Source organism: Phalacrocorax carbo, chromosome 1 (genome assembly GCF_963921805.1).
Source record: "Phalacrocorax carbo chromosome 1, bPhaCar2.1, whole genome shotgun sequence".
Taxonomy (NCBI): domain Eukaryota; kingdom Metazoa; phylum Chordata; class Aves; order Suliformes; family Phalacrocoracidae; genus Phalacrocorax; species Phalacrocorax carbo.
Window position 1 is genome coordinate 131,157,425 of NC_087513.1, and position 66,122 is coordinate 131,223,546.

Here is a 66,122-nt window from a genome sequence, read left to right on the forward strand (position 1 = left end):
GCTTGCAGTTCATCACAGACTCAGACCTAAACCCAGCCAAGATGCAGATTTTGGCATGGAGAGGTGGTAAATTTTGCCAGTTTGAAGACAATACAGTCAGAACATGACTTGGTTGGATAAGTGTTTGAGCTTTGAGGAGAGTAAATGGGGTTTTCGATATGTTCAGAGTAGTATTCGTTAGTAGGTTGTTGGGCATTGAGATGAGCTAAACAGAGGAAAGGAAGGCTGGAACAAAATGTGGCATGATTCTGCAAACATTTATGTGCCGGTATAACTTTGAATGAAGGGGGCTTTAATAGGGTACGTGAACATTTGCAGTATGAGTATCCAAATCTAGCTGGGAATTTCAAGTACAGACAAGGATGCATGAAAGAAGAAATAGATGGGTAAAGATTAAATAAATGGTCCATTAAGCACTTACGCAGGTTAGGAGATTGCTTCTGGAGGGAATAAAAAGACCAGAGTAAAGAAGAAATCTGAGACACGGGAAGAGAGCTATAGAGACCAGCATACTACAGAGATGTATGTAGCATTGGTTGTAAACATTTGAAGGACAAATATACTTTCATTTACCTTACTAATATTATTATGTAAACATCTCAGTATATGGGAGAAATTCAGGTAATGAGGTCTCTATTGACATGTAATATATGTGGTCTTTTAAACTGAAACCCAAACAAAATAAGAAAAACACCTCTGGTCTTTGCTGTGCCTAGAAAAGAAAAGCGCAGAACGTTACACAGTTTTCTTGATAGTTTTTTATGTTCCAGCACAAAACTGCATTGCTTTATTTAAATAGAAATGAGGTCAAAGTATTCTGTTAAGGTTCAGGATTCGTTTGCAGTATGTAACCTGGTTACCAAACATACGTGCTGGAAAAGTGGGATTTTGACTCTTCTTCTAAAACAAATTAAATTTATTTTTACGTCACTGTTCATATGAATAGTGTAAGTAAAGAAAAAGCACAAGTATACATAGAAACATGACTTTACTAGGTTAATCTGCTACAAAGAACAGTTGTACATGTTTTTTTCACCATTTGTTGTTAATTACTAGTGCCTCTAACAAAACAAATTACAGGTCTTTCTTAACTGAGATCAATTTTCAACATTTACCTATCTGTCATAATTCTGTTAGGCACATCATGACTGAAATGACATCTAAAAGAAGGTCCTTCAAAGCTGTTGTGCTTCAAGGAGAAGTGGTTGTCAGACTCTAAAGAAAAACAAAGGAAAAGGAGGAACTCAAGTGATGAGGCTGCAATGCTATTCTAGAATGCAGTTCTGAAAGAATATTAGTTTGAGGCTTCAGCTACTCATTTTAGCTGATAATCTCACTTGCCCACCAGTTGTGCTTTGCATCCTCTGCAATAATTTGGAAGTTGTACATGAGAAAAAACATGGAATATCTACTTGCAGAGTAGCTACTCAGCATGAGATCCTGTGTTGGGATCCTTGCACAACTTTAAAAGTCTGTCCTTGAAAATGACTCTACTGAAACTGCAGGGAAAAAAGTGCTCACTCAGTGAAGGAGGAGAGATACCGCGGGAAGCTGATGCCAAGCAGCTGTTGTGGGGGTCTTTTTGCTTTAAATTACCTGTGAAGTCTCTAGGTACACAAACCCTTATCCTGCTGCAGAATGCAAAATAAATATAGAATAGTTTCAGTCTAATGGGTGTTGTTTCATGCTCACTGTAACCTAAAGTAAATGCACATGATAGCATTAGACCTATCAAGTTTGAACTCCAAAACCTGTAGGGCAGCCTTGAACCGTAGGGAGAGAAGTGCACTTAGCTGGAGTAAGTCAAGGCGAGATGATACTTTGAAGAACACAAAGGAGTTTGTAGTTCATTCTTTAGCAGTCGTAAAGCCTGTAGCCCTACTATTCACCTATGCATACATGGCACGTGGCTGTTCGGAGTAACAGGAATATCTTTCACAGGATGAACTGATGAGGGTATCAACACAACTGCCCGGCTGGACTGTACAGGTGGTTGAAGTAGCTGCTGAATTGGTTCATCGTACAGCATAGCACTCAGTTAAACCAGCACTGGTTTTGTTCTGCCTCAAGGACAGGGCTGTAAGGAGCTGCTTCATGATCACATAGCCTTCCACGCAGCGGATAAACTGTAATCTTGACTGGTGTTCCAGTACTTCAAATCCCGTCTGCCCCTTGTCAGCCAGAGTACCTCTGAACTACCCATGACAAAAAAGTGGTTTTGCCTTACATATGTCACTTTATGTTAGGAACCCGAGCTAAGAACTTTTCGTAATAGAAATTAATTATCAGTTTGAGAGTTGGCTGCAGTAAAGCTGTGAACATCTTCATGGATACTCTCATCAGAGTATAAAAATTATAGCCTAGCACCTCACTGATAGTTGGCGGGCACAGGAAACACAGAGCAGGCTGCAGTTCTCAAAAGTCATTTCCTGGACAGGTGATTTTCAAGCACCACTTTTAGCTCCAGATCTTGAGAACTGAACTGTACTTCAGAGGGCTACCTGCTCTGTGGCACAGCCTGATGTGATTGAACGAAGAAGTTTCATATTTATAGTTTCTTTTTTTCAGGTTCGGTGTTATCCTTGGGTAGAAGATATTGCCAGTCCACAACCCTACTTCGTATGGGTGCAAAGTAAGATGTGAAGATTTTTTAAAACACTTTGTGTGATTTCCTAAGAGAAACTGTTTATACTATTTTTAACACTTGAGGGTTGATATTGTATTGGGAAACATTTAGAAATTAGCGGCTGCAGGACTTTACTGGTCTTCTGTGCCAACACTGATTTCTGTTGGCAATTTCTCTCTGAAAAAGGTACAATATTTGTATGGCAGGAGACCACAGATGATTGAAAAATGTTCCTGTAGCAGATATGATTCAATAAAAGTAAGGCTTGATATAGATCATGTTTGACTGCTTGATAGATAGGTATGACTAGTAGATTTATTCATATCTTCACCATGGAAAGCATTCATTCTTAATTGTCTTATTTTTTCTGAACATTGAAGGTACGAGAAGCTAAGGATTTTTTTCCTTATGACTCATGGGAACTAAGATAAGTGTCCTGATATTGATTCAAACTTTAAAAATCTTCACACCCACAGTTTATCAATCTTCATCATTTATTTTCTGCTCAGCAGATACAAACCAAAGATAGCAACTGATCAATCACATATGATTCAGCAGGTTGGTGCATTTGTCCTTGAATGTGGTCATTTTTTATCTGAAGGCATTCATTTCTTTGTAATAGCCTTGATATTCTGCTTCCTCCAGCCCATTGCCTGTCTCCCTTGTACTGGGTCCATCTTCCTACTGGGCAGATTTTTCATGCCTCAACTTGGCTTTATTCCTGTGAATATGCCATTTAGATGAGGAATCATCAGAAATTAGCCTTTTTTCTCTTTGTTAGACTTCAGATGATTGTTCTACTCAAGTCTACTACATTTGTTCTCACAGTGGGATCACAGCTGTGTGTGAGCTGATTCCCTGCACAGCTGCAATTTTGTTTCATGCTTTATTACAAGAGATAAGTACATTGCTTTGAGTGGTGCCGAGTCCCCAAGTCCTCTGGTATATCTGTACCTACTTCTTCTGCATCCTTGGGTCAAATGGGTATGATGTCAAAATTCCATACTGAACATCGGGTGAGGTCTTAATCTGGCCATTGAAGACAAGAGATAATAATGTTCAGCAGGTGTAATCAACTGATTGGGATGACCTTCATCATAAGAAATCTATTACGGGATCGAAAAAGGTAACAGATGCCTATTCGAATTATTCTGATTTGTGAAAACGATGAGTAGTCTTTCTGTTCAAAACTTCGCCAATGATTCAGTCAGTTCCTATTTTGTAAAACTTGTTTGCTCAGAACAATACCTGATGCTCCAATGTCATGGTTTTTGTTTCTTTTCTAAATGATGCTGAATCATTATAGCAGACAGGATGTTTACAAAATCAGCGTGTTATTTAAAATTCATATTCCCTTCAAAACCCGCTAGTACCCTTGCTCTTTCTTATGGTATCAGCTTTGCCAGGTATAGTGGCTAAAATTTCCCAGGAGAAAAGTGGAAACAAATTTGTTGCTTGTGCATCATCATCACGTTTCAGTTACTCAAAACATTTTGGTAAGTAGGAGTTTTACAGAATACAAAGGTACAGAGAATATGGCTTTTGGGTAATTCAGCAGTCAAAGCTATGATTTTTAGAACTTAATACAAATTCTTAGATGATGCTAACGACGCTATTAAAAGATGCTGGCACTCTGAAATTTAGAACAAGGTCACTGGCAGCCTCTAATGAGACCATCTTCGTAATACAAGGCTAATTATTTCTTGATGGAACAGTCTGTGATAATAATCACCATGCTTTTATATGGAAAAGAAGGAGCATGCAGGAGTTGAACTAATATTTAGCAGCTCAGAAATGTCACAGAAACAAAATCAGCTAATTTAGATATGTTTGTTGATTTCCTGTCCACTAGATAATAGCAAACATTTTTGCATGCTATTTTATGTCACTCATTATTTAAATAGCCTGATGTTATTGTTGTTGGCATAGCTGTACAAGTAGAAACTTGAGGAAGTTCTTGATTTTTTCTTGATATTAAGAAACATATAGATTGGGGGAAACTGGGAGAAACAATCAAACAGTAGATGATACTTCCTCAAACAACATTTCTTTTGACAATGCAGCTGAGCTCTGATACTCTTTCTGCAATCTAGGATTCAAAATTATTTTCAGTTTAAAGCAAGAGTAAGAGTGGGCTCTGATGCCTGGTAATCGCTAGCTTCGCTGTATTTTAAGTTTTTGTAGTTCTGCCTAACCTCGTATGACTGGGAACTATTGCTAAAAGCCTGTATCTTTCATCAAGCCTACTTGCCAAATCACTGTTACATGGAGTAGATATATCTTTACTAAGGGAAAAGAGCCAAAAAGTACAAATAAAATCTGTGTGAGTTAGAAAATGGATGGTGTTATTTTTTATCCCAGCATCCTCCATGTTAATCCTCTGCTAAATCTGTCTGATAGCAGGTTTCTTATTTTTAAATCTTAGTCAATAACTTAGGTGCATTGAATGAAGAGAATAGTTCATCTTGCTCTGCAACTTTAGTGTTCATATTCTTCACCAAAAAATTAGAATGGAAGTAGTGATAGAAAATAATTAACCAAATACTTAATATCCTGGGCCCACTATTCTTACCTGGTCATGAACTGTAATTTATAGGTCTAAAATTGAGATTGGGAAGCCAACTTTTGCATTGCCAAAGATCTGTAACATGTAGCTACTACTTGGTAATTTGAAGCAAAACTCCAGGAATGTATTTATTAACTTCTTACTTTAAAGAAGACTTATTTCAAGTGAGCCAAGGTTCTGACTGCTCCTCTGTTGACTTGCATTTTCAGTTGTATAATGTTTGCATGACACTAAAACATTTTGGATTATAGTAGAAAAAATATTTTTCTTTTGGGAGCCTCAGGGAAGTCATAGCTGTGCTCTTGAGGTTTGTCAAAAAGCAAAACATTTAAGTAAGCATATTAAGTAATGACAGCTTAAAGAAACAATTCTGACATTATACAGTGAAATATCTCAGTCAAGAGGTAAGGTACATACATGTTTCTGTTACGTATCAACTTTGTTTTCAAAACCAATGAGCTGTTCCAGGAAGCAGGTTAATTAGACAAGCTTCTACGAATGCAACAAAAGTATGTTTTGAACTATATTGGGATTTTCATACTTCAAATAAATACATTGTTGCTATGTCTTTTGGATCTCTGCACATGAGAAATAATAATTTTATGCAGCGTGTGCCAATGTACTGTTATCTGGCCCTAACGTGCCAGGCATTGAATTTATCATCTGAAATGCACATATGCCTCATTATTCACTTACTAAATCATCTGCCTCGTGTATTTTGCAGATGAATCTACCAGTCATGGGGCTGTGATTCCCAGTGGTTATTCAAAGGCAATGGTACTCTGCAATATAATAAGTGTCTATTTTTCCCTTTAAAATCTACTGAAATCTACATTTTGTGATATTAACGATAAAGTTTGGGTTTACTCCTTTTATCACAACAATTTAATACACTTTAGGTGTGATAGTTTATGGCTGTTATGTATGTGGCAGAGGTAGATTATTTTCCTATTTACACATCACTAAGGCTATCCATTACATACACAACTCTATGGGACCTGATGAGATGCCTCCCAGAGTCCTGAGGGGATTGGCTGATGTTATTGCCAAGCCACTCTCCATGATATTTGAAAAGTCATGGCAGTCAGGTGAAGTCCTGGGGACTGGGAAAAGGGAATCATTGCACCCATTTTTAAACAGGGTATAAAGGAGGAGCCTGGGAACTACCTGCTTGTCAGCATCACCTCTGTGCCTGGGAAGATCATGGAACAGATCCTCCCAGAAACTACGCTAAGGCACATGGAGGACAGGGAGGTGATTCAAGACACCACTGTGGCTTCACCAAGGGCAAGTCCTGCCTGATCAACCTAGTAGCCTTCTGTGATGGAGTGACGCCTCAGTGGACAGGGGAAGAGCTACAGATGTCATCTGTCTGGCTTTCTGTAAGGCCTTTGACATGGGCCCCCACAGCATCCTTCTCTCTAAACTGGAGAGATATGGTTTTGATGGGCAGACTGTTTGGTGGATAAGGAATTGGTTGGATGGTCGCATCCAGAGAGTAGTGGTCGATGGCTCAATGTCCAGATGGAGACTGGTGACAAGTGGTGTCCCCCAGGGGTCTGTACTGGGACCAGTACTGTTTAATATCTTCATCAGTGACATAGACCGTGAGACTGAGTGCACCCTCAGCAAATCTGCAGATGACACCAAGCTGAGCGGTGAGGTTGATGCACCTGAGGGACAGGGTGCCATCCAGAGGGACCTGGACAAGCTCAGGAAGTGGGCCCATGGGAACCTCATGAAGTTCAAGAAGGCCAAGTGCAAGGTCCTGCACCTGGGTCAGGGCAACCCCCCCATGTCAATACAGGCTGGGGGATGAAGGGATTGAGAGCAGCCCTGTGGAGAAGAAGGACTTGGGGGTACTGGTAGATGAAAGGCTGGACATGAGCCAACAATGTGCGCTCGCAGCCCAGAAGGCCAACCGTATCCTGGGCTGCATCGAAAGCAGCCAGCAGGTCAAGGGAGGTGGTTCTGCCCCTCTGCTCTGCTCTGGTGAGACCCCACCTGGAGTGCTGCATCCAGCTCAGGAGCCCTCAGCACAGGATCCGAGGGCTGGAGCACCTCTCCTATGAGGACAGGCTGAGAGAGTTGGTGTTGTTGAGTGTAGAGAAGAGGAGGCTGCGGGGAGACCTTATTGCGGCCTTTCAGTCCTTAAAGGTGGCTTATAAGAAAGACGGGGACAAACATTTTAGCAGGGCCTGTTGCTACCGGAGAAAGGGTAATGGTTTTAAACTAAAAGGGGGTAGATTTAGACTAGATAGAAGGAAGAATTTTTTTACAATGAGGGTGGCACAGGTTGCCCAGAGAGGTGGTAAATGCCCCATCCCTGGAAGCATTCAAGGTGAGGTTGGATGGGGCTCTGAGCAACCTGATGTAGTTGAAGATGTCCCTGCACATTGCAGGGTGTTTGGACTAGATGATCTTTAAAGGTGCCTTCCAACCCAAACTATTCTATGATTCTATAAATTGCTTGTTATTGCTATGACAATTTGTTGAAGGAAACAATGTTGAGCTGGTATTTCTTAGGCACATTTGCAAGATCATGGGATTATAAAATGTAAGCAATGGATACCTTTGTTAAAGTAGTGATACATGGAAGAAACAACTGTGTATCCCAGAGCTGGTTTTTTGCCTCTTTCATTGGATCTTCACCAGGCGTACATAAGTCACTTATCTGCCTCCAGCTTTGGTTTAACATGGTCTCAATCACAGGAAGGCAGGTCCTTAAACTGTATCAGCAAACTCTTCCATTCTAGGTAAAATACAGGTCTGTTGCAAGCAGCAGAAAGTGGCCAGTACAGTATCACCCACAAAGACACTGCTGTTGTTACCATTAGTGCTGTGGGTCAGGTGGAGAACAGGTAAGGCAGAGGAGTGATGAAGAGGAAAGTTCACTCTTGTGGACAGGAGGCTGTGCTTCTGGGAGTGGAAACATGAGGCTGTGCCCCACACACAACTTGCTATGGCAGATCTCCTTCAGTAGCCTTCGCTGAAGACAGTACTCCAGCCAGCACGAGCGTGACTGTACAATAATGTTTTGCTTCCCTTATGAGCTATAGCATCTCCCCACACACTCTTCCTTTACCTTCTCTTCATCCACACGCCCTAATGTTCAGCAGCCAGCGGCTATGGCCTCACAGGGTCAGAAGCCCTCCTCTCCGTGAACGTGGCTGCCTGCATGCAGGAACACTATGCCAACCCCCCAAGGGAGCTGCTGTGTGAGTTTGCTCTTAACCCGGCAGTGATACAGTCACACTGGTGTGGCGTTCACCTCCCTTAGTTAGTCCCTCCGAGGTGGCTTCTCCGTAATTATGTCTCCATAATTATTTCTTTCTCCAGTGTGGCAGTAGGGGAGGCACACGCTGCCCCAAACACCAGGGGAGGTGTTGTGCGTTACTTTTTGCCACCATATGCCTGGTGCTTGTGAAAAGCCCAGCACTACAGGGAGAGGGAGGGCAGGAAAAGGACCCAAAGGTGTGTTCCTTCAACACCTCCTGCTTGACACTTGAGCCCTGGTTTTACGATGGTCAAGTGTCACAGGGGACCAAGTTACAGGGTGAATCAAACTCTATATTTAGGAGGAACAACTGGAAGCTATGACAGGAATTCCCTTTTACACTTTGCTTCTCAGCCGAGTCCCACTCCAGCCTGAAGCAGCTCTCAGTGCCGTCCGGGCTGAAAGCATCGGAGCTATTTCAGACACATTAAAAGGATCACAGTCAATACCTCAGCTGGTAGAAGAAGGTACCTCTTTCAGCATCGAAAGGAGGTGCACATACTCACTTGACGGTTTGGAACTTTTCTTATATAAGTAAATAAGTAAGCTAATCTTGAAGGGGTCAACTAAAAACTTGAAAGACCCTTATAAAAACTCTTTAATAACTGCTACGAGGTGACTGCAATAATTGTGGGTTTCTGCTTATTTTAATGTCTTGTGCAGGGTATCAGCATATTCAGAGCAGTGTTATAGTTATTGCTTCATAGTCTATGAAAGACTTAAAACAGATTTTAAACAGAAAGTCATTTAAATGCCTAGTGACTCGTGAGAAGCCTAACTGTATTAGCTCAAATACTGTAGTACATAGGTACATGCTTATTGTTTCCTACATGTTGGTTATAGCTAGTGAATTATTACATGGGGGTTTTGATGATAAGAGAGGTGTTCTTTCATAGTGAGCTTAACAGGTAAATGTAGCGGAGACAACTGCATTACGGAAAATATTATCGCATTTGCCTAGAGTAAGTAGTAAGTTTTTGTATAACAGACTGGAAGCTGCAAAGTGGGGGTTTCTCTTCTTTCTTTTTACTAGCTGGGTCTCACAGTAGCGTAGTTCCTGTCAAAGCCTTTTAACAAGATAATAAATACACTGCAGTTCTGTCTCCAAAATACCCATTGTGCTTGATGCTGTGAGTGCGGTGGGGGGGAAAGGACGGCTTCCAGCTGGGGCAGGGGGAGGTCTCTTTCTGTTGTCTGTGTGTTACTGTACATCTCTTGTACGGATTACAAAAGATGCCATTATGATATCTCATCGTATTTAAAGCAAATTGAATAAGTCAGCTTATTATCTTGCTGCAGCCCTGTCAGAAATTATTTTTAGCAGAGGGACAGAAGATAGATCCTTTGTTTTACACGGGTTCTTTTCAAAACACTGATTTATTTCACTGTGGTAGTCTTGTATTTCACAAGTAGTCCTGTTCACAAGTGTAAAGCAAGGGAATTTGCAGGGGAAGTCTGGCATAAAACAGCTCCAAACTGAACTAATGTTGCCATTGCTTTCTAAGTTTCGCTCAGCATGCAGCCCATAAAAGGTAAAAGGTAAGGTGTGGGGAGGTTAAAAAGACACCGGGGAATACAGGCTGTGTGAGTCTGCATTTTGCTGGGTGCATATATGTGAAATCCTGTGATGTAAATGAGGGTGAAGAGTGATTTTTTTCAAGTTGCAGAGCTGATTGGAATGCCAGAAATAATTTAATATAATCAGTGCAGCACTCTTGACTCTCTCCAAGATGCATGGCAAAAGAACAAAGGAATTTGTAAAAGTGAACTAATCACTTCAGCAGTGGATGCATCTGTAATCTAAGGTTTATTTTCCTGTGGCTGATGGTCAGTATTGCTCTGGAGGGAAACTCAGGGAAGGGAGAGAAGGGGAGAGAGCCAGAGAAGATTGTCTATTTTTACTCAGTAGCGTGCTGCTGTCCTGATTTCTCTGGCGGTAATGAGGACAGCATGAACTGGTAGGAAAATCACCTCCTCCAAAAGCAGTCCTACACAATTGTATCATGCATCTGTCTTTAGGAACCGGTGTCTGATTGCAGTAATTTTGAACACAGACTTCTTGTGAACCCAGGGCACCTCACTGAGAAGCACGATTGCTGTGCTTGTTTTAAAGTCGAGATTCAGTTGCCTGCCTAGCTCTTGGTGGCCCAAGAAGTGTGTATCAGTGTTTTTGCAATGCACAGGCACGCAAGAGAGAGAAGTACATCCTAGCCTGAATTTCTCTGTGACAGTGTTTAGAAGGTAGATCCACAGTGTTTTAAAATGTTTTATGTTAGCAACCTGATCTAGTTGAAGATGTCCCTGCTCACAGCAGGGGGGTTGGACTAGATGACCTCTAAAGGTCCCTTCCAACCCAAACTGTTCTATGATTCTATGTTAATTTCCTGTGCTTTTGTTTCCATTTTTCATTCTGATTAGAAAGAGGAGAAGATGATAAGAAAAATTAATTAAACGTTTGTGTAATATGAGTCCTATCTTTCCAATAAACCGGAGGATTGTTTTGTATTTATCTTTGGAATTCAACAACTGGTTAACAGCACAGTTATTTCTATGCATAGTAAAGATTTTCAAAAAGGAAAGAGAGAGTGTGTAGTAAATCCTTTTGGCTTTTTGAAATCTCTGTAAATTTTGTCATGAACTTCAGTGGCCGAGATTTCATCCCCCAAAGTGAATTCTGACTTTTTAAAACTACCTCAGATTTTAAGATTGTAAAGGTAAATGTAAAACCACAACATAAAACTGACTGGAAGCATGCTGGTTTTATTGTGCACAGTGGGATTTTTTTTTCTGATTTATTTAGTGGAAGAAATTTAAACCCGAAGCAACCTACAAAGGTGATATCCACTGACTTAAGGCTATGTGTTGGTTTGGACAGCACTCTTTACAGCTCAGGGTGCAATCAGAGGGAGACCTCTAATGGCAGGTCATTTTTTCTTTAAGTTCTGCTCAGCATTATACGCATATTTAAAGCCATTGTGAGAATATGCAAGAGCAAGTCTTCCATGCAGCTCCAGTGATACAATTTCAGACTGATATTCCAGGCTGAAGCTGACCTACAACTCATCGATACTTTTCTCTGGCACTGCTGCCATGTGACAGCTATACTCTCTGGAGTACCAAAGTCTTTGACCCACTTTTGATTTCTCTGTGTACTTCTACTGTCATCTCCTACGTCATTTATTAATTCTCCTCAATATTTTCTTAGTCATCTCAGGTTAAATATTGTAGCCAAAATATGTTGTAGTTTGCTTGTGATTAATGAGTTCCCTGATGAACTTATTTCTCACCTTTTAGTATTACTATCTCATCTTGCATTATAATGAGATAGGTTAAATAACCAGACTCTGCTGAAGGTCTAGTCCAGTTCAAATCTTAATTCTCAGTGAAAGAATAAAAGACTGAGACAATGTTTCAATTAATGTGATATAGAATTTCTTTCTTGGCTTTTTTTTTTTTTTAACCTTTACAGAATCTTTTTAGTTTGGTGTATTTCCCTTTGTTATTGTATATAAATACTGTATCAGTCCGTATTTCTATGCCTGCATAAAATTATATGGAAACTTCTGTTCTTTTTTATCTTATTGCCAAAGAAAATCAATAAATATATATGATTGAAAACTTTGAAGAGAGGCTACTCTGTGCCCAAGTAATTGTCAAACAGAACTTTACAGTTGACCACCCTGATCATTTTCAGTCTACCGGCATTAAAGATTTGCAAGGATTTGTGAGTCAGAAAATTATGTCTACAAAACATCAGTGTTTTGTAGCAAGTTATGCTTTATTTGAAAAAGGTTTAAACCGAGGGTTCTGATAATTGCCACGTACATACTGTGACGGAAATAATCATATATTGTTTATCTTCAAACGCTTCCCTTAATTTTTACTAATTTTACAATGCCATTAATGTTTGAGAGATTCCTTATCTCTACTCATCATTGTTTTTAATGTGAAAGATAGCTCCATTTGTGGCTATGAAAGATTAATTGGAGAAGCTCAGGTGTTCGGTCTCCTTGTGATATTCAGAAGGAATAACTAAGCAACTCTGAACCTGAGATGGAAACAGGAGCTGGGCAGATGAAATGGATGCCTGTCAAGAGGCAGCATGGGTCAAGTTCTAGTTTATCTCCCCTAGCTATCAGAATGTCAGAGCCTGTAACACTTTCCCATTTTGTTTGCAGGGATAAGCCTCTGTCTTAAAAATGTCAAAACAGCCAGCGTCACATGTCAGAGCCATTCAGGTAAGAGACAGTATTTATGTTTCTAATATAATAAAGTAAGCTCCACTGCTTGGCAAACTGCATTTTGCTCATACAAAACACTGCAGAGGTGCTAACTGGTGATTATTCTTTTAAAGTGAAAAGCTTGGTAGATCTGAAAGCACTGCAAAAGTTTGACCTGAAGAGCATCTTATGATCTGAGACAATAAAAAACCGGATCAGATAAGTTGGTTGATAGCTTGCTTGCATGGTCTTTCCAGTGTTAGGTTATGTCTGTCGGTGGATCAGCTAAGCGAAACACGGTGATACATCTGCATAACTGATCAGCATTATGAGTAAAACTAATTCTCGCAACTATTAAATTTTCCACAGAGTTAAAATAATGCTGGAAGAACTGTAGGCAGAAAAGATGGTATAGGTATTGTGAAGTTTTTCATGTCTGTGTTCCTTTAGGAAAAAAACCTACAACTTCCAATATTTGTTTAAGAAGCACTTTATTTAAAAGCCAAAGTAAAATGAGAGAAATGTTGATGTTTTAATTTTTCTCATTAAAAAAAGTCTTGTATGTTACATACCCCCTCAAATGGCATATGTTCACAAGGATGAAGTTGGTTGTTACATACTTGTAAAAGAAACAGCTGGAGAACTATCCCAATATCGTGAAGAAGTAACATCATGAAGACTGTATTTAGTTCATGCTCTCATTGATTCTTGGCAAAGGCCAAAATACCTCCTGAGCTCCAGAATTTTACAGAATTTTCATGTATTTTGTAAAATGTACTTGCAATCACATTTTCTCAGAGGTTCAGATTCCCTTAAAATTACATAAAGAACACAGAGAGTCTGATCTACCCTCTGTTTCTCCAAGATAATACTAACTCAATGAATTGGAGTATCAAGAAGATTGATTACCTAGTGGCTAGACAGCCACTACTGAAGTTGCAAGGCACTGTAAAAATGCTAATTCTCTTAATCATCACCAACTCCACTGGAACAGGCATGCAAACTACTGTACTTTAATTCGGTTGAACTTAGCGGAAGATTGCCATTAATTTAACTCAGTTCAAATTTTCATCCCTTTTTTACAGTGACTATGGAAATATTTGTATGATTAATGAAAAAATGTAGATAATTTAGAGCTCAAAAGTATTTGCATTTTACATTGAAACTCCACAGGCACATACAAACATTTTTAAGGAATCAATTTGCCTTACTTTTTTCCTTGAAGTAAAGAAGTAGTTATAGACTCCTTTTTAGTTTTATGATGACTTTCCAACTTCTAAATGTAAAAAAATTCTTCTAGTTTGTCCATTAAAAAAGTGCATTAAGCTTAAGCACCAAAGTTAATATTTTAAGAAACATTAAGAAAATACGTAAGAGTATTTTTGCAAAGGTAATTTGAATTATGAGAAAAATAACAGCACAAACTGTAAAATAAATCTATTAAACATTGTGTCAAAGGTTGCTCCAGCAAGGAAACTTGCACTTGAATTGATGCCTATTATACTTTAGGCACTCTAAGAACCATGACTCAAAATGCATATTACCTTTATACATTGTGATTTATAGAATCATAGAGTCATTAAGGTTGGAAAAGACCTCTAGGATCATCAAGTCCAACCGTCAACCCAACACTACCATGTCTCCTAAACCGTGCCCTGAAGCGCCCAAGTCTACGCGTCTTTTAAATACCTCCAGAGATGGTGACTCCGCCAACTCTCTGGGCAGCCAGTAAAATCATATATTATGATCCTTTGCTATTATGTCCTATTATAGTAGGCGCGACATCCCCTGGAGAATATACGTTATGCGGCTGCAATGGAAATGTAATGACACTTTACTGACTGAAGTATTTCATGGTACTCTTGTGTCAGAAGTGGATTCTTTCTGACTGTATGAGATGTACACTAAAATCTTCACTTCCTGACAGCCACTAAATACAGATGTGTGAGTGTTAAAGGTAGCAACTGGTTCCTGAGAGTAGTTTGGGGCACTAAAGGACCAAAATACTGTTGATACCTGGTAACATTCATTGCTGACCTCCCCTGCTCAGTGTGTAAAAGGCTGTGTATAGCCCTGGCTGACAATTATTCTACCTACGAACACCACTCTTAGCTTTCCCCAGAGGTAAGGGTGAGGGGTTTCCTAATTTTTTTTCTGAATTACATTCAGTTTTCTCTGTAGTTGTTTTATTTATTTATTTATTTTTAACTTGAATATGTTTATACTGATGTGGCTTTCCAGCTGATTCCATCATTCTTCTGGACAGCTAAGAATGGCTGTAATGCTGTGGAGAACTTACCCGCAACAGTCCTCAACTCATGCAGGGCTGCCAGCAGTTCAAGACCCAACAGTTTCTGATCTGGATCCCCTGTGTCTAGGAAACAAAAAGAACACAAACACATCTCTAAATACCAGTTTAATTGAGTCAAACCAGCAATATATGTTGTATTTCATGTTTACAGATATTTTCCCTTTGATCTGTTCAGGAAGACCTTAGTCCAGTACCTCAGTGTGCATACGTCCTCATTATGAAAACTGCAATGACATCCAGAATATGGTAGGCACTTTCCAAAACCAAAGGAAGATGTAAACCCAACAGTTTTAATAATTAGTATGATTAAAAATAATAATAACACCTAAAAAGTCTGTCTAAAGCAATTATAGTTTAGGATTTCAGGGGGTTGGAACAAAAGAAATTCTGTTTAGCATTTCACTGGGTGGGAGCAGGTGAGGAAGGGATGACTAAGGCTCCTATCTCCACCCTAGTAGACAGGTGACAAGAGCCATGAAAAGTATTTTTAAAACAAAATTGCAAAGTTGTGCTGATTGTAGCACAACACAATCCTTACAGAGCTACGCTGGCGTACAGAATTTGGTCCGCTGTTCACCCATTACACGGCTGCTCATCCACAGGAGGGGATTGGCATTGGATTAAGAGGGAGATCTACAGTTCAGGACTCTGGTACCTCTGGTCAGGAACTGTTCGGAAATCAGTCATAATTGTGATTATGGTGATGGTGTGATTCATAATTCATCACATAAATGTGATTATGATGAAAAAAGGCATTTCATACTAGAAATATTTTAATTTATAGTATGTTATCAGATCCAGACAGTGTCAGACTATGTCTTAAAGGCTGCTTGTTTTACCAAGTTAATATTTCATGTCTGCATAACTCTTGTCCAAACTCCAATGTGAATGCATTTATTGCAGATAAAATAGTTCAAACTGCTTTAGTGTGACACAGATTACTGTGAAAATGCTGAAGCAGACCAAAGAGTGTTTTATTTAATTTAATTAGCAGTCTGGCACTTAGTGGTTCATTTTTGTTTCCTGAACCATTTTCAGTCACAGTTGGTCTGTCAATCAGAGTAGGAAATGCAAGAGCTGGATATCAGAATTAACATGCTGTGGTATGTCCTGGGTGGCCGTGGGAGGCTGGCTTCTACTTTGATTGACTCCAAGGGGAAGAAATGCCTGAATTCAAAATGAGCACCAAGAGGAGAGAGAGATAACTCTTAATGTTTCAACTCTGCAAGCCTGTACGACCACGCTAGCTGTAAAGTGCAAAGAAGTTTCATATTCCAAAAAAAAAGAAGCTGACTGGAGGTACCAGAGCCTGGCGGGAGAGATGCTTAAATTTAAAAATAGCAAAGCTGTTTTTTTCCACTCCTAGATGAAATAATTGGTTAAGTACTGCAAAGCTGAAAATGACCTGCCTCCTGGGAAGTTAGGAAGTGCAGATGAAAGGTTTCGCAATACGTAAACTAATGCTCAGTGAAGAAGCATTATGAAGTGAATACCCAGTTATCTATAAACTACATGGCCCTACAGACATTTGCCAGCCCCACTGAAATGGCAGCATCACATTTCATATGTAAAATAACAGGAAATAGATAAATAGAATAAAAGCAAAGGTTCTTGTTTCTTAGCAAATGGATTCTTAGTTTGCTCAACATTTGATTACAGCTCTCAGAACATTTGCTGTTACTAAAAACAGTGGGCTCTTTTCCTGGGATTGCCCAACCTCGGGCATGATCTGCAAGACCACGATTTGAACAGAAGGACGGGATTATTCATCTTCATTTAATGCAAATCAGTCGGATGGTAAACTACAATAACACAGCTTGCTGTTGGAAGGTTCTCCATTTCTGCTCCATAACATTACCGATTCACCCCCTTGTTTTACTAGTGGGAGTCATGATATTTTAATGACATTTCCTAGGAGCAGCTTCTCTTCTGAGATCATGAGATAAGAATAGGTATAAATTGTACATTTAGTTGATCAAGCCATTTGACTTTTAAAATAATCCAGGCTGGGTCACATCAGGAAATAGATGTATTTTAGCTGCTCTTTCCTAAGCAACAATTCCTGCCATTCTTCCCTCAAAAATCTTTACTTTTAAGGTATCTATTATAAGCCTCATTTATGTTATGGCTACTGACTTTCTGCCACAGGTGAAAAATCAGATTGATGCAGTTGTGTGGGTATCATTCTGGAGGGAGTTTGCTAAAGCCAAGGGCTAGCGGTCTGTCTGGTGTTAGAGCCGGCTTAGCCTGCTCTGACCCATGAGCCCCCGCTGCAGACCGGGCTGGGGTGGCAGGGCAAAACCCAGCAGGGGCTGGAGGGTCAAAAAGCCTTCTTGCCTTTTCCCACAGATCCTTTCTGCAACTGAGGGGTGTATTCCTAGGACTCAGGCATTACATCTGCAGTTTGTAGCACCCATGGGTAAATTTTGCCAGTAAAATCACATTTTAAACATTTGTGGCTTAAGTTGGCTCAGGACAGGCTTTCCTTCCTAACTGCCTGTGATTAAGTGGAGTGAGAACTGGTGTCACTTGGGAGCGAGAGTGGTCAAGTGGTTTGGGTGTTATTGTAGGACTTGGGTGATTTACACTTAAATCCTTATTCTGGCACTCTCTGCTTGACCTTGACCAAATTGAAGCAGGCCCAGATGCCTAAAGACACTTTGGTGTCTAGTACTCATTTGTCTAAAGCCCAATGAAATCAGGGAGCATTAGACTAAAATGCAGAACTTCAAAAGCTTTCTAGGTAGCTTTGTGTTTTCACTTTCTGTCTTTAAAATGGAGATGAAAGCATTTCCCTTTCCCGTGGGAGTGGTGTGATGATGCATTCACCGAAACGTAAGTGCTCAGAAACCACGATAATGTCTATACTCTTGTCCTACCCCTTCTGAGTTTTGCCATTTACCAACTGTTTATTTATCAGTCACTATTATATGCGTCGTCATTTTCTTCTCACAGGCTAATATTAACATCCCAATGGGAGCATTTCGACCTGGTGCGGGCCACCCTCATAAAAGAAAAGAACTTACACCTGAAGAAGTGGAGGAGGTAAGAAAAAAAGGGGTTCCTGATTTTTTTTTCCCCCCAGGAAGATCCCTGCCGTTGATGGAAGAAAGCCTCTTAATCGATCTTCTAGCGCTACATACCAGTCTTAGGTATCACGGCTGAACACGCACTGATCATTCATGGAAGTAACTGGCCACCTACTAAACACTTCATATATACATTGTTCTGGTTTTGATGCCAAGGCACCTATAGGAATTTAAACCATTTCAAAGGTTCATAGCTGTTCTTCAACAGTAGGATGATATCTGCTGTCAGGAAAGAGCCGGGATTTCACCAGCAGTGTTTATCTAGATGGGAGTTGATGGAATACATCAAGGAAAGTTATAGCAAGGTTTTGGAAGAATATGCTACTACCTGCTGCGCTGTGGTGCGATTTATTGTTGCAGCTTAACAATATTGGAACAGGTTTTCAGACCTGATATTTTTTGGAATATTTATCAACAAGGAGAAATTCAATGTGGAGACTATACATTCACAAATTAAAACCAGAAATTGTGAACCCATTTACCTGCTTTGGGGTGAAAATACTCCATTTTAGACTGAATGCTGTGTTTGCATGCCTGTGTTTTGCAGTGATTATTTAACACTGAGTTTTGAATATGAAGTCCAATTTCTACCTTAACTAATGCTGATCACAAAGATTCTGATTAAACACAGGTATCATATTTCTGGATGATATTAAAACATGTTTTCACCATGTACTTTTACAATAAATAAGAACTAAAACCATTGGTGGAAGAAAAGATACTGGGATACTCCAAACAAACAAAAAAATTAAAGATGGGTGGTTATGGCTTCCTGAACGGCTGGTGACGTTTGGTCTTAGACTCCTCACCTGAGAACTGGTCCTGCTGGGCCAGAGCTACAGATGCTTCCCAGAACCAAGGGCAGGAAGGGCTCAAATTGACCCCATACAGCCAGGCTGCCTCTGGCAGGACTCAGCCGGGTGGACTTGCTGCCGTGTGGGTGAAGCAAAGCTGTCGCGGCTGGAGGGAGTCGTGCCCTCACGGAGAGCAGAGCCATGATGAGCAGGAGGGAGGTGGATAGCCACTTGTCTCCAGGCATGCAGTGGCACTGCTGGGGATTCAGCCCTAAACAAGAAGCAGGCAAATTAGTTTTGGACAAATCATCATCTCCTCCTGACCTGGTACAGGCACTTAAAGTGGCCAGGTTTTGTAACTTAAGAGCTAATTCTTCCTTTTCTGTTTAAATCAGACAGATTTTTTTTCCTGAATTTTGACGTATTTGTAATAAATAGTGCTCTGTTTACAGAGAACTTTCCTGAAGAAATCAAACCCAGGCTGACTTAACTCTTCTTGAGAAGATTTAAAAAAACCAAAACCAAACATACAAGGTGACCTTGAACATATACTGTGGCTTTCTCTCCTGGAAAGAAATCAAAGCATATTCTTTCAGCAGTAATTAAAACTGGTGAAGGAGTGAAGGTTATTAAGCAGAAACTAATATAGCATGTGTGAATTCTGGTAGTATCTGAGAAATAAAATAAATGACTAGTGTTGATAATTAGATTTGGTTGGGTAATTGAATATTGCTTTGCTTCTCAGTTATGTGAATGCTATATATGAGAGAGATATTGCAGAATGAAACTTCTTGGCCCTGGTTTTATAGCCAATATGCAACCAAAGCATAGGGTGTAAAGACTACAGACACAGAGCTTGCAACCGGAATAGAATAAAAACACTACCAGTGGACTTATCTTTTCAGCTTTCTCATTCCTTTAAGTTTTGCCGCACAGCTTGTGATTCTTTAGATCAGACAAATACAACTTTTTCTAACAGTGCTTAGCATCTTTTACTATATTTTAAAACCTTAGGAAAGGAAATGTGAGAAATACAGGTCTTACTCAAAGCATTGGTGGAGTCAGAAGAGAATGTGTGTTGAAGGCCAGTGGAGTGGATGTATTAACATGCAATAGAAATGGGGGGTGGGAAATTCAGAAAATAACTCTTCTTCAGTCAGAGCATTTCCATGCAGGTATTTGTTAACTCTTGTCATATATCTAAGTCACTCTTCAGACTTCCTTCAATAAAACCGAAGGTCAAGGTGTGATCTCAGCTGTGCACTGCACACAGAGTGGGTGATGGGGGGTGGGCAGCGTGCAGTAATAAATAGCACATACCTGAGATTAGAAAGGAAAGCTAACATCAATTTTTGGAGCACAAAGCGTCCAAACATGGTCAAAATTTGCACCATGAGAAGGAATGGTATTGTAGATTACTTGAAACAGTATTTTCAGCACAGTATCTGCTTATTGGGGTTTGGGGGATGGTAGTTTTTCCCAGTTATTCAGATTAGCTAGCTGTGCAAGAAAACGGCTTAAGCTCATGGCTTAAAGATCAGATAGGAAGAAAATGTCAGTTTTCTAAAATTCCTTGTTTATTTGCCACTTGACATTGCAAAAAACCTGCTTCCCCGTTATCATGTGGTCCATTAGTGAGCAGAATAAAGAGGGGTTTACTGGCCAATAGTATTTGACAGATAACATTGTAGTTTTAAAAATTAATTCAAATATTAGGAATTGAATGTTCAAGGTCAATATACCTTTCCAAAAAGGGTGGCTAATGAGTCCAAATACTGAATTAACTCCAAAAAGGCCATCCTAAGAGGACATTCACAGGGTAATCAAAAAAGAAAACGTAATTTCATGGTGAAATTACTTGCAGTAAAATATTAATTCATGTCTAAACCTACATTCCCCCTCTATGTCAGCTTTATAAAATACAGAACAGGCTGGATGAACCTTAAACTCCCTACTGGAAACAATTCCTTCAAAACATTTATCATTCTAGAATAGAAATTGTCTAAAATACATGCTCCACCTCACCTAGGAGCAATATGACAGCCAAAGAAGTACCAAGAACTGAAATACTGTAGTCCACTGGGAAATTAGCTGAGAAGCTCACTACTGTGTAAGTGCTGTTATTTAGCCTGAATTTTTACAGAGTCAGCAAAATAGCTGTCAGGCACTACCCTAATTCAAACATAAAATGACAAAAACCCTTCTGGTATTACAACTGAGGTTAAGAAAAATTAAACATCAACTTGAACTGAGCTTGGATGAAGCTTTTGGGGTCCATAAGCTACTATCATAGCTCTTCTCCAGAGCTGCAGAAGTGCATGATGGTCTCCCCTCCCCAGTTTGCCAACAACTGTGGGACTGTGAAAGAAAATAGATGGTAAAAATGGTTATTTTACTTTTTTCCCTAAAACATGAAGGACCTGGGAGTTGTCTTTAATGCTCCACTCAGTTATTTTTCCACTGATTGTCTGACAGTATAAATTCTTACACATTTACCAAAAGATCCACATTCCTCTGCACTGGGCACCTTCAGGGTTGTTTGGTTTTGGTTTTTTGGTTTTGTATTTTTTTTTCCCTGAATGGTTTTAGACATTTTAGACAACAACAAACACAACAACATATCTCTTCCTGACCCCACCCAATTTTCATTAGGATTGCATTTAGCATAAAAACATCATTTCCTGTTTCTCAAATAACTGACCAATGCTCATGCTTGAGAGATTGCTGTTGTGGCAGTAAGGTCACTGGTATCCTTTTGTGCAGAGTGTTCCTGCTTCGACAGAGGAGGAGAAAGACAAGAAACATCTCCCAGGAGCTAAGAAACTTCCAGGTCCTGCTGTCAACTTGTCAGAGATTCAGAACATAAAGAGTGAGCTGAAATTTGTCCCCAGAGCTGAACAGTAGCTGGAACAAGCCGGTGAGTAAAAGAGAGGTTCTTTGCATGGTGCTAGGAGAAGCAGGCTGATCCAGAAACCTCTGTGTCAGAAGATGGCTTTCCAATTATTTCAAAGGGCCCAGAATCACACCCCATATTCCAAAGGAGAAAAGCTCATAATCCTTTGAATTCTTTGGTATTTCAAACATGGAACATGTAGGAGACTATATCTGATGACATATGGCACCCATCAACCAGCCTAACAAAAGGTGTATTCAGCTATTAGGAATATTGAAACCGGCTTGAAAATACCAGCTTCTTGCTTTGCAAGCACAAGTTTTACAGAATATAGGACTTGTGTTTGTAAACACTAACTACAAATAAATGTATTGCAGTGCAAACAAATTTATTGCAGTGATGGACAAGAAAGTCAGTATTTTTAAAAATCTCCTTTGGAATATTACATATTTGATATTATTTTATTTCTGTAATTAGAACTGACACACTAATGGATCCGTGAATTTGATGACAAAAAGTACCCAGTGCCACTTGTGGCACTGGACTTGCTATATATCTCTGTGTGGCTCAGGAATATGATATAGGACCTTGGGAAGATCTGTGCTCCTCTGGAGTGGTAGCAGCAGACCAGGCAGGGACCCTCAGGCACTGCAGACAGCACCAGACACCTATGGGTTGAGCCAGTGGTCGATGATTAGCAACACAGCTCATACTTCATCTTATTTTGAGCAACGTCCGGACAGAGATAAGTGGCAAGTGGTGTCCCCCAGGGGTCCATACTGGGACCAGTACTGTTTAATATCTTCATCAGTGACAGACAGTGAGATTGAGTGCACCCTCAGCAAATCTGCAGATGACACCAAGCTGAGCGGTGAGGTTGATGCACCTGAGGGACAGGGTGCCATCCAGAGGGACCTGGACAAGCTCAGGAAGTGGGCCCATGGGAACCTCATGAAGTTCAAGAAGGCCAAGTGCAAGGTCCTGCACCTGGGTCAGGGCAACCCCCCCATGTCAATACAGGCTGGGGGATGAAGGGATTGAGAGCAGCCCTGTGGAGAAGAAGGACTTGGGGGTACTGGTAGATGAAAGGCTGGACATGAGCCAACAATGTGCACTCACAGCCCAGAAGGCCAACCGTATCCTGGGCTGCATCGAAAGCAGCATGGCCAGCAGGTCAAGGGAGGTGGTTCTGCCCCTCTGCTCTGCTCTGGTGAGACCCCACCTGGAGTGCTGCATCCAGCTCAGGAGCCCTCAGCACAGGAAGGACATGGACCTGTTGGAGCAAGTCCAGAGAAGGACCACAAAAATGATCCGAGGGCTGGAGCACCTCTCCTATGAGGACAGGCTGAGAGAGTTGCATTGTTGAGTGTAGAGAAGAGGAGGCTGCGGGGAGACCTTATTGCGGCCAATGAGGGTGGCGAAACACTGGCACAGGTTGCCCAGAGAGGTGGTAAATGCCCCATCCCTGGAAACATTCAAGGTGAGGTTGGACGGGGCTCTGAGCAACCTGATCTAGTTGAAGATGTCCCTGCTCATTGCAGGGGGTTTGGACTAGATGATCTTTAAAGGTGCCTTCCAACCCAAACTATTCTATGATTCTATGGTGATTTTATTTAAAAGGAAATATTCAGCACTTCAACGCAGATTTCAGAATTATTTCTGTCTGATTTCAAACAAGGCCCATAAGTGTCTGTTGTTCTATATTCTGAAACTTAAAGAAAGTAATGGTCATTTCTGTCCATGACATTATCCTCTGATTTTGTTTGAAAAGCCTGAGTCAGTAACGATGTATTAGGCAGTCACAGTGAAAATTCAGCTGTACCGAGAAGTTTCAATTAAAAAAAACCCTGGCTACAGTAAGAAAAAGATTGTTGTGTCGCATAGTAGTCATCTGAATTGCCAGTTGTGCCTATTGACAGAAGTCCTTTTTATCATGAAGAGAGGCAGAGGAGCTAAGCTGAATAGGGGAACGTCATCTGGAATTTACTGCACCAAAACATAAATGAAGAACAGAAGAAAACAGAAAGCAGTGCAAAAGACTTCTTGGAATGCAGAAGCACTTTGGACCAGGAATCTTGAAAGAAATGGCATCTAATCTGAGTGAATTGCCCCTATAAACACTGCAGCATTAACTTATTTTTATGTACAGCATAAATATGCCATTTTGAAGGAAAAAGTGTTTAGTTTTTTCTTGCTTTTACCCTGTTGTGTCATAATGTTCCTGTTATTTTAAAGAAACAATGGAATCTTTCTCTTCAGAAAACTTGGGAAAAGGAAAATTAGCATTTTGTAAAATGTAACATTGTAGTCATCCACTAAAGCAGTGCCCAGAGAAATATGAATTTTTAATGTGAGGCTTTAAAAAGGTTTTCCTCTGTAAGAGCTATTCAGACATAAACTTAACTCCATATTTTTTTTCTGAGATGACTGCTATTTGCAACATTTAAAAGACTTCTTAAATAATCACTGAATCACAGAATGGTAGGGTTTGAAAAGGACCTCTGGAGATCATCTTGTCCAACCCCCCTGCTTCAGCAGGCACACCCAGAGCAGGGGGCACAGGAACGCATCCAGGTGGGTTTTCAATGTCTCCAGGGAAGGAGACTCCACAGCCTCCCTGGGCAGCCTGTGCCACTGCTCTGGCACCCTCACAGGGAAGGAGTTTTTTCTCATGTTTAGGTGGAACTTCCTGTGTTTCAGTTTGTGCCCACCACCCCTTGTCCTGTCGTTGGGCACTATTGAAAAGAGCCTAGTCCCATCATCCTGACACCCACCCTTTAGATATTTATAGGTATTGATGAAATCCCACTCAGTCTTCTCTTCTCCAGGCTGAACAAACCCAAGTCTCTCAGCCTGTCCTCATAAGGGAGAAGCTCAAGTCCCCTGATCTCTCCACTGGACTTGCTCAGGCAGTTCCCTATCTTTCTTGAACTGGGGGGGCCCAAAACTGGACACAGTACTCCAAATGTGGTCTCACTAGGGCAGAGTAAAGGGGGAGGATAACCTCTCTTGACCTGCTGGCCACACTCCTTTTAATGCAGCCCAGGATACCGTTGGCCTTCTTGGCCACAAGGGCACATCGCTGGCTCAGGGTCAGCCAGCTGCCCACCAGCACTCCCAGGTCCTTCTCATCGGAGCCGCTTTCCAGCAGGTCAGCCCCCAGCCTGTACTGGTGCCTGGGGTTGTTCCTCCCCAGGGGCAGGACCTTGCACTTGCTCTTGTTGAATTTCATGAGGTTCCCCTCGGCCCAGCTCTCCAGCCTGTCCAGATCTCGCTGGATGGCAGCACAGCCTTCTGGTGTGTCAGCCACTCCTCCCAGCTTGGTGTCATCTGCAAACTTGCTGAGGGTACCCTCTGTCCCTTCATCCAGGTCATTGATGAGTATGTTGAACAGGGCTGGACCCAGCACAGACCCGTGGGAAACACCACTAGGTTATGAGCTTACTGAAAGCCTGAGAGAAACATTTAGGGTGTGCACAGTGATTCACTCTAAAGAAAAAATTTCTACAGAAAGGTCAGCAAAGTGAAGGGCATCTTGAAGGCTGTGATGTCATTGTGAAGTAATTTCTGTCTCCATCTTTCTTTTGACATTGTATTGGTTATCAGGTTCTGACAGAGGCACAGATTTCTAGATATTTGGATAGTACAGTCACAGATCATATCTGAAAACCAAGTTTCCATAAGAGTTGCAGGCATCATACTCACTGGAGACTAGGAGTTTTGTTTTGGTTGCAGGGCAGAACTAAGCACGTACATAAATTCTACATAAAATTGAGATGTAAATCAGTCACTTGCCACATCCAGCAGCCTTGAATGGTACTAAATCTAAGGATTGTCCCTTATAGACGTCATTCATCAGTTCTGTTGTTTTAGGCATGACCTGCAGGACTGTATAAAACATGATATAGTCAGTGATTTGTTTTATGACTGACCACGCCAAGCCAGTAAATATTATCTTTATTTGCAAGAAATCCACACTTATATCTGCCTGATACTTTGCTTTATCTCAAAGAAGGGGTTCCTGATCATCCTTTGGATGTGATGCTCTCTAAAGAATGGTAAACTGACTGGTCAATAGAAATGCTTGTGCAGAGTGCATACTGATAAATGAGGGTGTTCTTTGGTTTTCACAGTTTAGAAATGAATTCTCTCTCACATCAGTACAATAAACTCTTCATATATTCACTGTCGAGGGATTTATCTTTGTTAGAATTTTTATATTTCTTGTGGTACTCTGTAGGAAATACCCACTGGAAGTGGCAGGATAACTCAAAATTCTCTGGATAATTTCCATTGTGCTGTGATTCTATAACATGATAACACAAAAGCATCAAAAATATACATAAATATGTCAAAAATACCGAAGGTTTTACAACTACAACAATTATTTCTAACACTTCCTCCTACTGTCATTTTTCATCTCATAGTTTCAGTAAATTGCAAGAAAACATGATCAATTTTGTTTTAAATTTGATCCATGCAAGAAAATCTTGCGTGGTTTTATAGAGTGCAACAGCATCAGCAAAAATAAGGAACATGAAAAACAGTAGGTTGGTTCATTATTTACAAACCATTCCTACATAGTTTGCACTTTAGAGTAACTTCTGTTAAATATTTTTGGTCTTGCTCTTTCACCAAATTAGGAAACATGAATAGACTTGCTAAGATCATAGTTGTGAGTCTAAGAGTTTGTGGGAGGGATATAATTAGTGAGATGTCATGAAGCTGGATTCGATGAACGTCATAAAGCGCTTATTAGTTAAGATATTCCTGTAGTTTAATGCAGCTAGTTTTAATATACAAAATGAGTTGTGGTTCCTTTTCCTTTTTTCCATCTACGTTTTTATTTTTGCTGCTCCCTTCGTGCAAGCACGTTTCTACTGCACAATAGTGAAACGTATGCAAAATAGAATAGTAACAAAGTAGCACACGCTAATCAGCTAAATATATGTCCTATGGAATAAGTAATGGTAGGAAGCATTCAGCTTGTGACAAATGAAACCTGCTATGGCTGAGGTTTAACCTTGGTTGTTGTGGTATCTCATGTGATAACTAGCATGGTGGCTGCACCTGAAGACAGGACTGAGCACAAACTGACATTTCACCTGAGTGTGTATGTTAATCACAGCCTGTTACTGCCGCAGCTCACGTTTGGGTTCTTTCCTCATTCTGTACCCCTTCACATTTTGTGTCCTGAAGTGTGGGGGTTGTGTAACAAGACTTTTTACAATGTGCTGTGAAGGGTCGTGGGGTCTGAATGCTGGACTTTGGTTTTAAAGGACCAAAACCTTCAGCTACAGTGGTCCAGTCTGTTCCTCTTGAAGGAGGCATCCATACTTACCGAAGGAACTTCTCAAAAGGCAAAAAGAGAAATTTACTGCCTTGAAGTTACAAAAGAAGTCTGTCGTGGACATACAGGCAGCACTCCTGGCACTGTGTCCTGGCCATTTTTGGAGACAGGGCTTGTCAGGATCCCCATCACAGTTCTACTCAGAATTTGCTCAGACAAGGATGCTGAGCCATGCCTGGGCTGTTCCTGTTGGGGTACCTATCTTGTTCAGGTGTGAGAAACCATGCAACTGGCACTTGTAGATTGCCTGTTGTCCTTACTTGGAACTCTACTAGGGAGGGTGGTTTAATTGCAGAAGCTGAATGGTAGTTCTGTTGACAGGTTACAGAAGCAAGAGAGTTGTATTTTGAGGGCAGAAGATTCAACAGCTAGGAGAAGCTTCCCAGGAGCTTAGACTTTATATTACTTGCAGTATTACCTCTTCTGTTACATACTGGGAATGTTGCCTTGCAAACAATGAGGAATCTTGTCAACAGAGCAGCCTCTGAGATTGGCATCGCTTGGGGAAGAAAGAGAGACAAGGGGAAAAAAAAATAAGCCATAGAAGTCCCTTAGGGACTAGAGCTCCTATATCCATACTTAATAAGACATTGCTTGGTGTTGCTTTTAATTATTTACCAAAAAATGTTAATTACCCTGGGCTAAAAATACATTATAACTTTGTCCACTGAGTACTGTGGATTTTAATTGCAGTTTCATGCTATATACTGCTTTTAAACTGCATCTCAGTTAACTGTAGCCATCTGCCTCTCCCAGTGTCACTGCTCTGACATGCTGTTCAATTATTGTGTCTCATGCCTGTGCTCACATGGACCAGAGGGATATGGTTAAACTGCTATACAGTAACAAGCAAAGTTATTGCCATTTTGTCCAGCAAACGCATCCTGTGCCTTGCTAGTAGAGGAACTCTGATGTGCTATGAGCTCTTGAAACAGCCTCACAGTTTTAAGAAAATGTGTTCATTTGATTGAGCCCAGGCAGCCAGCCCTTGTGTGAGAGAAGGGAATCCTGCATCCAGAGGATGCCAAGGTAGGTCAGGAGCTCCGATCTGCTTCGCTGGAGTGGGAACAACGGGGTGAAGGAGGAGTATGTGCTGCAAGAATTTCTGCAGGACCCTTCTGCCAAAGTCAGAGGAGGCTTGTGGGGGATCTCATCAATGTATATAAATACCTGAAGGGAGGGTGCAAAGAGGACAGAGCCAGGCTCCTTTCAGTGGTGCCCAGTGATGGGCCATCCCCAGACCCACTCATTGTTTGGCCTGTGTTAATTCAAAGTAGTTCTTGTAGTTTTCTATCCTTGGTTTCCTACTCTCCTGCTTTGGTTCAGAGTTCCCAGATTAGCAGCACGTGGGGATTTCATGGCCAGCCACCAATTTTGCCCTGTCACTTCTGTTTGTAAAATTGTCCTAAGAAACCAGGTAGTCGGGGGTTTTTAAGATTTTTTAACAGCATGTTTAAGGTTCTTTTGGTTTGCCTTCCAGGTTTTTTGAGCCTACTTATGTCATGCTTTCAGACTTTACAACAGAAGAGCTAGAAATTTCTTTTCAAAGAGAAAACTGGAATCCCCAGGACATAATTTAATATCAGAGGAACTTTGGAATCATGTTATTTCCTCGAGCAAAAAAAGTTATTCGTGTTTTGTTTCCCAGAGTTTCTGTGTTCAGAAGTAAAAATATAGTTCATTGTCAGCTGTCTGATGTGAACTGAGTCTCTTCTCTACCACCAATGAAATGCTGTGGTAAGCGCCCAGAGTGTCATTCCTCAGGCCTTTGCAAGTCAAGGCGAGGTTTCCTTCTCATTCTCTTGTTGGATGGTGGAAGTGAGGAGGAAAGCATACCAGAGAGACTCTGCTTTCTAGATGCCTAAGAAAGCTTGAAAGTACACATTAGGAGGTTGATTTTTACTGAGTAAAGAAAAGGGAACATTCTTATGAACAACGCATGCTTCTACATAAACTAGTTTGGAAAAGATTATGTTTTGTGATTTTGAAAACTGCCTGATAACTTCAAAACAAACACTGAAAGATTAGAAAACATTTTGCTCCAAAGCAAACAAGAATGGATACTTGTATTTTTTCCAAACATAAAATATGCCAAAACCCCCCTTTTATTTTCAAGCTGTGTCTTCAAGCAGAGCATTTTTATTTCTGGAAGAGACAAGCACAAAGTAATAACTCAAAGAACTCTCTACTAATTTTTGGAACATGAGCATGTTATTCACTCTTCTACCTTCACCACATTCAAGAGAGTTTGCAGCCTCCTAGAGATGAATAGGCCTCTACACACAGACAGAACAAAATTCTTCAATGAGCCTCTCATTTTGAAACGTTAATGCTCTTAAAGTAAAAAAATACTTCCCGTGCTGGCAATGTGGTCCCACAAATCTCTGTTCCATTCTCGAGTGAGAAATATCAGTTTCTTGGAGAAAGTTCCAACTTTTTTGTTTGAAAGCTGAAAATTCTCCTTTAAAAAAAAAATTAAAACACTGCTATTTAATAACTGCTTTCCTGTGACAACTCTGTTGATTACTTGGCCCTGAACTTTTATTGTCAGACTCTTTTGTATAGAAACTCCTATGTTCCCATCAGTGCTGTTCATGACAGATTTTTGTAAGAACTATATTTTTTAGTAAATTCCCTGAGCTGGATGCAATTTCTGGGGACTTTCCTCAAACGAAGCTCAGAAAGACAGGAGGCCTCTGGTAGATATCAGGTGTCGAGGGATCAGTGAAGTGTGAAGATGGGATACAGCCCGCAGGCTTTTTCTTGCTTCTCTCTGCCATATGTATTAAGAAGTAGTATGAATGAACTGCAGCATTAAACAATAAATACCACTGGAATGTATTCCTCTTGGAAATCTCGGAACAGCATATGAGGAATCCCTAAACCTTGAGCTATTTGCTGTGTGAATAGATCCTGCTATTTAGAGAAGGTCCTGTGACTTAAATGGTGCTTGCCCCGAGGTACATGCGTATAAACCCATGCAGAACTAATTGTCACCAGGGAATTGTGGGCATTAGAAACTGTTTGGAGAGTGCGTAAGAGGTAGTACTGACGACTATTAAAGAGTAATGAGTGAGATGAGAGTGGTGCTGTTTCTCTGTTCCTGGGAACTGTCCCGCCAGCATTAGGTATTCCTGGTGCACCCAGACGCTGTAATGACAGTCGTCATCAGGAGCCCAAAATAAAAAGTAACTCCAGTGTCTCTAAACTTGCACAGTTCAAAACGTGTTCAGCAGGAAGGTTTTTAAGTGCCTACAGCAGAGTAAAAAAGTTAACTGCTTTTGAATACATGAAGTGCAACTTCCTACGTTATTAACAGCTCAGATAGTTTTATCAAATCTACATAAATTGCAGCCAATTAAGCTGACAGTATGATCTGAAATATCACGGCTCTGATGTGATAATCAAATGAATTTTCTTCTAAATTTAGTGCCTCATCATTTTGTTTTATGGTTTTTATTCGTTTCATTTGATAAAAGACTACCTAATCATGTTTTCACAGCCTTGTACTCAAGAACCGCATAAATTACCGCATCACTGTACTTTGTCATCTCTTGCAGAGATGGCTTGATGCTGCATGAGCCTTGTGATCCCTGTCTGGGGGCAGGCCATCTGTAAGTGTCATAAGCCCTGCTCTGTACTTAGGATTCGGCCTGCTTCAGCCACCGAATTGCTCCTAACGTGCCTTGTTTTGAAAAGCGTAGCTCTTTTTAGTGCCAAGGCTACCTCTATTCCACACTTGGCTGCAAATTACTTCTGAGAATAAATAACATCATATAGTGGTAGAGCTCACCATATATAGGTAGAACATCATATATAGGTAGAGCTCACCATTACAGTGGTCCCAATATCTGTTGCCCAGTTGGCAACGCTACTGAGGAAATGTTACGTTGCAGATGTTACTGGTTTTTGCTGTCCCTGTCTGCTGCCACTTTAACCTCCTAATTCCCCTTTGACTTGCAGCAGCAGTCTCAAATACACTGTATTTCCATGCACTACGAGAACTAAGTACACAGCATAAATAAGCATTTCCCACTGGAATGTGTATTGGTTTTACTCTCAGTGCTGGTCATACTTTATTTTTCACGTTTGATTTCCTGCAAGTTGTAGCTAGTTGAAAGGAAACTCAGATGAACTAACCTTTACTTGAACTTGGGAACAAGTATAAAGTCTGGTCTTCTCTCCCTCCATTTAGTAGTTATATCAGTATGGCTGCATTTGTTTCTGACTGCAAATGGCTGAGCTCCACGGACGGACATGGATTCAGTAAAAACAGAATAAAGCCCTCAGACCTGGTGCTCAGAACTTACTCAGCCACTTTGGTAAAGTTGCTGTAATATTGCTTTTAATTTAATAATTCAGTTATTGAGCTGATAAAAAAATAAACCGCGTCCTTCAGCTTCCAGCTCTCCTGGGTCTTTGTTCCTGTTTGTTGCCTTAGAGCGAACCTCATCTTAAAATTGCTGTTGCTTCTGCACAGCCTTACAGAGCCTTTCACGGTACAGAAATGTAATCTTGGAGCACACAATAGCTGTGGCCGTGAATGCACTTAGGGAAGAAGTGGGCGATAGCTGCACTCGCCCTGCTTCCTAGCAAATGAACCACAGGAGAGGCAGGCTAACAGGCCCATGTCCGCTGCCGTGTTAGTGCTTTTTAACAGTGGCGGTAGCAGCAATGCCGGCGCGCACAGGGCGATAGCAGGACTGGCAAAATTACTTTTACTGAGGAAACATCAAAGAACAAAAAGCTTCCCCCAAAGCCAAACTGCTGCTGTTCTGAGGGAAGGACATGATGACAGTAACTAACTAGATGGTGTTATTTGAAGGCTTTGAAAAGTGCAGCCTTTATGTATAAGATGAAACCAACACAAAGTGTGTACTGAAATGGAAGAAAATACAAATCCAAAGACTTGAAACCAGATATTTGAGCTGAAATAGGCAGAATACAAGAAAAAGCAAATCTCCAGTTGTTTCTGTGTGTGCAAATCGTGCTGTTCTTGAGTGCAGTGTCCTTTCCAAAGACTGTCAAAGACCAGGACAGAGTATGTCCTCTGCTCTACATAGCATTTAAATAAGTATCTCAGATCTTTCTCTTTTGAATTTCTCAATTTCATTGGGTTTATGGTTTTATAAGAAAATAATTGAATTCATCTGTCTCTTCAGGGTCTGAATGGAAGCTTTTATTTTGGAAAAAAAGTGTCATCTCTCTCCCTTTTAGTTCTCAAGACAAGAAGAGTTCTATCAGTGAAGACGAGGCATATTTTCAGTTTTCAGTCCTCCATTTTCCTGAAAGTGAAGTGAATCCAGATGGGCATATCTCATATGTACCTTTGGTTTTTTTTTTTTAGTTTAAGGCCTTCATTCAAAAAGTACCAAATTAGGCAATGATGTAGTATTGCAGTCCTTTCCATTCTTCATATGCTTTTCTTATTTTTATTCTTCAGTTTTGCATGTCTTGGAATAGATTTGCTATTAGATGTTTGAACAATTACTTCTGGGGCAAATCAGTTCTGCTTCTCTCCACCGGTGGGGGAGTGAGCGAGCGGCTCTGTGGGGCTGAGTTGCCGGCTAAACCACAACAAGGAGCTATGTGTTGGCTGTCAAGTTACTGCAGTTTAACACATTAGTAGGCAACACCTGAGTCACTGTCGAGCATGTGCATGCTTCAGTCTTTGACAAACAGGTAGAAACCTCGGTGAAGGTGTTCATGTTTTGCTTCATATGTGCAGAGAATAAGAGGTTGACCCTGGCCAAACGCAACTCAGCTGACAGCAGTAGCTTACTGGGTCACAGAGCAACTTGGTTAGATGTCCAAGTGTGAAGTTATTTGCAGTTTGGTTAAAATTAAAGAAATCTGTTTCCCTAAGGCAGGATGAGAAGTAGAGCAATTAGCTCCAACTCCTTCAATAACTTACTTTAATAGACACCACAGAGATGACTGGGGACTGGCTCCCAGCAAAGCTTTTGCTGGTATGAGGCTAAACACCTCATTTTTGAGCTGAAGATTGACCATCCTTCAGCAAAGGAACATCCTCAGGATCCCAGCTGCAGTGAGAGTTTTGGCATCTAGCCACTTCCATAAAGGCAAGCCTCTGGTATGAAAATCATGTGCAATGGCATTAGAGTGCCTTGAGCTAATGGAGCAGTCCTTCATGCCCCTCACCAGTGGCTGGCTGTTTTTCTTAAAAGCACAGGGATCAGGTACATTTTAGGGAGAACAATGCAGGCAGTTGTTTTTTGTAGCCGTGGAGGATGGCAGAACAATGCATTGTACCACCGCGTACTCGTTTACCTCAGAGAGGCACTACAAGCTCTGTGTCTCCCAGTCTTTACCATGGAGGTGATACTCTTGCATGATCCACCAGTGGATACAACAGCCTGGACTCTGCCTTCTGTTAAACACCTACTGTCTGGCTGCCTTCACCATTAAAGAGGGAAGCTGAAGTGCCCAGGCCCTGGGGGTAGGCAGAAGGGAGTGGAGAAGAGATGGCCCAGAGCATATGGTGCCACCTCCTGCCCTGATTGCTGTGTCCCAAGGGCTGGATAAAGGCCAGCATTGTCTTCCCCTGCCAGGGTGCACTAGCATTGCTCAGGTACAAGTCCTTGTCCCTCCCAAGAGGAAACTGGCTGTAAGGAGATGTACAAGGTTGCAGAGAGAAGAAAGGGAGGTGAAGACCTGCCTCATCCGTAGTACCCAGTGTCTCTGATCACACAGGTCCATTCTGAAACCTTCTTCCCTGCAGAAGCCTGCTCTTCTGCCATCTCAAGAAGATGGTGCTGTGTACACTGTTAAGAAACCTTGAGCCACTTCTGCAAGCAGCATCATGAAGCTTGTGTGGAGATCTGTTTAGATACGTTGAATAGAAAAAAATTGAAAACGAGATTGTCTTCTCTGGGGCTTCACCAATGTCATGGGTAAAGCCAGGAGCCATTTCTGCTCACACTGGATTTACAGTGGGAACTGTCTCCCCCAGATTCGCACCTGAGTACTTTTTTTAAAAACAGGAAGAACAGGTTGAAAACATGCAGGAGAAGGAACTTGCTGGTGGCCCCTCCCTTCTGCCATGGCTCAGCAATTATCACACTTAACCAGCCAGGGTGCTTGAAAAAAGCAGGTTGATTCCTTCTTCTCCTCAAAAGGATTAAACCCTACATTTCTTGCCTCCTTGGAGACCACAGACTACCTTGGCAGGGGGGACCCTTTCTAGACTTTGAGCTAAAGCTAGGCTGCTGTGCAGAAATGAATTAAAATTAATCTGTAGACAAGTGAGCCTGACAGCAGCTTAGCAATGTGGAGCTCAGCTGGCAGCAGGGAAACCTGCTTCCATGTGCCTTAGCCTGTGGATTGCTGTGTACCTTGTCTAAAGGCTAATTTGTGTAGGAACAGTTTCCTCAAGCTGTGCTTTAAAAGAAACCAGGGTAGCTGCTGCTGTGTTTTTGTACGTAGCCTGATGCAATTAGGTAGGTGCTGAGGAGGAAGGTCTCTTGTGGAAACCCACCAAGCTTTTGGGTGCTGCTCAGGGTTACATGTCTCCCAGGTACTCAGCTGAGCAGGTTTATCAAAACTCATGCATTTGTAGATGGGCATGAGCACAGCTTGATTTTACAGTGTAGTTGGACTGTGGTTTTGAGGGTTAAACACCTATGTCCCATTTGCACCTTAGGCAAGTCAATCGCTGGGACTCTGCCCCCCCAGTGCTAAGGAGCACAATCCCATTGCTACTCAGTGGGAAATATACTCCTAAATCGCTTAAGCACTTCTCAAAATCCCAATCCAAATTCGAATATGCAGATTGCTTATTGTTCATTGTTAAGTGTGAATCAGCCTCTGTGTCTTTCTGCAGTCAGATCCAAGACTCTCATACTGATACAGCTGCGGGAGTGCTCCAACAGGAGCTGCTGCATGTAAATTCTGAGAAATACCTCTCTGCAGAGCTGAGCAAAAGAAAACTTTTCCACCCAAACTGTAGACCATGTTGGTGGAAATTCAAAACAAAAAAATATAATTGGTCTTGGATGAATTTTTTAACAGCGGATGATTCCGCTCACCTTTTCCTTCTACTTCTGTGTGGAAAACATTTTTTTTTCTTTTCAGGGTGTTTAGTCAAAAACCAATTTTGTGTTGTGAAACGGTGTCATGGGAGAGTTTAGTTCTTCCATATATCTTCCACTCAATCCTGATACCTCATTTCTAAATGCTTGCCTGTGCAGATTGCAAAATCAAGTATTAACACTGCAGTCTTGTACAGACAACATGCCTTCGTTTATGTTTTGAAGAAATCTGTTTATTCCGGGGGGAAAAAATGGGCTTGCATTTGAATCTCTAATAAATGACAAAACCCTATAAACACAACATGTTTGCCTAACATACTGGTTACTGATGTGAAGGAACTTAATGTGTACTGTAGCTGTATGTATAAAATACTAAATGGCTCGACAATAAGCTTTCCCAGGAAGAGACAATTACCACAGTACCTGCAGTAGCTTTGAAGAAGCAAGATAATATGAGGAATTAAGCATATCCTGCATGGACCAGATGTCAGAGCACACAGTTTTCTAATACAGTCAGTTACATGTCAAGTTAAATTAGCTGCCTGTGTATGATGTCTTGCCTTCATGCTTATCCATCTCTAAAGAGATCCTGTGGGTTATGTACAAGATGGCTGTCAAATTTTCTGAGCTAATTCAGACCTCTCACTTTTCTGTGGCAAGGAGGCTACGAAATCCAGGACAAGAGTGTTAAATATTCAGAAGAGGCTGCAGAGAATGTGGGTTAGGGAAGAACTGCATGGTGGGTTTGGACAGTTAGCAATCATTTTCTTACCATCCTTCCTTTTCCTCCCATTTGCTGTATTGTTTCAATGATTTTTGCTTCATATGAAGTGCTAAGCATTTCAGAAAAAGTATTTGCAAAGTGCACAGAGACCTCCCAGTCCCGATTTGAGTATTTTGAAAATAATACCATGGCCAGCTTCCATCTCTTCTGTAACTATATTTGCAGGGATGTGATCGTTGCCTCAGGTCTTCCTTTTTTTATTGCACGTGCCAGAATTATATTGAAAGAAAACAGGTGGATGAATACGACCACGATTAATCATGGTTCAGTCGTGCTATGATATTATCTGTCGGCATATCAGATGTGCACTATATTTATATGGAACGACACTCACTCATACATTATGAATACTGTTGAGAAGAAGCCATATGACCAGGAGAAAGCAGCATTTTTGGAAACTGTAACTAGCACAGAGTCAAATGTGGGCTATTTGCAGCACAGCCTGGGTAAGGTGGCACAAGAGGCAGAATTAATGATGAATAAATTGGAAATCACTGCCCAAATAGAGATGGCTGAGATTTCTATTTTCTTGCTTGGAGAGGAGCCCCTTCTCAGTGTCTCCAAGATCACAGAGCTTCCTGCTAATGCATTAAAAGCAAAAAAAAATCTATCTGAAAGAGCTTAGTGATGGGTATTGCTTCAGGAGCAGCAGCATTTAGCCTGCCCCAACCCCATCACCCCCACGCTCCCCATCTTTGTTCCCACAATACAGCCATACTAAAGTGGCGAGCCACATGGCTCCACACCAGCCCTGCAGCTGAGGAGAAGTAACCTCCTATCATTGTTTAACCCCAGTCGGCAGCTAAACACCACACAGCTGCTCACTCACCTTCCCCCCCCCCCGTGGGATGGGGGAGAGAATCAGGGAAAAAAAAAGTAAAACCTCTGGGTTGAGATAAAGACAGTTTAATAGGGCAGCAGGGGAAGAGAAAATAATAATAATGATGATAAAGGAATAAACAAAACAAGTGATGCACAATGCAGTTGCTCACCACCTGCTGACTGATGCCCATCCCACCCCTGAGCAGCAATTGTAGCCCCCTGGGCCAACTCCCCCCAGTTAATATACTGGGCATGATGTCATATGGCATGGAATATCCCTTTAGTCAGCTGCGGTCAGCTCTCCTGGCTGTGCCCCCTCCCCTTCCAGCTCCCTGTGGACCCAGCAAAGCATGGGGAGCTGGAAAAGTCCCTGACTTAGTGTAAGCACTACTTGGCAACAACTAAAGCATCAGTGCGTTATCAACATTATTCTCATCCTAAATCCAAACCCCAGCACTAGACCAGCTACTAGGAAGAAAATGAACTCTCTCCCAGCTGAAACCAGGAGACATCCCCTGCCTTCACACCTCAGCAAGGATCACTAAACATCACTTCAGTTGACTGGGATCTCTGGGTGCATCTTCTCTTTTAGTGGAAGAGGAGCACGGAGCAGTGCTCTTTGCCTCGCAGAGTTTCAAACTGCCCGAGTGCCAGTGAAACCCCTGAAAAATCCTGAAAGAGCTGAAATGACGGCAGAACTCCATCCCTTTGCTGAGACTTTCAAACAAACCCGAGATCCTGGCAAAGCACTCACTAGGGTTTAGCTCTAGGCAGCTTCCGAAGTGAGGCAAGACCATTCTCTGTGTAAGTTTAATTGCAGTTTAGTTTTGAAGTGGCGAGGGCAGCGGGTGGCAGCGGAGGAGGGTTTGCAGAAGGGTCCCCCTCCTCCTGCTGCCGGGGGGTGCTGGGGGGCCATGGCCTGGGAGGAGGGAGAAGGCACTGTGCCAGACAAGGATTTCTAGGGGTTTAAGTGCCAGGGAGCCTTTCATACTTACCAGCAAAGGCATAAGGGCAGCCTCTCCCTCTGTACAAAAAGGATTGTGCAAGTTGAACCGCTGTATTTTTTCCCTATCGCTGTAATAGCAGAAGCAGGTAGTCTGGCTGCTGCCCTTCGGGGTTTCCCTGGCTGCCACAGAAATGCGCTTTTTTACTTCCCCCACCCTCTTCTCAATAGTAATATAAAGGAACAGCATGTCCTGAGGCTCCTTCTGCCATGCGAAGTGCTAAAATGTGAAAGATTCTTTTCTAGCAGTCATTTCTCTCCTTATGCTCACTTATTTATTTGTCATTAATAAAGGCTATTTTTTCTCAAACCGTTAGTTTTCAAATGAAATGTGGTTTTACCAACTCTACCTTTATCATTACATTACATTACATTACTACAGAACACTGCCCAAATGGTTAACACCGGATCTAGTTTTTTACGCTGTGGGTCGTTGGTAGGGTTTTGGGGGCGGGGTGGGGAGGGTTAGGTTTGGGGTTTTGGTTTTTTTGTGGTGGAAAACAAGGGGAAATAATTGTTACAGTGAGATAAATCACTGTCAAAACGTATATGTAAATACTGCATCGTGACAGTAACTCTTAAGGGAAACTAGAGGGCAGACTTCTAAAATACTTCAGGCTTTGTAAAGATGCATGTAGGTACCTCATCGGCTTCCCAAAAAAAACCCGGTTAAGTGCCTAACTCCTAGGGGTTTTGCATGTTTAACCAGATAAATTCTTTCAAAACACTGTCCTGAGATGACTCAGGAAGCCTACTGTGTAAAAATAATAGTCATTCTTGTGTGTCAGCAGCCAAGGAGCTCCTATTGTAAGTCTGCTAATTATATACCCAGTATAACTGAGCTGCCATTTCCTTATCTATCCCTTTGTCTCAAAGTTATTGTGTCATGAATTGTGTCTTACTGTGTACTAGAAATCACTTCGGGCTGGGGGGCGGTGTTCCATTATTAGATGTGTGAGCATTGCTTAGCATCTGCACGGGGCTCAGCTTCTGACCCGTTCGTTGTGGGATGTTTATAAAGACCCTTGCAGTGGCAAAGCAAAGTGAACCCTCATGGTCAAATCACCAAGAAGGAAATGAAATTAAGAGAAAATTCATTTGGATTTTTTTTTTTTTTAATCTTCTCATGGTCCAGTCTTCGAGTCTGGCGGAGATTGGGCATACAGTATAATCTTTAGGGCTTGGAGTTGTCAAAATGAATATTTGAAGGGCAGCATTAAAGTGTTTAGCATCACACACCTGAGTGAAGGTGGAGATCAATGAAGCAGGAGACTGAGATGAAGCGGAGGCTGTGGAACCAGTTTGGAAATGCCAATTTTATGTTATACTGCAGAGCTGGGCCCTGCCCTCAGCTGGACCACAGTGGTGAAGGACTAGCTGGGGTTAAACCATACTATTTAGAGTTTTAAAAATAGAATATTTCTCCACTGATGTGAGAAACTAACTGTCTTTAGCAACTTCTGGACGTTAGGAGTGTGGAGCAGGAGTTAGAGTTTCCAAGTCTGGCAGACCTGAAGTTGGCGGCCCTTGGAAGGCCCTGTCAAAGAGCTGCACCAGCCTCTTGGCGGTCTGCCGGGGAGCCAGCATGGGGGCTGGTAAGGAACTGCCCAGATCAGTCATGCTCAGTGTTCCATGTTGCATCGGGAGAATTGCTGAAAGCAAGACGTTTCCATAAGAAGTTGCACTTCCAAAGCATAAACCTTTCCCAGTGGAGAAATGTTCCTTCAGAAAATGTTGGACCAGTTTAACTCTTGGCATACTCTAAGGTACAAACACTCATTGCATTTTAAATAAACTTCAGCAGCCTCAGCCCATGCCAACTCTCAAACATCAAAACAATCAAACTCGGCTTTTTCTCCTGTAATTATCCAACCTAATAATTCTCTTGTCATTTTCCCCTTTTGCTTCACTGAAGGAAGAAAGGTTGTGCTTGCAGTACACCAAGATGCTATTTGCTTCTAGTTTCATTGCCCTGGAATTTGAAATTCATAAAGAGTCATGATATAAATTTATATAGCTTTAATCCCAGATTTTGTATGTAGAAACAGTACCAAAATTCAATTACCTTCAGGACACACACGATTGGACTTTGTTCTAAAGAACTGTTTTTTGACATAGCCCTTTCTAAAAGCAGCATGAAACGCACATTTTCTTCAGGGACAAATGAAAGACAAAGTCTGCCTTGCCAAGTTGGAACACATGGCTTTTGAAAGTCTAACCAGTTAACACCTAATGCTTAGGCCTTTCCCCTCAGATATTAAAGTTGCATGAGAGATGGAGAGTATTTGCAATGAAAAATGAATGGCAGAATCCTGGAGGATATGTGAATTTTGAAGAATACTGAAATAAAAATATTCAGACAATGTTAAAGTCTGGTAGGAACTGAAAAATCAGGCAGTAGGGAAACTAAGGGTGGGTGTTTATGTGTTTGACGGTGCAGAGGAATTATCATACTGTACAGCTTGCCTTATATTTTGTTACCTGAAAACTATGATTTATAACAAATTTCCCCTGACCATCTGATATCTGCAAAGTTATGTGTGGTTACAAAACTAACACAGTAATGCCGATTTATCTTTTGTACATACCAATACATCTCTGAAGTAACCTACCTCACTTTAAGTATAGGGGAAAGAGAATTTGCTACCTAAATCTTAAGTTTTGAATATGAACAACCACTATTAGTCTACGTGTTCAGTCTTAACTGATGCTTATGAGAGTCATTTATCAACATAATATTGTTTAAATATGTCCTTTTTATCATTCAGTTCCTCAACTTTTTTTGAAAAGGAAAAAGCCATCGACTCCACAAATGTCAGTAGGTAACAAAGACCAATGGCACTTTAGAAATGCTGTTAGTGAGGCCACATATGCGTGGACTACCTAGGAATCCAGAGCGTGCCAGATATTTCATTTTCTGCAGCTTTTGACCCTGCAAATCTACCATCTCCTGCAAAGTGAAAATTCAGAATCTTTTGCTTACAATTTTTTGTTTAAAAAATACAAATAAGGTTTTTACCCCTTCCGAGTATGTGAAAACCCAGCAGGTGCCAAGCAGTATTGCTTACCATTGGGCATGCATCTCTGGAGAAAATGCCAGCTTATCAGGAGCATTAAGTGGCAGCCAGCATGACAATAACAAGAGACATGAACATTCAGGTGTGAAAGCAGAGAATCTTTCCAGCAGCAGCATCTTGCTGTGTGATATGTTGCATTCAGATTTGTGAGAAAGTTTTGTACATAATTTAGAGTAAAGCTTTAATATTCGATTGGAGAGCTAACACCAAATGAAGTGCCAGCGTAAAAGAAGTCTGAGGCAAGTGCCTTCCTCCCGAATCTCTTTTGTGTAGTAAACAACGTACCTGAAAATCACTGCCCATCATTTTGTTATGTAGCACAGGTATGCATTTTAGAGTTTATATGGCATGAAACAGAATGATTTTGAGGGTGATAGCCCAGTCCTACAAAGGCTTTTATTGCACTGCTTGAGGGGCTGCAATAAGACTGCTGAAAGGGATCAACTGGAAGAATCTGTACCCTACCATAAAAATGTCAGTAACAATAAAGTCACCTTTCTCCAATTTTCAGACTCCCCAAATCAACTATTCTTCTAGAAAAACAGAACTTGGTGGCCTGAATTTTCACAGAAAAGCACAGAACATCTGGGGTTTTCAATTTTCTGAGAAAGAATCAAAATTTTTAATCTAAATCAGGCACTTTTTGTGAGAGGCTTTGTTTTGTTAGATTTCCAGCTTCCTGTCCACCCCAAATAACAACTAGCATTTCTAAGCACTTCCAAAACCTGTTGTTCAGATGCTTCAAACCCTCGCTGCTACGGGTCTGGTGCAGACACAGGCCATTAAGGCTGTTACAAAATTTATAGTCCAAGCTACTGACTGAGGACTTAGGAGGCTGTGAGATGCCACACCAAACGTCCTCCTTGGCTGCTGGGCACAGTTCCTGGTGGTGGTTGGCCCTTGCAGCTGTCTGTAGGTTGCTCTGAGTTGAGCGCCAGGCCAATGCACACGCAAGGCTGGTGGGGTGAAGCTTCCACAGGAGTGAACGAGACTGCCACGAGAGCAGGAAGCAAGGTCTTGAGAAGCGCAAAATGCCTTTGGTCCCCCTATTTGTGCTGCCCTACGTGGGACATAAGAGGGTTTGACTTTTAGGAGCCGTGGTGCTTGCGGTGGGTTAGCTCATGATCCAAGCCATAGGCTGTTGCCCCCACACTCACAAGTCACTTTTGAAACAATCCAGGAATTCTGGTATTTAGCTAATAATATTTTGGCTGTGTTTAACCCAGGTTACACAGTGCAATACCAGTCGTTGTGTTCTTTCCTCTTGTACTTCAGCTGCAGGTGCCTGTGAGGCATTTCCCCCCAGTTATCCCTGTGGTGGGCTACCAAGTGCTGACTGTAGGGAGTCTCCATGGCAAGAGCACTCACCACCATATATATTTTCTCCTAGCTGGAAACTTTGCTTTCAGAGACACATCCTGGTTGAGAAACCCCAGTCATGCAATTAAGTCTCAGCAGGTGCATTTCATATTGCATAAATGAATGCCTCCTTACAGAGACTTCATCACTCTCAGTACAACAAAGATGTCCTGTTGTTTTAAATGTCACAGCTTTTTTGGACTGTTTTTTTTAGTGGTTGATTTTTATTGCTGCTTTTTTTCTGTACCAAATATTTTATCAACCATTATTTTATTCCTAATAATACTTAGCCTGGACATTTCTGTACATGTCTTTGTCCTGTAGACATCACAATTACCAGTCCATAAAGGGACCTAGCAACATATTTTCATTTTCACAGTGCCCCACCACCCAGGTGTGTTGCTACTGGATATTTTTCACCCTGTACCTGCGAGCTGCTAAGTGATTTTGGTTATCATTGGAGAAATCAGTAGGGTTTGTAGCACGTTGAAGAAGGTAATAAGCACTTTGCAGGATCAGCCTTTAGGCCTTGGCTTCCTTACTGATGAATTTGCTTACAGCAGTAATTCCTCAAGTTTCACCATCTCTGTTAGCCTTTTTCTTGAGAATTTGAGTTGCTGTTATGAGGAATGAAAATGAAATAAAACTAAACTGTCCTGGAAATTCCTTTCTAATCTCAGTGCCGTAAATTTTTTACTACTTAAGGTCTTTAAGTCATGTGTCTTCATTAACAGACTATTTGGGCTTACTTGTTAATATGATCAGGGTGATACCTTGAAAAGGGAACCAAGCCCTTGAGTGATGCCTACACTGGGAATCAAATGCTTTTTAAATCAGAGGTGGTATGGGTGAATGAGAATAGCTTAACATAAACTCAGAGAACAATTTTTTTCCCCTAAATTGATTAATAATTACAAAGAATATTATAGGCAGACACCTGCATGAACCTAGCAGAACTTAGTAAAATGCCACAGAAGAAAAACCGTTTTTCTTCTTCACAAGGCAGTAATTTCAAAGGTAGTAAGTACCAGAGCATAGTTCTCATTAACAGAGGTAGAAAGAGCCACTGCAGCTCCTCATCAACAACTTTAATCTGAGCGATTAGTATATACTGCTTGATCTTTGCTTCCCATTATGAATCACAAGTGACCTCATACACTCCCAAAACAATTGAAGATGGGTCTGCAAAACATTTTTATAGGTACAACACTTCAGGTTGTGAGAAGTTGGAGGGAAAATGTTAATGAACAGCAGAAAATTGAAATGAAAACTTGGATTTAATGTGAGGTAAACATATGTTACAGCCACTGTGCTTTAAGATGTGCAAACTGTGGAGAGAAAACTTTAAGAGTAGCTCCGGAAAAAGTCACAGCAGCAGTAGCAATATCAAAACCAGAAAGTGTATCAGAGTTAGTATAGGGTTTTTTCTAATAACATTTTGAAGTATTATGCATAATCAGTCCTTAAAATTTTATTTATGAACTGCTCAGATACAGTATATTTCAATATACGCTTTCCCATCTGTAAGAAACTGTTGATTTTTATCCCGATAAACAACGTATTTATATCAGCGTCTGTAGTGAATCCATAAGCTAAACAAATGTGCCCATTAAGGTACTACTTCATCTAAATAACTATTAGCCCATCACATATTGGATGAGGCAGCTTTCTGGTCTCAGCCAAGGGATACCCAAACAAAAGAAAAAAAAATGACTGAGGAGACAGAAAAGCTCAGAATGCATTTCCATGCTCTAGAGAGTGTAACATTTATATCACATTACAAACCCTAAACATTTTGTATGAGTACTAGTCAGGAAGTAGAGACATTTGTTATGGGAACAAACTCTTTTTTTCCCACTGGAAATGCTGCAATCTGAGGGTTTTTTTCCACTTTTGAAACTGCTACTAGTTGCAAAATCTTGGACTGTTAGGAACCGCATGCGATAGCATTTGGGTAATCTACATCTGGGTTCCACTTACCAAGAAAACAAAAACGGCAGTATAACTCATGTCAAGTATCATGGCTTCAGGGCATTAGGTCTTTTCAGAGATCAAAAATTTAGAATTCATGTTCTTTAACAAATTTTGGCAAAAGATTGATTCTGACTGAGAAAGAAAATGAGAGGTTTTGCTTCTCAAGAGAAAGAAATTCTAAGGAGAAATCATTTAGAAAAAATAGAAATATTTCCATATTATTTTTCCCAAGTATTTCATCAGCCTTTAATCTTGGGAGCTCTCCTGGGAGTGTCCTAGGAGGTGATGGCAAACTGGGGACTTGCCAGGTGTGTGGTGGCTTCCCCCAAGCTCCCCACTCTGGACATGGAGCCTGGGAGCTCTAAGGGCTCCAGCTCCACCCAAGTTTTGCAGGGCTGCCTGACCCGTTACTGCAAATCCACGGTTGGAAGCATGGAGATACCAGAACCCAGGGTCAGCCCAGAATTCCTAGGGGTTTCAGAGCCTCTCCTTAGAAGTCAGAGCCCTGAACTCCCCAGACAGAAGTAGAACTCCCACAGGTTCCCAGATGCAGGACCCTGCCCTTCAGAACATGACTTGGGCCCTCTGAGAGCTGCCACCTTTGTTTGGCTCTCTGGTCCATGGCAGGGAAGGAAGTTTGAGGGAAGAAAAAAATCTAACCTGAGAAAAACTTGAACATGTAATGCCCTGAGTGAGCCAGCTGCACTGTTGTCTTCTCAAGATGAGAAGATGCCTGCAGCTGGATAAGTGAATAACAAGGCTCTTGCCTGAAAAATTTATAATGGAATTTTCCCTTTTGGATAACAATTATCCGAGAGATCAGCTGAACCATCCAAATAATTGGATTTTACTGTTGTTATGTGGTTAATCTAATGAAAACTAATGGGAAATATTGGTCCTTTGGGGAACTGATAGACTTCTGTGCTTACACAATACTTAGTCATTTCCTTTAGAAAATTAAAAAATATCCGATGTATAGAATGTAAAGAAGCCAAGCTGCTGCTTCAGCTGGCTCCAACCAGGAGTCCATTCACAAACCACACCATGAATAATATTCTTATGTATGATTTGTTCATGTGTTCTCTTATTCATGCTTATTAACTCTCTGGTAACCACTTGCATAAATCAGCTGCTGTGCCCAAGTAGTTGCAATCTCCAGAAAACTACGGGAACAACTTAGCAACCATGCACAGTTTAATACTACTGCACTGAGCCAAAAATCCTTCAAACAGCTTCAGACACGTACTGATATCTAATCTGTTTTTTTACCACTTAAACTGTTATGGCGGCCATTAGGTCAGTGCAATGCCATTCTTCTTAATTGTGTTGTGTTGGCTAAGCATCCAGTTTATACCTTTCAAAAATGCCATGGATTTGTTCCTTACTTGGCAGGAGATAAATCTGCTGCCATAACATATTGATCTGAAAGCCCTCCATTTGACAGCTGTCACTTCAGAGCCACTGGGCTAAATTGTGTCTCTTTTGCAAGTTCCTTTGCTGACAAAGCTTGGTATCAGTGTAGGTAACAAGAAGTTTTGACAACAGTATAACAGGAGGAATGTTTTCACTTGACTGGGGTGTTTTTTTGTCTTAAATAAAAAGGTCTATTGTGGTTGACTAGACATGCTGTTGCACAGTACTGTACTGCAGCTCCCTTGTGTGCGCACTGCTGAACCTCAAACAGTGGAAAGGGTCAAAACTGTCCTTAGTTCCCCATGTCACACTGTCTGAGGACAGATGTAAATTAATTTGAGGAGCAACATAAGTATGAAAGAGCGAGCGTATGGCTTTCAGTAATTTCTTCATGGTGAAGCTAAGCAAAGTTCATTATCAAAAAGATTGTTTTTTGTATTTCAGTGGAAAAGACCCCATTTTTGTCTAACATTCTTTGTCAGACAAATCTAAAGAATAAAAGTTCTAGCCTTTTTTGTTTTGGAACTCTGTATGTGTATCTGCAACCCGCAGCTCTATTTTTAGCTGCTTCCCCACTTATTTCAATCATCTGTAGGTAAAGTGCAACAAAAATTAGGATGAATTATTTAATCTTTCCAGTATTTCACAGAATCACAGAATGGCTGAAGTTGGAAGGGATCTCTGGAGGTCATCTGGCCCAACCCCGCTGATAACGTAGGGCCGTCTAGAGCAGGTTGCCCAGGACCATGCCCAGAAAATATAAATGAAAGCAGATATATTTTAAAAGATATATGAGAGATGCTCAGATATATGAAAGTTGGTATTATTATCCTGAGAGAAACATAACAAATGTGTTGAAATAATGTGCAAAAAGCATGCAAGAAAGCATAGTTTAATTTAAAGCAGGCTTTTTCATTTAGTCAACCAGCTACCACTAGGAGGGAGTCAAAGGATGAACTCCGCTTTGCAGCCTGACCCCTCTCTCTGATGTCCCATCATGGTATTAATATGTTAACCTGGAGCACATTTGACTTCCTGCTTCTTCCGCCACCTGTGTGGACAGTGCTTCCAGATATATCAATGTTAAAGCAGTTACACAGGACAAGATGGTCTTTGCAAGTGGTGCCCACCAAAGGGAAGTGAAGGTAGATGAATTAAAGCAGATCCCTTGGCACTTCAGGTTACCACCTCAGGAAGGACAAGGCTTTTGCCAGATGTGCATGAGAATTAGGGAGTCAAAGGAGATAGTCCAACTTTATTTCACATTCCCAATTCAGTAGAGCAATCAAAGTAGACATGTCCCTGGATTTACCTTTTGCACAGGTTTTTCCTTCTGAAGATCAGTGCATTTGTAATTCTAGGCTAATTCTGCTCCAGACTAACAAAAGTTCACGAACTCTGTCCCCTTCTTACCTTACTGAAACAGATACCCTTTTCATTCCCAGGGCGCTATTTGCTAGGAATGCCCAGATGTGATTTAAAAGTTGTGGGGACAAAACTCTTTCCTAGGTCTCCTAACTCCATAGGAAGCCATTACCTTCATTTCCCACTTGCCCTTTTGAAGAAGCGTTTTTTTGACCCTTTTTACCAATTTTTCCCAATCAGTGCAAAGCTTTGCCCAAGCAGCCCTATCTGATGTTCATGTGCAATGCCCACAGTATGTAATGCATGCTTTCACCTGATTATAATCTGTACAGTTTGCAAGATTTAAATCCTGCTTCACAGCTTGGTTAAAGAGTATTGTAAAGAAAAGACCCAGTTCTCCAACTGTAACCCCCCCCGTCCGTTCTCAAATAGAGGGCTTCTTGCTGCCTTTTTTGAAATGTTGTGTGTATGACCGTGATAGTGGTGAGTAAGAGATCTATAAATGGGTTCTGGTGAGGAGTAAACATCATGTGGTCGTTCACTTTGGAAGCTTGTTGAGTGGGAGGCATTTACTGAACCTTGGTGCACTTGCTATAGTCACTGATTTTCTATGAAGTGCTAACGGGACACGTCTGTTTTTTCCTTTGTAAAGTTGCTTCTTATAAAACAGGCTGCCTCAACAGAATCTTGGGCTTAAATATATAAGGCTGGAAACTGTTTAAATAAAGACGAAACTTCATTTAGCCCTCAGGTGATTCATGCACAATCTTTAAGTATATAATATTAGCACTGAATGTGGTCATTTTATTGCATACATGGAGATACAGCCAAAATCTGGGTTCATTTCATGTTTCCCCTTCTTTCAGCTATTATGTTGCATAAGAACAGAAAATACTGGCACTTGGAATTGCTGGTGCTTTTTTAGAGTAAATCTTTCATCTACTTGCTGTTAACAAGTTTGGGCATATATTCAGGGAATAAAAGGGAGATGCAACATTAAAACCTGTGATTTTTGAAGGGGAAAAAAGTGAAATTTTGCAATTCATTAATTTATTTAGATTTATTTTTGAAGCTGCACCTATGTTGAATAGCACAAAAATTAAATTATTTTTAACATAAAATTAGCCATTGCTTTTTACCATGCTTAGAAAACTCATGGACCCAGTCTTTTTCATCCCAGAAGCCAGCAGTGGCACTGCAATCACAGCCCCGCAGAGCCTTAGATGTGAAACAAAGAAAATCTTGAGGGCTGGAAAAAAAACCTAATTCCATGATTGAAAAGAGCTCCTAAGCGTGTGCTTATGTCCATCCTTAATCAGGACAACATTTAAGCATTTGCTGTTAAGTACGTCCTTTTCTGTTTTCTTTAAAATGGCAGAGTGTTGTTCACTAGAATAAGGTTGATTGGAGTGGCAAGAGAGGCGCTAGTAGATAAGCTGCAGCAGCTGAAAGAACATAACTGTGGGGATTATTAATGTACCATAAGCAACCTATTTTTGAGTTTACAGACTCCCATTGATCTCTGGAGGAGTTTGAGCGCTAAAAATAACACGCCTTTGGGAGCTGTGAGAAAGAGAATTGGAGCTGGCTGGAGGGAGGTCTGAGTGGATTGGAGCATCATGGAGAGATAATAGAGGGTCCGCTGACTCAAAGGGAGTTCAGGTAGCAATTATAAGAAACCAAAGAGCAGAGAGTACACCTGAGAGAAAGATCATACTATTAGCAGGTGTTAAAATAGCACTGCTTGCAAGCAGTATGCTTTAGACAAAATTTGAGAACAGTGGGCTTGATTTTCCCCAGCACCTGGGCATGGAGGCAAGGCTTATCATCATGAGAATTTGGTTGCTCCTGCATTTGGATGGCAAGTGGCAGGGTTCTTGGGGGCTGTAGTGGTTTTTTTTGCTCTTCCTGTTAATTAACTAGTCTTGCAGGTACATGGCTTCCTAGAAGACTGAGTTTCCTTTGGGTAGCATTGCTATGGCTCAGTTGTGGCTGGGAGAACTGGAGACAGCAAACCTTTTGATGGGTCCACCATCTAGTGAGAATCCTGTGCTGCGGGAGGGGGAAGAAGACAACTGCTTGCTTGGCTGGATAGGATATGATGCCAACTGGGACCTTCAGCCATGAGGTCATAAAGGTATTAAGTGATATTAATATTGATTTCAGTGGAGCTGGGTTTCAATAGTCTGGGATCTAGGAGAAATTAAGGGAGGGCAAAGGAGTATTTGAAGAAATGGAGCATGTTGCTAAAAGTAATCCCAGCAGCCAGATTACTTGGATTATTAGCAACACAGTAATACAGTATAAAACACCTTGTTGTTTCCATTTGTAAGCTCACTGACACTTCCGCAGGGGCAAGCAGGGACCTTGCACCTGGCCCACTAATCCACCCTGGCCCTCGTGAGTAGAGGACAATTTTCCCTGAGACGAAGAAAGGGTCTTCCCAGACTCACAGACTGGCTGAGGTTGACAGCACCTCTGGAGACTGTCCAGTCCAAACTCATGCTCAGGACAGGGTCACTGCTTAGGGCCATGTCCAGTCAGGTTTTAAATATCTCCAAGGATGGGGATAGCACAACCTCTCTGGGCAACCTGTTCTGGCGTTTGACTGCCCTGAGAGTAAAAGTTTTGTTCTCACTTACATGAAATTCCCTGAATTTCAATTTGTGTCTGTTGCCTCCTGTCCTCTCAATGGGCACCGCTGAGGAAAGTCTGGATCCATCTTCTTTGTAGCCTTATCCCCAAGATCCCTGGGGGATTGGTGTGCACAGCACAGGATGTCTGGTATTAGGAGCTCAGGAAATAAAGAAATAAACTACTTGGAGAATAATGTGGGGGAAGATGAGCATGGAGGTCCCTGCGAGGCAGATGTCTCCTCCAGGATGACACCTGCAGGAAACACAGCCTTACCATCTGTCCTGATTTCAACTGGGATGGAGTTAATTTTCTTCCTAGTAGCTGGTGCAGTGCTGTGTTTTGGATTTAGGATGAGAATAACATTAATAACACACTGATGTTTTAGTTGTTGCTGAGCAGTGCTTACACTAAATAAAGGACTTTTCAGCTTCTCATGCTGTACCGACTGAGAAGGCTGGAGATGCACAAGAAACTGGGAGGGAGCACAGCCAGGACAGCTGACCCAGTCCTACCAGTGAGATATTCCACCCCATATGCCCTCATGCTCAGTATTTAAACTAGGGAAAAGCTGACTGGGGGGCCACTGCTTGGGGACGGGCTGGGCATCAGTCAGTGGGTGGTGAGCAATTGCAACATGCATCACACATCACTTGCTTTGTATATTCTTACTACTACTATTATTTTAATATATTTCAGTTATTAAACTGGTCTTATCTCAACCCACGAGTTTTCTCACTTTTACTCTTTTGATTCTCTCCCCCATCCCGCTGGGGAGGGGAAGTGAGCGAGCGGCTGCGTGGGGCTCGGTTGCTTCATGGGGTTAAACCATGATGCCATCTAAGACGCTGAATCCACTAGAAAGGTATTTAAAAATCCCATGTAATCCTAAAAAACAGAATGCTAAGTTACAGCTGTCCTTCATGCCGCAAACCTGCCCATGATGTGTTTGGAGGCAGAATCTGATGTTGGCCTCTTTCAGCGGAAGGATCAGAAACCACTTTTGTCACTGAGGCGCATGTTATGCTCGGATGTGCCTGCTGTGCTCTGCACACCCTCTCTTCTGATCCTGGGCTTGAGCGCTTGGGTTTAATCATAGCTAGCAATGTTTTATCCGCCCACCACTAGAGAACAGTCACCTTGTGATATTCAGGAACAGGCACAGAACAGTTTGAAAGAGAAAGGAGAATACTCGACTGAAACACAAGGAGAGAGTGTGTAGGCAGGCAGTAATTATATAGGACAGGATTACACGTGCCTGCGTATCCTGGGGAGCCATCAAATGCAACCTTAAAGTTGGATTTTGTTTTTGAGATCAGAAAGATAAGTACCTAAAATTACCTGATTGGACGGAAATTCCAGCTGAAACAAAACACCATATTGCCTTACTGAATCAGGTTATGAGATGATTACGTTGTTTGATTGCTAATGGCCACAGGGCATGTTAGTAGCACTTCGTGTGGTTTTATGACCTCTTTCCTGTGGACAATGCCACCCCCTCACTTTTTTTTAAGTCAAGTTAATTAACTTTTGACTTCTTTATTCAAAAATCACCAACACTTTCAAGCAGTTAGTGTAAGCCAGGCAGGGTTTCTCTTAATAGCACCTCTTTTCTCCAGGGAAGTGTTTCTTCTCAAAGCTAAGCAATTGCAGCATTTTGAATGTCCCTCCGATATTTGTTCAAAAATGTACAGCCTACACACATTCAGGAGCACAGCAAAATCTCACTTTATGTATCACATCATGGAATATAGAAGATTGTGATTTTTTTCTGTCTTGTGGCTTTTTCTCTGTTTTCCAAACATATGTTAAAGGTTCATGAGTTCAATAAAATTTACCAAAACCAGAGATATTCCTCCACCCCAAATACTTGCATCTCGGGTGATTAAATATATATGCTGACAAAGTTAGTGTCTTGAACTTTTGAAAGCTAATTTCAAATCCTGCTTTTCTCAGTATTGAGCTGTCTGGAACCACCAATATAAACAGCAACCACTGATATCTCTTAACTTCAAGGAGAACAGAAATAGACCCTACGCTGGGCTTCAAATTAGCTGCGACTATGGAGGAAAGAGTCACCGTAGACAGGTCAATGGAAATTGCTCATCATTCCCCAGACAGCAGCTAAACATCCACACGCACACCTCGCTTTACATAAGTAACTAAATTAACTCCAATGGGATTTATACAAGCAGCACAGAAAATGCTATGCTACCATGTGTAGAATGTTGTCTTCAGTGCTGGTCAGTCCTGGAAATTAAAGCAGAAGTAGGGGAGGAGTGGAGTTGTGACAAAAATAGTTACAGGAACAGATACGCTTCCAAAAGGAGAGAAGCTTAAAATCCTGATCAGTTTGGACAAGAGACAAAGGAGACTCACTACCAGTAAGGACTCTAATGGGCAAAGCAGAGAAAGCAAGAGAAGAAGTTAATTAAAGCAGCTGAAGAAAAAATGTAAAATAATAATATATATATGTATACATGCATATATATACTAGTAACTAGTGTTTACCGGTGAAATTAAATACTATTACTTGCAGCATGGCCACGCTACTGTGCCATACAGCAGGATTTGCCGCCTGTGCCTGCTGAAGCAGTGCTGGGGCTCTACTGGGGATGAGTCCCAGGGTCTGTGAAGGGCTGGACCACGCTCACCCAAGGGCAGAGGCAGCTCAGGAGCCCCCCACCCCCTGCCAGGCAGCCGGGGCAACTGGGCAACGGGATGGGGCAGGGGTCGCACCTACCCTGTGCTGAGGGCAAAGCTCAAGGCTTTAAAGGCCTGAGCTCTTAAAAGAGTCGTGAAGTTTCATCAGAGAGAGATTTGGAGAGTGGGCGGAAAAAGCTAGTGGATCAAAAAGATTTGTTTCACACCCACTCTGTATTCCCGGAGCTTGGGTGTAAACAAGTACACTTAGTGAAAGCAAAATCGCAGGTGTGGGGGATGTACTCCCCCTCCCAGCTTACAGGTACTTTGCTGCATGCTTTCAAAATACTCTGAGTGCACTGGTAAATGATTAATTTCTGGTCTTGTATTTGTTGCACAGGTCTGAAAAGAGAAACCGAATGGATTCCAGTGAATGGAGATAATTTGATATATTTTATATATTTGTATGAAGACTATGAACTTCCTAACTCTGCAATATCCCATAGGAAGCATCTTCTTTGTACATTTATATCAACACTTTCTTGTCCTTTTTGTTTTACATAGGAAAGTACTGCTTAAATAGAACAGAACACAGAAACTAGCAATGAATGTGTATATGTTCAGGAATGATTTTGACCTGAGAACGGGGAAGAATTTAATTTGAAGTTTGAGCAAAAGTAAAATAAATACCTTTTTTTTTAAAAAAATCATTATTTGCAATTCACTTGGTTTCTTTCCTTTTGAAAAAAAAATCAATATGGACGAAAGAGTTTTAAAAACATTTGACAAAATGCAGAATAAATGAGGAATCACAAAATCACAGCATGGTAGGGGTTGGAAGGGACCTCTGGAGATCATCTCATCCAACCCCCCTGCTTGAGCAGGCACACCTAGAGCAGGGGGCACAGGAACGCGTCCAGGCAGGTTTTGAATGTCTCCAGAGAAGGAGACTCCACAGCCTCCCTGGGCAGCCTGTGCCACTGCTCTGGCACCCTCACAGGGAAGGAGTTTTTTCTCATAATCAGGTGGTACAGGAACGTAATGTCGAATTTCCTTTTGTGTGTTCCTGGTTATAAAATAGGAATCGCGTATCATGTGTAATAAAGGAAAATAAAATATTAAAAGGGTTGGTCTACCTGATGAGTTTAGCTAAATTCTGCATTTGTTGTAGAGCCAAAGTGTTTGTTTTTCTTGATAATCTAAAATGCACTGGTGTTCTGACATTTATGCATCACTTTTACTTTATACAATGAAAATACAAGATGTGAGCTAGCTGACAGAAAACCTGCAACCTTTATTCAAATGAAGAGGCCAGCCAGACTTGATGGAACACGCTCATGAATACAGGTTGAAGAATCACTGTCTTCAACAGCCCAAATAACAAGGGGACACTGAAATACTGTTGCTGAGCAAAAATCATGTATGATCACAGCAACTTTTACATGTGATGATTCATCCCTGACACTTGTTTTATATGGACTGTACATAAATAAGGACTGTTTGATGCAATTCTTTTTTCAGAAATGAGACGTTATTGTTAGAGAAATTTAATACACTGTGTTGCCTTGGCCTCTCTTGTGTTACTTACTGTGAAGGGATAAGGGGAGCTGTTTTGTAATAATATTCTTCTACCATTGATTGAAAACTATTCTACGTGCTCTGAAACTCTCTGCCTGGGTCATGTTTATTCAATTAAAATAAAGATAATTATTCTGGTTAGAAAACAGATTTCAAGTTGAATATTACTAACAATGCCAACCATTTATTTCTTATTTGCTACATCAAAAAATACAAAAGCTAACTGGCAATATTTTTGTATTTTATTACAAATATCTGCACGGCTTTGTACAGGAAATTAGAAAAGAGCTCTACTTCTGCAGCTCAATTAAAAGGACGTCCTTGTAATTTTTACATTTCAATATGCAATACTGACATTGCTTACTGTCCTGCTTCATCCTTGCACACTCATGGCTGATTTCCCTTAATGCATTCCTTCGAGGCGAACAGCCCCAAAAGACAGGTTGAAATGAAAGTGTCAAGAGGCAGAATGCATCAGGAGCACCTTTCATTTACATACCGATAAGATTAACATGTCTATTCAATTGAAAATGAACAATTTCCCCCCACACTGCATGATCAGTCACTGATATTGGACTGCATTGTTCCTGCCAGTATGGAAGTGATAAAAAGAGGAGAAAACTCAGTCCCTGGAGCCAAAAGCATGCTGAAGGCGAGGTGAGTCAAGGCCTCAGCTTTTAATATTCTTTACTCACTTTAAAAATACTAATTTCAGAGAACTGCAGAAAGGTAAAGCCACATTTCCCCCCTGCTTTTACAGTTAGGAAAATTCATAGCGGAAATTCCAGGGGCTGGGGAGAGCTAGGACCACAACCTAGTCATCACGTCTGAACGCACCCATCGCTGACACAGATGTGTGCTGTTTTTGCCAGATTTCAACTCCGTCCTACAAAGTCAAGGGGTACCACCAGTGGCCATTGAAACATCTTAACAGCGGGCAGGGGCTAGGCAGAAGCAAAAATATTTTTTCTTACCTTCATATTTGTTTTAAACAAAATTTCAAAATATATGTAATTTTACACCATCTCAAGGCTGACAGTTATGGGGTGTGGGCATCGGTGAGGATTCTGAGATAGGTCTTAGCACTACAGGAATCTTTATTAAAGCATAAAATTAGCAACTAAATACTAGGAAAAAAGGAGGCTATGACGGCTCTCTGTGTCTCAGCTGCCAACTGTTAACAACTGCTCCGAACCAGCATGTGCTAGTGATGTTACTTTTCATCTAAGTCTTATGAAAAGCTCTGACTGTAGGGCATGCACAGACCAGTGAAAGATGCCCGAAACAACTCTGCCGTCTATTACTTCTGGCATTGACAATTTTGCCCCCTGGATGTTACATTTTGACACAAATTTAGGGAAAGATTGAGATCTTACAACGAAGGATGAGCACAGAAATACATAATAGCAGATCATGCTAAAATCATGCCTATTTCATGTGGTTACATGCCAGCCTTTGTCAGTATGAACCAAACTCACTAACAGTTATATATTGACACCTTGCTAATGAGGTGATACGTGACCACCCCTCAGCAGTGAAGCCAGGGAATGGTTGCAGCAAAATAAATAGTTATCATAACTAAACCAGAGAGAGATAAGCTCCCCTCTGCCCCACAACCCCATACCTTTTAATGAAGAACCCATGAAATAAAGCAAAATAGCTGAATTTCAATGTCATCCCTGTCTCTGCTCTGCTCTGGTCTCCGCATGCTGCTTGCGTGACAGTAATTCAAGGGGACAGCGTTGCCCTGGTTTCACTAAGCCCCGTGCACGTAAGGTGGAGGAAGAGTTTCCTTTGTTAACTCCTACTCAGTTCTCTGCACTGCAATTTTTTTCATCCCAACGCCAAAAGAGAGACTTCTTTAATCTAACTGAACATATTTTTCTGAGAAACTGCTCAACATCAACAGTGTGGTGGAGACGTGTTCTGTCAGAAAACCAGAAATAGTTATTGTGCTGTGCCCCCAGCAAAGGGTTTAATCTAATGAGACACCAAGACCGTGGCACATTTGGGGAGAGACTTTTAATCATCAGCCACTGAAAAAAAACATGCTGTAATGATTTCTGTGATCATCTGCACAGAAGAAGCCAAACACATTTAACTTAGAGGTAAAGGTAAAGCTAGAGATAAAATAATAATTACTGTTACCGGAAAACTTTTGGTGAGTTTGAATGTATTTCAGTTGATGACTCTGGTTTAATCACTTTCAATTAAAAGATTATAATGCTTCTGCATTTCTGAGACAAATACCGTTTCTTGCCTTAAAACTCTGGAGGCTTGGCTTTATGCATAACTTGAGTTATAGAATTGAACTGGCAGTTTTGCATTTTCTCTGATGGCGTAAGCTATTATTTTCAGTAGTAAAAGGAAAGCCCCACTGTACTACTTTACTTGCTGTAGCAGCAAAACGTCTGTAGTTACATGCAACTGTGTTTATGGATGTGAATTCCCAAAATCAAAGTCTTGGGATGCAGTTCACCGAGTTCAGTGGCATTTTACCAGGACTGTGTTTAGTGCGATCACCAGGGCAATAAAGACGGCCCTTCTATTTATCTCTTGTTCCATGCTATCTGTAAATTATTTATGGGAAGATGTGATAAAAATCTGGCACTTTGGCTATTTTGTATTATAAAAAATTGAAGCTCAGAGAAGAGAATTAGAGAAAGCTGCCCAAGGAAGGTGGCTGCATTTTTCTTGGCAACAGCTTTAGGGCCAAAATGTTGAAACAGTTTTCTTTCGTCCTTGTGACTAAGTCCTGGTTTCCCTAATGTTTCCCACATTTAATTTGAATGAGTTTTTGCTTTATAAGTGAAGCAGGTTGAGTAATGAGCTTGGCAAAAAGAAAAAAAAATCCTAATTTTGGTATACAAGCTGCCTAGTACTACTGGTGCATGAATAATTGCAAAGGAAACTCCCCCTAATGCCAGTTTTTCAGCCCTCAAAAAGTACCGCAGATTTGCGCCCTACTTTATGCCCCTACATAAATAGTTCTCTAGAAACAAAAATCTATTGGTTGGATATAAGATCAGTCAAACTTGGTAAAATCCAGTTTTCCTGAGTCTTTGGAAGCAGTCTAAAGCCATTTGTAAAACAAACACATCTGCTTAAACGTTATGCTCACTTCCCACTACATTATTTTACACTTTAACTATGAAGTGTATGTTTTTCAAAGATATTCTGCAGAAGACGGGTGAGTAACTGCAAGTGCAATAGCAAACTGACGATGTTCTGGCCCTGATACCAACTGTGGATTTCATATGCACTGGTAGTTGATAAATCTTGTCTGCTAAATAATTAAATCTGATTTTGTCTGGACATCATACTGTGAAAAGTGACCTAATCCTTTGGTGTATTTTTAGTGAAACTGGAATTGGATTTGTCTTTCTTACAAATGCTGCATTATTAGCAAATGTTTTTTACAGGCATTGCAATAGTTTCTATTGAGAGCGTTCTTCACCTAATACAGTGGTTCTTCATCTTCATCTAATACTTATGACTTTCCTAGCTAATCTTTTGCAGGATCGGAATGGGTCTTAACAAATCTCCCTTCTATCAGGAGGCATAATGCAAACCCTGACCTAAGCAGAAACACAGAAGGCAGCATGTAGCTGAACTGGACTTTGTAATGATGCAGCACACAGTATTTTCTGTCCTTCTTAGCACGTACATGTTGACCATGCAGTTCCCCTGTACTCAGCACTGGTGAGGCCACACCTCGAATACTGTTTTCAGTTTTGGGCCCCTCACTACAAGAAGGACACTGAGGTGCTGGAGCGTGTCCAGAGAAGGGCAACGGAGCTGGTGAAGGGTCTGGAGAGCAGGTCTTATGAGGAGAGGCTGAGGGAGCTGGGGTTGTTTTGTCTGGAGAAGGGGAGGCTCAGGGGAGTCCTTATTGCTCTTTACCACTACTTAAAAGGAGGTTGTAGCGAGGTTGGTGTCAGTCTCTTCTCCCAAGTAACAGGTGATAAGACAAGAGGGATTGGCCTCAAGTTGCACCAGAGAAAGTTTAGATTGGATATTAGGAAAAATTTCTTCACCAGAGGGGTTGTCAAGCATTGGAACAGGCTGCCCAGGGAAGTGGTAGAGTCTCCATCCCTGAAGTTATTTAAAAGGCATGTAGATGTGGTGCTTAGGGACATGGTTTAGTGGTGGACTTGGCAGTGCTAGGTTAGGGGCTGGACTTGAGGATCATAAAGATATTTGCTACCCTACACAATTCTATGATTCTAAGGTTGTACACAAGGGGCAGGCTTCACATGCCTGAAGAACACAAGAGGGATCTATTCACAGAGACTGAGAAGGGGAAAGTGGAAGTGAGAGGCAGAAGAGGGCATAGGCGTAGGTTTCTGCTTTGAGAAACAAGCTACGGAGCAAGAGTGATTTCAGAGCTACCAAGATCCCTGCTACCATACTGCTTCTTTCCTCCAGCTCAAATTTTCTAACAAGCAGCTCAGCAGGGACACCAGAGCAGGTCCAGCAGGCTGGAGAAAGGCATGTGCTGGGCTGACATATGGCAGATGAATGCTTAGAGGAAGGCCAAAGTCTTGAGGAGACACCTCAGAACCCTTTGTATCCTTACTGTTACTGAACTCAGGAAAACAACCTTACTCCTTGCTCTCCCCACCACCAGTCCTGGTGTGTGCTGAAGTGCTGATTTGGAGATGCAAGGTAAGTGATGGAAGAAGCTGGGGGGTGGGTGGGGGTGGCAGGCTGAATAAATAGGGCTCTACTCAGTGTTGCTGGTTGCCCTCACAGTTGCTGCCAAGGGTGACCCTGGCCTGGTGGCTGTATCTAGAATTAGGAAGGTCAGAGGAATAGCCAAATTCGTGCTTTCCTGTAGAAACCAGGAAAGGAGCACAAATTCTTAATTTTTACTGCATAGTCAAGTAGCAAATGCACACACACGAAAAATCAAATAAAGCACTCTGCCCTGTGAAACACATAGCGTTCTCCTCCTCCCTCTTTCCATGTCACGGGAGCTGGGGTATGGTTTACCAGCCCTCTGGCTTTCACAGTGTTCTCAGCGCTTCTCGCATACTTCCTGCATGCACATCCGTGCGCTCATCCTCCGTTTTTATTGCTGAAGGTTAGTGAGGATAAATGAAAGCCTCCAATGCTACTTTCTATGGCCAGTTTAGATCTCTCAGATAATCTCCCATGAGGTCACCAACCTCTTCTAAATGTCATGCACGCATGTGATCTGAAAGCCTTCACAGGCTGTCCTCACGCCTGAATGACATCCCAGTGACTCAGGCACTAATGCCTCCAAATGAGGCCATGTCTTAATTCCCTGCTTTGACTCTTTCTCCAATAAAATGCTGCTGACCATTCTCACACTGATAGCTATGAAGCAGGGTAGTGCAAGGGGGGGAGATCTTTGTGGAGACTGGGAAAATGACACTGGACGGCGCCACATGGTTGAGGAAATTCAGTCATCATCAAATTCATGTAGTTGTTGTGACACAAATGGGACATCTGGACTCTTCCCTGGCCATTGAGAAGAGAGGAACACACCCTGCTTACACTGTGTGTCCAGCAAGGCAATTGAAAGCTGCATGTGCTACAGTCATGTTGCTGACCTAAAACCAAGGACCAGGTCATCTTCTGGTACCACACCATCCACATTGCTGAAGCAGTGCTGGTTTGCACCAGCAGTCGCTTTTGCCTGCAGCTTCAGGGAATCAGGGGGAGAGAGAGAGAGAGACACTTGGAAGAGCATAGGTTGCAAGGAAGGAAAAAAGATGAACAGCATCCTTCACCCTGTGGGAGGGTGAACTTAATTTCCTGGATTGGTAATTCATGTGTAAAACATATGGCTTGCTAGTTCTCACCTGGAGAAGGGCCTCAGCAGATCATGGGCTCTGGAGGAGTCTGGGGAAGAGTGTGATTCAGAAAGGCATCAGGTGGGACCGTAGCCTTCCAAGCCTGATACTGCTAGGGTGGTGGAAGGCCAAGGTGGCAGGGAGGGAGGACTGGGGGCCTCCCCTTCCCTTCAGCAGGAAGGAGACAGCCTGGTCTCTCCCATGGTTGCCCCCATCCAGTCTGCTTGGTCAAGGCTTCCTGCCCTGCTGACTTGCAGGGAGCTCCTCCCATTGTGGGGAAGCAGCCTGGGTGCCCAGGATTTCTAGTCCTTCCCCACAAAACAGGGACTATCTCAGGTCTCTGACAGCTGCTTCAGTTTGGCTGTTTTCTACTTCAAAGTAATTCTGGCCTGCTTGAGCAGCAAGAGAAACAGTCTGCTGGGGAAGTGATTTTGCATTGCAGGATGGCACGGTTATTTCAGGAAACACACATGTATGTCCATGCGGAGGCATTATTCCTCCAGAATTTGGCTCGTTCTGTCCCAGCATTCACCCTGGTGTTGCATTTCCCAGCAAATCTTTACAAAGAGCAGCTTCCAACTCTGCAAGGGGGTCTCTCTCCTGCACCTGTATTGACTTGGTGTGGGAGAGGATGAATCTGACAGAAGAACAAGGCTGTTGTTACATTCTTGCTAATTGATTTTTTTGCCCGACTGATATTTTACATGCCTTGCTTCTTCTCCTCAAGGCACGTCCAGAAATGTAAATTCCTAATACCTTAATATCCAGAACAAGAACTATTTCTACACTTCAAATTTCAAGTAAGATAGAAAACTACCCACTTTGTTTATCTTGATGTGAAGAAGGGGAGAAAAAGAAGAAGACAAAATAACTCTGATGTCAGTGGTGGTGGAGTTCATTTCCATACTATTCCAGTCAGTTATCAAAAATGTGTTCTTTACTGATTGAGCTCAGCAGAAGTTCTCAAGTCATGACATCCCCAGGGAGCAGTTCCTGTGAAGAGAGGCAGTGCTTTCAGGCAAACACTTTGCATGCCCTTTGTCCTGTACACTTGCAGCTTACTGACATACTCAGTAAATTTTCCAGAGCAATTGTCGTGTCTCCAAAGCAATACACACCAGCATGCACCCCAAGCTTTTTCTTATTTAAGGCTTTTGTTTTTCAGCAAAGCATCTCTATTTAGAAAATTACCTGTGTGAATCACCAAGGCCTGATAAGACGTGCCTCATAGTTCAGAGGGCTTTGTGACTGAAGGCTTATCATGAGCAGAACGTCCTAGACTACAGCCCTCAGAGGGATTCAAAAGACCATCTAATCCATCTCCTTGCCTCCAAGCCCAAGCAGCTATACTTGCCTAATTCTGGGCAGATTTGTAGGGAATATATTCTTTGTAGCACATGTAGGCAACCTGTTCTAGCATTTTGCTGTCTTTACTGTTAGAAAGTGTTTCCTAATTTAAAGCTGATATTATTGGCCTGCATAAATGTAACATATATCGGTGATATTACCTGTGATACTTGTCCAGGAAACATACAACATTGAATAGAGCAAGCAAATTAGAAAATGATGTCAATCCTATTAATTACCATCCTAGGGGTGGGAAAGCAAAACTTTTATTTCCCAAGGCATGCAAGGGGCTCTTAAGTGGGCGGCCTTGGTCTCTTGTGATTCTTCTAAGTCAGATGACAAAAATATTGAGTCTTAAAAGAAAATGAGTTGGTTCTTGATAAACTCAAGCAAGACCTAAAGGATCCCAGTCATGAGAAAAACGGGTAGCTCACAGTCATGTGAAGCTTTACCTTCTCTAATGCCTGTGCAGACTAAAACCAAAACAAAGCAGAAAAGGAAGGGGAGAAATGACTAAAAGTTTTTAGAAGTCATAGAATCATAGAATCACAGAATCATTAAGGCTGGAAAAGACCTCTAGGATCATCAAGTTCAACCGTCAGCCCAACACTACCATGTCTCCTAAACCATGCCCTGAAGTGCCACGTCTACACATCTAAGAACTCCAAACCACTGCATCAGGCAGAAGGTGTAGCTCAGCACACAGTTTATTGCCTTTGCAGGCAAGTAGCTCAGATGAGTATGCAGGTGATTGGTGTTATTAGAAATGATGTAATTCAAATGAAAGAGTCAGCGTGAAAAGGGTCAGGGCACAAAATGTAATAAAAGCTTCCTCAGCAATTCTCCTGGTTGGGATTTTTGGCCACGATGAAGTGAAAGTTAGGTATAAGAAGTAACTGCCAGAGAGCACTTCTTGTCTGAATAGTCTTAGGACGGTGAGATGAGGCAAGTACCTGAGATTGGTTGAAGCTTCTCTGGAGCAACAGGTTACTACGAATAGTTGTGTAGTGGACATAGAAAGGCTATAATAGTTTTGGAAAACCTGGACGTTTTTTTTCTTAATACAAACTTTCACCATTAATAACAATCCCAAGAAAATTCTTTTCTCTCCCCTCCATCCAGATTTATTTTATGAGAACGTAATTCAAACTTCCCAGCAGACCATTAGCATTCAACACATCAACACTGTCCAAAAGGATAAGCCGAATGAAGGCGTCCATTTCCATCACTGAATGCATAAGCTTTTAAAAATAACCTACTGAAATGGGCCAAGAGGGGAAGAACTTTACTCCTCCATCCTTACACATAGGTCCCATAGTGATGCCTGCTTTTATGGCAGTCCAGGCTTGCACAGGAAGCAAACGTTAAGTAGTTTAAGGTTGAATAGCTTGGCTCCCCTTGGAGCTAGCATCTGTGACCTTTAAAACACTGTGCAAGCCAGAAGCTGGTAAATATTTGTTTCTCAGAGAAACCCAAACAATTAAGAGCAACAAGATTTATTGACAGCAGTGACTTACAGCAGCGACCTCATGGGAAGGTAGTTGCCAGCACTTTCTGGGTGTTTCTGAAGTGCCCATCGCACACAACACTGTCCTGAGCCAAATCGGACAGTTTGGTGTCACCTTGGTAACAGATTTACTGCATTTTAGTAAATAGGAAGGACATTGTCATGAGTGGCAATGGCCATTAGGATTGCTTGGCTGCCTCAAGGGACCCTGGCCTCTAACTGATCTTTCTACCTTTGAAAATGCCCTGAACACATTTTTTACTGATGTCTTAGCAATGCCTGTTTATTCTCTCTGTTCATCTTTGTAGTTGAGAATTTCAGTGTATGGGAAACCACAAATGGCCTATAGGAATTTACGTTCTCTGCAGTGCCTCTTTTCTGGAGGTTGTGGCAATGCGTTAGAATTCTGGAGGCTGTGGAAATGTGCTATTTTCTCCAGTAACTCTTTTCTGAAAATATGAGGAAGATCAGGAAAAGAAAGCTTTACCTGCTTAGATGTGAAAAAGAAAAAAAAAAAAAAAAAAAAAAAAAAAGCCCAAACCAAACCTTATAAAATCAACCTTTTTATCATTTAATGAAAATATTTCCAGAGGGTGAGGCAGTAGGAAACAATCCTGCAAGCCTATCTGCTTCTGAAGTAACCCAAGTGACAGTGGTAGCAACAGCAAAGGCAGCCATGCAACACTGGTGCCTGAAGGCTGATCCCTAACGTGTGTGTGAAGGCTACAGCATGGGAGCGTCTGAGCAGAGGTTATTGCTGCCCTTTCCCAGCCTTGCTCACTAGGGCCTGCTCACCCCGTACCGGCTGCTGAGGTAATGTCTACATATCAAGATTTAGCATGACGGAAAACCAGCAGGAGACAGGCACCATCCGATGATGATCAGCAAGTCTCGTTTATTGGCAATCAGCAAACATCTTTTATACCATTCGTTAATTAACACATACATATTGCAAAAGCACAGCTCATCATTGGCTGGGAGGTAAATGTCAACTCCTCCCATGCTTATCTCTTGTGTTCAGCCTTGCAGCTAGCAGTTACTTGTTTCTCACATTCTTTTGTCGATCAACAACAGCTGGCCTCACATTCTTTTGTCGACCAACAGCTGGGCCCAAGGTCGCTGGGACCTTGAACCTGTTTTTCTACTTCAATGCCCTCTTTCTGCTAGCCATTCTCGGGCTAGAGTTTCCCACATTAGCACATTAAAAATAATGTGCTGTACGTAGAAACTCGACAGGTTCTCTTCTATAACAGATGAGGGGCTCAGTTGTAAAGGGTCTGATCTTTAATACAACCATTATTCCAATAGGGCCATTGGGAGCTGAATAAGTCCTGCATATCAGGTGGGAAAGCTGGTATATAAGGCTACAGATACTTTGGCCCCCAAAACTTCTCTATGCTAAGAACATTGCATTTCTGCTTGTACCATAGTTGATGGCAAAATTCTCACTGGCTTCAAAGGAATTAAAACCAGGCCCTATTTCCACACAATTGTGTAAACTTTGAACTGGCAAATATTTTTCAGATCACAAAATGCATTTGAAGAAAATTGCAAAATATAACCCCCTGCTGAAGAGCTGTCAGACTTTTAATAGCTGTTTTGTTTTGTTAAAGGCAAATAAACCCGCTTGGGGAAAAATGGACAGGTGATTTGTATGGTGATTTCTTTAATTTTCTTTTTATTATTTCTACTTACAGCCTCTTAACCATACTCAGGAGTAGTAAAAATATCAGGATGTGCAGTTTGTTTGCATAGGTTCCTTGTTATTTTACACTTACAGCTGGTGGGTGTCAGAAGTGAGTGGATACAGCTATTTCAAGGCATCTCCTGAACTGGAGCATTTTCTTTTCAAGGGAGCATAATCATCCAGCCCTGGAAATAATGTTAAGGTGCTGATGTTGGGAAGTGTGGGAGAATATACATAATGCAATCTATCTTTTTAAAAGCTTTGACTAGTGTAATGGAAGTGCTACACTAGCAGCACACAGTTGGTCCCTGCATAGTGGTGGGCTGGAAGTCTGCCTCAGGCCTGTTTTGTGAAGTTAATGTATTAATTTTTACTTTTTTGTTTGTTTGTTTTTACTGGGGCCGTAGGCACAGTCACATGTCACTGTGAGCTAAATGAAGGTGTAGGCACAGAGATTATCTACTCCTCTACATATATAAACCTACTTATCTTTTAAACTCAGGTTTCCTCTGACCTGATTTGTCATTTCCGTAGTGCAAATTAAGGAAATTTTCTTTCTGGAAACTTGCTTGTTGGACTTGCGGAGTGGAAGACTGGAAGAGGCCAGAAGGTAGGAAAGCCATGGTTGTACCCTGTCAAGATGGTCAATGCTGGCCCAGACTACTGTATCACTGTCATTGCGCTACCTCCAGAGAGTAAAGAGTTTGAAGCATGTGCATGTATTTTTAATCTCCTCTCCCTTTCAATGGTAGGATGTCAAATTTACACCATTTTATGGTAGCTCCATTTAACCGCATGTCTCATTGAACTCCAGCTCTTGTTCTCATCCTCCCCTTTGACGTGGCCAGTGTCAGGATCAGAGGAGGTTCTTAGGCATCAGGGCTGCCTCCGCAAACAGGGGAGGAAGATGCAGCTGGCCTAGTTTTGTGTGAATGAGGACTGGATTTTCTGGAAGAAGCACGGCATCCTGTTGAAGCACCTTCCCCACCCTCACCCCAGAAGAGTACTGTCTCGTTACTGCAAGAGGAGTTTTGCCAGTCCACCTGAGAGGGCACCTCAGGCTGACCTGCATCCTTCGGGAGGGCATGTGCTTACCGTGGGTGCATTGCTTGGTACCTCAGCAAGGCTGGAGTGGCCTGTCCATGGGCTGCTGACTTCTAATGTCAGACAAATCCCGCGGTTCTGCTGAGAGACAGCCAGAGTCCTTGGGAGGTGGGTCACCTGGGAGACTAACAGACAGGTAAATCTTTGCAGTATTAGGAAGGTGGTTTGCTCTTAGGCATTTTGAACTTTTCCCCCCAAAACTTTCATAAGTTTCAGGTCCATCTGCCCCATGCTTTTCTCTTTGCCTGTCTACAATTTAATTTATTTGGTGTGGCAGAAGATCTAACGTACAGCGACAACTTTTCCACTTCAGGCAAAATCCAAAGTTCCCTCAAAAACCCTGTCACTGTGCCAAGAAAATGATGCTGCACTGTTGTGCCAGGTACATACCACTGGGGATCAAATCCCTTCAAGAGTCACTTATGTCAAACTTTAATCTAGGCAGATGAGGCCTAAATAAACTTGCTGAAAAAAAAAAAGTCAATATCTCTACAGCCTTTTGAGCTGGTTTAAGTAGACTATGTGTTTTTTCTGGACAGACAAACCCTCGCACTTCCATGAGAAGCCAATATTTGGCACAAGAACTCTGAAGTAAAAATTAATAAAAATGAACTCATAGTACATCGATTCTTGGAGAGTGCCTTGGGGATAAGGGGTTTGGCTCACCGCTATCCACAGCTTATATGCATGCCCAGTGTGCATCCAGCTCATACCAGGGGAAGAGGGGAGATGAGTGAAGCCATGGTGTGCCCAGGACTCTGTCCTGGAGAGGAAAACTTGAAATATGCAGTCCAGTTCCCATATCTACCCTAGAAATTTCTTCCAG

General features: G+C 41.7%; 1 protein-coding gene across 6 annotated transcripts; it reads left to right on the forward strand.

Annotated features, from left to right (window-relative positions):
* The first annotated feature begins 8,828 nt into the window (after nucleotides 1-8,828).
* SMPX (small muscle protein X-linked) lies at nucleotides 8,829-54,012 on the forward strand. 6 transcript variants are annotated; one of them, XR_010376463.1, is made up of 6 exons: nucleotides 8,835-8,981; nucleotides 12,648-12,707; nucleotides 17,956-18,045; nucleotides 21,647-21,800; nucleotides 28,099-28,155; nucleotides 28,607-28,817. XR_010376463.1 is itself a non-coding variant. In XM_064474312.1 (5 exons), the coding sequence occupies exons 2-4, from the start codon at nucleotides 12,669-12,671 to the stop codon at nucleotides 21,785-21,787; spliced, it is 270 nt and encodes an 89-aa protein (XP_064330382.1). In that variant the 5' UTR covers nucleotides 8,829-8,961; nucleotides 12,648-12,668; the 3' UTR covers nucleotides 21,788-21,800; nucleotides 28,607-28,817. The 6 variants fall into 6 exon arrangements, 4 of the variants coding, with proteins under 4 accessions (XP_064330382.1, XP_064330391.1, XP_064330370.1 ...); XR_010376462.1 differs by having other exon boundaries at nucleotides 28,104-28,155; XM_064474312.1 differs by lacking the exon at nucleotides 28,099-28,155 and having other exon boundaries at nucleotides 8,829-8,961.
* Nucleotides 54,013-66,122: the final 12,110 nt, after the last annotated feature.

Excerpts from the sequence above, each read along its gene's own strand:
- SMPX (XM_064474312.1), top strand. The coding sequence starts at position 12,669 with ATGTCAAAACAGCCAGCGTCACATGTCAGAGCCATTCAG. Across the intron at positions 12,708-17,955 it reads CACATGTCAGAGCCATTCAG|GCTAATATTAACATCCCAAT; the intron begins GTAAGAGACAGT and ends TTCTTCTCACAG. Across the intron at positions 18,046-21,646 it reads CACCTGAAGAAGTGGAGGAG|AGTGTTCCTGCTTCGACAGA; the intron begins GTAAGAAAAAAA and ends CCTTTTGTGCAG.